At 38.0% G+C, this 72,089-nt stretch overlaps 3 protein-coding genes and 1 pseudogene across 3 annotated transcripts; 2 read left to right on the top strand and 2 right to left on the bottom strand.

Moving 5' to 3' along the window:
- Positions 1-25,780: 25,780 nt before the first annotated feature.
- On the top strand, positions 25,781-26,230 carry LOC125476195 (egg cell-secreted protein 1.2-like). Its single transcript, XM_048582023.1, has one exon. It carries the CDS (start codon positions 25,781-25,783, stop codon positions 26,228-26,230), a length of 450 nt encoding a protein of 149 aa, XP_048437980.1.
- Positions 26,231-27,551: 1,321 nt separating this feature from the next.
- Positions 27,552-30,651, bottom strand: LOC125476188 (citrate-binding protein-like). The gene is made up of 2 exons (XM_048581990.1): positions 30,382-30,651; positions 27,552-27,941 (listed from the first exon to the last, which is right to left on the bottom strand). The coding sequence occupies exons 1-2, from the start codon at positions 30,649-30,651 to the stop codon at positions 27,552-27,554; spliced, it is 660 nt and encodes a 219-aa protein (XP_048437947.1).
- Positions 30,652-45,860: 15,209 nt separating this feature from the next.
- LOC103947895 lies at positions 45,861-48,949 on the top strand (annotated as a pseudogene).
- A 19,560-nt stretch (positions 48,950-68,509) lies between these two features.
- On the bottom strand, positions 68,510-69,543 carry LOC125476156 (extradiol ring-cleavage dioxygenase-like). Its single transcript, XM_048581848.1, has one exon. It carries the CDS (start codon positions 69,518-69,520, stop codon positions 68,675-68,677), a length of 846 nt encoding a protein of 281 aa, XP_048437805.1. The 5' UTR covers positions 69,521-69,543; the 3' UTR covers positions 68,510-68,674.
- Positions 69,544-72,089: the final 2,546 nt, after the last annotated feature.

The following is a 72,089-nucleotide window of genomic DNA, read 5'->3' on the forward strand; positions in this document are numbered from 1 at the left end:
TCTTTCTCCCCTTCGAGCTCTCTCTCCTTGCAGCTCTCTTTCTCTCAACTCTGTGGTAATTCACTTTTTTTTTCTTCACTTGTTAATTATTTTAGATGTATAGTTTTTGTGGATTGATTACATATTATGGTATTAGGCATTAGGGGTTACAGATTTAGAGATTTTGTCAATTTGGGGATTTAGGGTTTATCTCAATTTGGGGATTCAGGGATTTCCAAATTGGGGATTTAAGGATTTTAGAAATAGAGAATTTAGGGATTTTGAAATTTGGGGAGTAGGGCTTGGGTGGTGTCGGGGATGGGTGGAGGGGGATGGTGGTTAAGTTGGGGTGGCGATGCTTGAGTCATTGAGGGTTGGGTAAGGGTGGTGTGTGGTGGGCGTTGGTTAGGGTTAAAATTTTAAATTTCATAATTTTTATGCAAATTTCATTTAATTATCAATTTATCCAATTTGTTAATGTGTTCACAAATTTCATTTAGATTACTTAAATTTGTTAAGTTGTTAACTTTATAATTTTCTGTTTGAATTTTGAAAGTTTAGGGGTTTGTTTTTTAATGTTATGATTAACATATTAGTGTTAGGGATTATTTTATAACTTTTTAATTGTAAGTTTAGAATTATTTTATATTTTGTAAGTTTACTTGTTCATTTGTTAACTTTAAAATGATAGGCTTAGAATTTTAGTGCAATTTTTGACACACCCCGATCGAGATCAGGGCATGCTGGCCGTCACGTGGAAGTGACGTAACCATGTGCACAATGCGGAAGCTAATAAAATAATAAGATAAATGGTATGAATAAATAAAAACTAGCTTTACACCAAGTAATAATAACAAGTGCAAGCGTAAGTGTGAACCCTAACTTCAGAGCATAAAGCCTAAAGCAGTCCAAAAGGAAATGACGACAACAAAAGCACACCCGAAGGTGGTCCTACACTGGTGGTGGTCTGTCAGATATGCCGGGGAAATCCTCAGGGAAGCCACCAAACGCGCTAGCCAACTAGAACCTGGAGGGGCACAAAACAAAAGCGTGAGTGGGCAAAAACAAAGCTTTTCGAAAACCAATTTAATAAATAAGTTCTAACCCCTCGCCGTAAAACCTGTATACCTCCCAGAAAATAGTATGTGTATATATATATAAGTCATGCTCGAAAAATGTGCCATGCAATATGTATCGAAGTAATATGCCAGTGCTCAGGAAACATCAAATCAATACCATGTAAACTGTCAGCCGGAGTCACCTAACGTGACCTGTACGGCTGAATCTAGAGCTCGAATCTCCATCTCACTAACTATACCTGCACACGAGTCGGAACCACCTAAAGTGGTCTGTACGACAGGCCCAGGTGTAATATAAGTACACTCTAGTGCTACGATCATGTGAAGGCTGGGCGAATAATCGCGGGTCACCTACGAGTCGGAACCACCTAAAGTGGTCTGTACGACAAGCCTGTGCACCTAACTTGGATCCAAGATGAGCACGTGGTGCGGGAGGTGAACATCACGTGAAGGACTGTGCCCTACTCTGGGCGGGAGCACTAACACCGGGGTGCAGGTTACGAGCTCTCTAAGTCTCTAGAATCACTACTGAACGCAAATATAAATTATACTCACCTGGCACTTACCTGTGCGTCCACGGCACCAATACACATGTATATATATATATATATATATATATATATAACCAATAATGCATAAACGAATAGCAACCAATAACCATGGCATAATAATGTAAAAACAATTTAATTCATTTTCTGGGAAACATATCAGTATATAGGTATATACGGAAAACCAAAAGCCCACTCACTGGTAAGTAGAAGGGTCGTAACCCCCTTGCCTCGAGTGACCATGCTCGTCCTCGGGATAGGTCTCACCTATATGCGAAACAACTATAAAAACGTTAATTTTAAAGCACATAACCAACTTTTAGAAATAACTTCTCATACAATGCTCAAATGGGGTGTATTAATACACCAATGTGATCTACTCAACCTCAGGAACACCCCCATATTTTTAGAAAAATTTTCCACCGCCCCACGCGCCGGCCACGCGCAAGCACGTGCCTGGCACGCTGACGGCGTCAGTTGACGCCGTCAAGAATATTCCGTTATCTTTAACGGTTTCTGTCAACGGCATTAAGGAATATTCCATCAGTTCTGACAGAATATTCCATCGTCTTCTCCGGCGAGCCTTCGGCGCCGTCGCCGGCGCCAGAAAATCGGGAAAATTTCAAATCGCGATATCTTCTTCGTTTTTCAACCAAATTTCACAGAATTGGTACCAAATTGAAGCTTACAACACGAGGAACAAAATCATACCACTTTCAAGTGCTAAAATCCACGAAATCTCACCTGGAAAACTCCTCCAATTCCGGCCAACCTCGAAACTCACTATCCTGATGTCCAAAACCTTCAAACGAACCACCCTGAGCCTCCTAGGGACCCCACCAAGCTTCCTACAAGCTTGAAATTCCCTAAAACATGAGAAATCACGAGTTCGACGTGAAAACGAAGGTAACCTTACCTGAAATGGGTATGGTTGAACTCCTACGAGCCTCACGAGCATGGATATGTATTTTGTTTCTTCGATCTGTGAAGGTTTGATGAGTTTGGGTGTGTGTCCGTACGTTGTATGGAAAATGGGAAGGGAAAGGGAACTTAAGACAGAGGCAGGGATAGGGGGAAAGGGTGAGGGAGATTATGGGAGTGTGTGTGTGGTCCACAGCCAGCCACACCAACTCAAACAACCACACAACGTAAAGAAATCGCACTAGGGGCAAAACTGTCTTTTCACGCGTACGTTTTTAAAATTTTCAGGACGGGCTGTCACAACCTACCCACCTTATAAGAATTTCGTCCCGAAATTCAAAATAACCTTACAACAACCCCTAGTGATCAAAGAACAATCGAGGATACAAATCTCTCATCCGTTCTTCAGTTTCCCACGTAGCTTCCTCCAAGGAATGATTCCTCCACAAAAATTTCACCAAGTTCATCGTCTTGTTCCTCAGAACCTTTTGCTTCCAATCTAGAATCGTCACTGGTTCCTCATCATAAGTCAAATCCGGGTTGATTTCCAAGGGTTGAGGAGGTATCACATGAGATGGATCAACAACATAATGTCGAAGCATGGACACGTGAAAAACGTTATGTACTCTAGCCAACTCCGGAGGCAACTCCAACCTATAAGCTACCTCACCAACCCGTTCGGTGACGATGTATGGTCCGATGTACCGGGGACTCAACTTGCCTTTCTTTCCGAACCGTACAACACCTCTCCACGGTGAAAGCTTCAGAAATACCCAATCGCCAACCTCATACACTCTATCAGTAGCATGACGATCTGCTAAACTCTTCTGCCTATCCTGGGCTGCCTTCAAATTAGACTTGATTACCTAAACGTTTTGAGTAGTCTCTTCAACAATCTCTGGGCCTACCAAAACTCTTTCTCCGACCTCTGACCAACATAAAGGTGTGCGACAAGACCTACCATACAGTGCCTCAAATGGTGCCATGCCGATACTCGAATGAAAGCTGTTGTTGTAGGCAAATTCCATTAAATCCAACCGTGTGTGCCAAGCATCGCCAAACTGTAACACCAAAGCTCGCAACATATCTTCCAAAGTCTGAATGGTTCTCTCCGACTGTCCGTCTGTCTGAGGGTGATACGCCGTACTATAAAGTAGTCTCATACCCAAAGCTTCTTGAAAAGCCACCCAAAACTTAGATGTAAATCGTGGATCACGATCCGAGACAATACTCACAAGGACACCGTGGTACTTCACAATCTTCGAGATGAACAACTCCGCTAATCGGCCCAAAGAATACTTCTCCCTCACTGGAATGAAATGTGCTAACTTGGTAAGCCGATCAACGATCACCCAACTGCCATCAAAACCATTATGTGTACGCGGAAGCTTGTACACAAAATCCATCGTAATATTTTCCCATTTCCACTCTGGAACGGGAAGCGGCTGCAATAACCCAAACGGCTTCTTCCTTTCTGCCTTAACTTGCTGACAAACAGCACACCTGCTCACATACTCAGCTATCTCCCTCTTCATACCCGGCCAATAATAAAATGGTCGAATGGTATGATACATTTTAGTAGCTCCTAGATGCATGGCGTAAGCCGAGATATGTGCTTCATCGAGAATTGCTTTCTTTAAATCCAAATTATTAGGCACAAACATCCTACCCTCCTGCATCAACATGCCATCCGAATCACGAACTCTGAGGTCTCTCCTCCTCCCTCGATCTCGAGCTTGGATTAGTTCCTGAGTTTCCCTATCAGCTACCTGAGCTTCAAGCACCCGATCAACTAAAATTGGTCTAACTTGGAAATTAACAAGTAAAGCCACCTCTCGATCTTCTTCCCCTAATCTCACTCCCGTAGATCGCAAGTCTGCCAGAAGAGGAATACGACTAGCGTACAATGCATTAATACGGCCCTGAGACTTCCTACTAAGCGCGTCAGCCACAACGTTTGCATGACCAGAGTGATAATCAATCGTGCAATCATAGTCACTGAACAGCTCCATCCACCTCCGCTGATGAAGATTAAGTTTCTTCTGCGTAAAAAGATACTGAAGACTCTTGTGATCTGTAAAGATTTTACATTTCTCTCCATAAAGGTAGTGTCGCCATAACTTCAACGCAAAAATAATAGCGGCTAACTCCAAATCATGCGTAGGGTAATTCAACTCATGAGGTTTCAGTTGCCGTGAAGCATAAGCGATTACCCTACCATGCTGCATCAACACACATCCCAGACCGCTCAAAGAAGCATCACTATAGACCTCAAAGTCACCACTGTCGTCCGAGAGCGCCAAAACAGGTGCATGAGTGAGACAATACTTCAATTGCTGGAAACTCTGCTCACACCTATCATCCCACTCGAATTTAACGTCCTTCCTAGTTAATCTCGTTAGTGGTAAAGCAATCGCAGAAAAATCCTTAACAAACCGTCGATAGTACCCTGCTAAACCAAGGAAACTCCTCACCTCAGTGACGGTTCGCGGTTGTTCCCATTTCTCCGCAGCTGCAACCTTTTGAGGATCCACCAAAATACCCTGAGCTGAAATGACGTGCCCCAAAAACGCAATTTGGTCTAACCAAAATTGGCACTTGCTAAACTTAGCATACAATTGGTGTTCCCTCAACCTCTTCAACACCAAAGTAAGGTGTCGAACATGCTCCGCTTTAGACTTAGAGTACACCAGAATGTCGTCGATGAAAACAATAAGAAACCTATCCAAATATGGCTGAAATACCCGGTTCATCAAATCCATGAAAGCAGCTGGTGCATTCGTCAAACCAAAGGGCATAACCAGAAACTTGTAATGACCATAACGAGTCCTGAACGCCGTCTTAGGAACATCATCCCTACTAATCTTCAGCTGATAATATCCAGACCTCAAGTCAATCTTGGAGAATACACAAGCACCTCGAAGCTGATCAAACAAATCATCAATACGCGGCAACGGATAACGGTTTTTAATCGTCACCAGATTCAATTGCCGATAATCAATACATAGCCTCAAAGTTCCGTCTTTCTTCCTCACAAACAATACTGTAGCTCCCCAAGGTGAAGTACTAGGCTGAATAAAACCCTTATCCACTAATTCCTGCAACTGAACTTTCAATTCCCTTAACTCAGCGGGAGCCATACGATAAGGAGTCAAGGAAATAGGATTAGTACCTGGAAGCAACTCAATGGTGAATTCCATGTCTCGGTCTGGCGGTAAGCCAGGTAAATCCTCAGGAAAAACATCAGGAAAGTGTCTGACTACCCTCACATCCTCTACTCTACTAGGAGCAGCCTCATCCAACACCACATGAGCTAAATACCCCTGATAACCTTTGAATAACAACCTTTTCGCTCGTACAGCAGAAACAACACCATGTCTCACCCCACTCTGCTACGAAAGTAACCACAGGTAGTCCAAGACGATGGAACGTAACTATTTTCCCGTAACAATCAATATTGGCACGATATAAATGTAACGAATCTGTGCCCAGAATCACATCAAAGTCAACAATATCCAACGGGATAAGATCAGCCGGCATAACAACATTCTCCACTATCACTGGACATCCTGGGTACACACGATCTACAATACATCTCTCCCCTCTAGGCATAGAGAACTCTAAATCATACCCTAGAGGTGTGGGGCGAGGTTGCGTCATTTGAGCAAATGTATGAGAAATCACAGAATGTGTAACACCACAATCAATTAATACTCTAGTAAAATAACCAAGGACATTTAACGTACCCATAATCAAATCCGGATTGTTCTGAGCGTCCTGCAGGGAAATGTTATGAATACGCCCTTGGGTCTGCTGTCGTCTAACTCGACCTCTGCTCGTCTGACCACCACGATTTTGAGTGCCACGCCCCTGACTGGGCTGACCAGATTGCCTCGAAGACCCCGCACTACTCGTAGCAATCTCTCCCTGCTGAATCTGTCTTCCTTGAAACCACTGAGAACTGCTTACCGGAGCTGGAGGATACGGCATATAGCCGCCAGAATACAGAGGATAACCACCTTGAGAATATGGGTCCTGGGGATACTGATACTGTCCCGGGGCATAAGGAACAACATCGCCCTGATAGTAAAAGACACCACCTTGACCCGTCTGCCCATAACTACCAGGACCAGGAACCTGCTGGATCGGTGCAGGTGGCGGTAAGAAAGTCTGCTGCGGCTTCTGCTGCTGACTCTGGGGACAATTCACAGCCCGATGTCCTACCTGCCCACAAGTAAAGCAACCATAGCTGCCACGCCTACACTCACCAAAGTGCCGATTATTACACTTGCGGCAAAGTGGGGCCCTACCTCTGACACCATCACCCTGTCTCTGGCCACTAGCACCACCAGCAAACCTACCACCACGTCCCTGACCAGTGGCGCTAAAACCACCGCTAGAAGAGCTAGAACTAGTGCCACCCCTCTTGAAGTTCTGAGTCCGACGAGGCCCGAGCGACGCTTGACCTTTACCCTTATCATCTTTCTTCTGATTACCATCTTTCTCTTCCTCATCACTCTCGCTCGGCATATTTTCTGAATCCTCAATTCCTAGCAAAATCTCATAGAAATCCTGGTAAGTATCACAATGGGTAGTGGTCGCCATCGAACGCCACTTCTTCTTAATGCCTAAACGAAAACGACGAAGCATCTCCGCCGGATTACCAGCAACCTCCGGATGATAGCGAGACAAATCAGTGAACCTCTGATAGTACTCATTAGCTGTCAGCTTCCCCTGTCTCAATTTAGTAAATTCCTGCTTCTTACGGTCAATGTACTCAAGGGGTACAAACCTTCGCTTGAACAACTCACTGAAAACATCCCAATCAGTCCTCTCAGCTGGAGTCAAACGACGAAGTTCCTATTCCCACCAGGAGGCAGAATCCTTACCCAAAAACCACGAGGTCGTCTCTACCCACTTCTCGACAGGAAGATTCCCCTGACTATTCAAAACACGAAAAGTCTTCTCAATATGCTCTAGCCACCGCTCTGCACACTCATGACCCTCGTTACCTTCAAACTTATCCAGCTTCAAATTATACATAGTCTCCAGAAGAGTCCTCTGGGGAGGGCAGATCGCCGAATGAATAGCTGTAGCAATAGCTTCCCCCAGCTGAGCAATATCAGGGAAACTAGGCTCAGCAGAGCGACGTGGTTCCCGACGAGGCGGCATAATTCTGATAGAAGACACCAAAACCATTAGAATACTCACAAAGGTACAGGACTGCCAAACCTAGGCTCTGATACCAAACTGACACACCCCGATCGAGATCAGGGCATGCTGGCCGTCACGTGGAAGTGACGTAACCATGTGCACAGTGTGGAAGCTAATAAAATAATAAGATAAATGGTACGAATAAATAAAAACTAGCTTTACACCAAGTAATAATAACAAGTGCAAGCGTAAGTGTGAACCCTAACTTCAGAGCATAAAGCCTAATGCAGTCCAAAAGGAAATGACGACAACAAAAGTACACCCGAAGATGGTCCTACACTGGTGGTGGTTTGTCAGATATGCCGGGGAAATCCTCAGGGAAGCCACCAAACGCGCTAGCCAACTAGAACCTGGAGGGGCGCAAAACAAAAGCGTGAGTGGGCAAAAATAAAGCTTTTCGAAAACCAATTTAATAAATAAGTTCTAACCCCTCGCCGTAAAACCTGTATGCCTCCCAGAAAATAGTATGTGTATATATATATAAGTCATGCTCAAAAAACATGCCATGCAATATATATCGAAGTAATATGCCAGTGCTCAGGAAACATCAAATCAATACCATGTAAACTGTCAGCCGGAGTCACTTAACGTGACCTGTACGGTTGAATCTAGAGCTCGAATCTCCATCTCACTAATTATACCTGCACACGAGTCGGAACCACCTAAAGTGGTCTGTACGACAGGCCTGGGTGTAATATAAGTACGCTCTAGTGCTACGATCACGTGAAGGCTGGGCGAATAATCGCGGGTCACCTACGAGTCGGAACCACCTAAAGTGGTCTGTACGACAAGCCTGTGCACCTAACTTGGATCCAAGATGAGCGCGTGGTGCGGGAGGTGAACATCACGTGAAGGACTGTGCCCTACTCTGGGCGGGAACACTAACACCGGGGTGCAGGTTACTAGCTCTCTAAGTCTCTAGAATCACTACTGAACGCAAATATAAATTATACTCACTTGGCACTTACCTGTGCGTCCACGGCACCAATACACATGTATATATATATATATAACCAATAATGCATAAACGAATAGCAACCAATAACCATGGCATAATAATGTAAAAACAATTTAATTCATTTTCTGGGAAACATATCAGTATATAGGTATATACGGAAAACCAAAAGCCCACTCACTGGTAAGTAGAAGGGTCGTAACCCCCTTGCCTCGAGTGACCACGCTCGTCCTCGGGATAGGTCTCACCTATATGCGAAACAACTATAAAAACGTTAATTTTAAAGCACATAACCAACTTTTAGAAATAACTTCTCATACAATGCTCAAATGGGGTGTATGAATACACCAACGTGATCTACTCAACCTCAGGAACACCCCCATATTTTTAGAAAAATTTTCCACCGACGCACGCGCCCCCACGCGCCGACCACGCGCAAGCACGTGTCTGGCACGCTGACGGCGTCAGTTGACGCCGTCAAGAATATTCTGTTATCTTTAACGGTTTCTGTCAACGGCGTTACGGAATATTCCGTCAGTTTTGACGGAATATTCCGTCGTCTTCTCCGGAGAGCCTCTGGCGCCGTCGCCGGCGCCGGAAAATCGGGAAAATTTCAAATCGCGATATCTTCTTCGTTTTTCCACCAAATTTCACAAAATTGGTACCAAATTGAAGCTTACAACACGAGGAACAAAATCATACCACTTTTAAGTGCTAAAATCCACGAAATCTCACCTGGAAAACTCCTCCAATTCCCGCCAACCTCGAAACTCACTATCTCGACGTCCAAAACCTTCAAACGAACCACCCCGAGCCTCCTAGTGACCCTACCAAGCTTCCTACAAGCTTGAAATTCCCTAAAACATGAGAAATCACGTGTGCATGAACAGTACCACAAATCGGACATCACGAGTTCGACGTGAAAACGAAGGTAACCCTACCTGAAATGGGTATGGTTGAACTCCTACGAGCCTCACGAGCATGGATATGTATTTTGTTTCTTTGATCTGTGAAGGTTTGATGGGTTTGGGTGTGTGTCTGTACGTTGTATGGAAAATGGGAAGGAAAGGTAACTCGGGACAGAGGCAAGGATAGGGGGAAAGGGTGAGGGAGATTATGGGAGTGTGTGTGTGGTCCACAGCCAGCCACACCAACTCAAACAACCACACAACGTAAAGAAATCGCACTAGGGGCAAAACTGTCTTTTCACCCGTACGTTTTTAAAATTTCCGGGACGGGCTGTCACAATTTTTTAATTTTAGAATTAAGATTTTAGTTGTAGGTATAATATTATTAATGTGGGGTTAAAATAAAAAAAATATATATTTGGATGAAGTATTATTTGTTGGGATTAATTTGTTAAATTTGTTAACTTAAACATTTGTAGGTTTACGCTTTTAATTTGGTTTTATAAATTTAGGATTAATATTTAGATTTTAGGTATAAATTTGAATTTTTTTGTATTAATTAACTAATTTTAGGGTTGCTTTTAGAAGTTCATAAATTTTGTGTTACTTGTAGAATTAGAAGGTTCAATTTTTACTTTTTAAGTTTTAGGATATTGTATTGATTATATAAATGGTTATTAATAACATAGTTTTATATGTTGGTCGTTCAATTGGATTTTGTAGATTCATAGTTGATTAGGTAGCGTAGATTAGTCAGTAGGTCCCATCTGACACCTCCACCACCTAATACTACTGCCGCCACCACTCCCTCAGCACTACCCTTAACGTCAGAGGTTGTCGTACATCCATCGCAGGCCATAATGTCTATAGGGCCTGAGTCATTGACTTCTTCAGTGACTCATTCATTACTAAGCGCTCGGTGTTCTCATCGATAGCCCTGGCCTATTGACGAGGTTGATGAGTCTGCATCGACTTTCACCGCAGTAGGAAAGGGAGCAGACACAGGTAATACATTGTTTTCTCCAAATTTTTAATTTAATAAATTTAATATACTTTTATTTGGTTCCTCTATATGTGAATTGTTGTGTACTTGTGTTGGTTGTGTTGTTTATTTGTTTGTCGGTTATGCGAAATGTTGTATGTTTAGGGGAAGTTTTGTCGAATTTTTCGTAGATTATTTAAATTGTTTTTACACTAACTTATTTCATTTTGTAGGTCGTTAAAAAACCTAAAGGTCCATGCAGACTCATGGGCACGTCACAACTCACCCACACCACCTAGGAGTGTATAAAGATTTCGTGGGATGCTCGACATCAGGCGGCAGCAACAAAGGAGCAGCACAACCATATAATCCACGATTTTGGCTCTATTGTGTGTCACCATTGCCCCATGCAATGGTGATGTGATATAAACTAGCACACAAATTAAACCCTCTTTTTGACAATTGTAGTAAAGATGTAAGTAGGGATCGTTCTAGGCCAGAGATTAGGAGGGATTGCTAATCTACTAAAAAATGACTCAAAGTTACAAAACTAGGCTTGAAAACACTTAAATAAACTCAAAGACTCTTAACTAGACTTATATGACTCAAAACAAACTAAAAAGACTCAAAACAGTACAAAGCAATCAAATAGACTCAAAACAGACTCTAGGACTTACTTTGGACGAAAATTGAATTGGTTTTGACTCAAAATACTTAAAAACACAAAATATGACAGATTCTAGCTAATTTGACACAACAAAGTAAAGGGGATTGGGTTTTTGACGAATTTAAAGTAAAAACAAGTAACTTAAAGATTTAAACAAAGTTTGGCACGAAATTGGGTAAATGGATGGATGATTAGCTAGCTAGAGGGTCCTTTTCCACACATGACACACTTGAATACAAATTGATTTCCAGTTGCATTTTCAATAAACCATGAACCTCAACACTCCAGATTAACCGTGACATCACTAATTAACCCTCAGATTTTCCTTAAGTCATTGAATTGGATGGACAATGTATCGGCAACCAAATTATTCTTCCCAAGTTCCCTACATGAACTACATAATAGAGACACAAGCAAAGATCATTAAGTTTCATGAAAATCATAAGCATTGACAAGGCATTCGTAATTATGACATCATGATACTCATGCCAAGAATTTAACTTAACATGATTGTGACCAGCAACCTTTACTACTTGTGAATATAAGTTTGTAACGATTATGTGAAACTCCCTTATATTCTAGCATCAAATTCAAGCATGCAAACTAAGTAGGCTTCCTTAATCAACATACAAGAAAAAGTTCTTAATCAAACGGTTAAGTAAATTGCATTCACAATTTATGAATTCACAACTAGAATTAATCAATTCATATCGCAAATATAATCATGGTTTCAAAGTTTCCTCTAGCTAAAACAAGTTTAGCCTCTCATGTTCACAGCAAAACAAAGAGAATTTAAATTAAACATTGAAAACAAAAGATAGATTACACCTAAAAATGTTCCAACAATGCAACTTGAATTGCCAAAAACGTGTAAGGCTGCCTCTCCTTTCCTCCTTCCTTGCTAGGCTGCGGCACAAGGGTGTAAGGGTGTGAAATTTGGTTGAGGTGTGTTATGGTGAAGTATGGATGAATGGCAGGGAAGTATGATGGAGGATAGGGTGCGGAATTGTGTATGGGTGATGTTTGAATGGAAGGATGTGGTTATGTGTGAAGAGAGGGATGAATGATGGCTGAAATTATGTATATGAATGAATGGCTGTGTGTATAGGTGCGGCACAAGGTATATATTTTAGGGAAAGGATCTTGACTTTAATTAAATGTTTTAGGAAAGAATTGGACCCCAAATCCACAAGGAAAAGGAGAATTAAAATCAGAATCCCAAGGGAAAAGGGATAGGAAACTTGCGGCAAAGCAAATAGGAAAGGGAATGGTGTTTCCCTTGCACGGCAAGGAAGAGAGAAAGGGTATGGTGTTACGGCATCCCCCTTTGGTTGGGATTAAGGCTTCTAGAACTTATATTTAAGTGTCCTAAATTGATTAGGGACCCTCTTTGGTAGCTGGAACTCATGTAGAATAAGATTAGGAAAGCAAAGTCAAAATAAGGAAGTTTGACTCATGTTTCCTTCTTTGTGGCTGATTTCTTTTCTTCCAAGTCTTGAATTAATTTCTTCCACCTCTTTAGCAGATACCTAGCCTCCTTTGGTCTTCAATTTCATCCATCCACCTTGCTCCAAGCATGTGCTAATCATTCCAAGCCCAAAACTGCTCCAAAATGCTCCAAATTGCACTTTCTTGCTACTTTAACCATTTGGACCTACAAACACACGATAAATAGCTCAAAGTACTAAAATAACTATGAACTAACAACATAAATGTAAGAAAACAAGCTAACTAAGTCGCCTAAATATGCTTCTATCAAATGGGAGGCTTGGAGACTTGCCCCACAGAAGACCAAGGACTTCGCTCTTCATGAGCTATCGGTTAGTTAAGTTTTTTTTTTCTTCATTATTTTGTAAGTAAAGTTGTGAAATTTAATAACTATTAACTTTGATTAATTTGTTTCGTATTTGCAACATCACTATGACCTCGAGGACCTTGATGCCAATCAAGCCAAGTACATCCAAGAACTTTTCACCGGGCGGTTCACTCAGTGGAAGAGCTACCTCTACAAGTATTTCGAAAGATTAGACGATTTGGCTGATGCTCTAGCACACGGGTGCTCCTTGAAGTAGGTGAAGGGCCCTAAAAATTGGGCTTGGCTCTGCACCCATTTTTAGGACGAAAAATACTTGGTAAGTGAATTATATAATTATTATAGATTAATAATATTTTATTAATACTTCAATTCCGTTTATTAATTTATTTTAATACTTTATAAATAATATTGGCACTAATACGATTCATTTCTTTTTAATAGAAAAGAGCCAAGGCCAACGCAATAAATAGGTAGAAGAAGAAGCTTCTCCACCATTGCGGCTCCTGATGCTTTTCATATAGGATGGAGAAGCGATGTCGGGTAACCACATTTGTTCCATAAAAAAGTTGTTAGTCTTACTATAAATTACACAACTAATAACTAATTTTTATTATTTTTTAATGCAGGTGAGGTCGAAGTTTTCGGAGATTGACATGTTCAAGAAAGTGTACGTGCATCTCGAGGATGAGTTCATAGAGGGGTTCCATGTAAGTTTTTGTAATTTTTAAATTTATAACTCTTATTCATTTTAAATAAATGTTATATAAATATTAATTAACTTGCTTTTGTAATTATAGGCTACTATGGTGGATTGGAGCTAGGTTGTCCTTGAGGAAATGGCTTTCTAGCTTCCCTTTGACACCCCGATAAAGGAGGTGCCCTCTTCCCCCTCCTCCCCCAAGGATGCAAGTCTCCATATCATGATGGACACCCTCGACTAGGGACTCAGTCCTAGGCCTGGGAAGGTGTATTGGGGTATGGAAAAATCCCGCCATCATAAGATAGGATCCACCTTTTCCACCTCTACCTCGGGACAAGTCGCATCATTGACGGAGAAAGTAGCATAACTCGAGCATCAAATGGCGGTCCAACATAAGCACATTGCGACGCAATTTGCCCATAACGCCACCCAGGAAGCTCATATTATTGCCCAAGAGTCTAAGATGACCCAGATCATCACAAGGCTTCAGCTGCCCGCCGCTACACCTCATCCTTCTACTTCGACATCCCAGACCCCCGACCCAGCACAGCCGACCATAAAAGTTGACTTTGATGACTTTTTATTGTAGTTTTTTTTTTAATTAAACATTCATACATTTAAAAAATTTCCCTCTAGTACATACATTTTCCATATTTATTTTAAATTAATATTCTTCTTTATCAATTAATGTTCTTAATTAAATTTAACCAAACAAAATTATTTTGTTTTGAAATTCAGATTATAAACAATTAAAAAAAATTGATTTGCGCAACGCAATAATTCGCCATCACTATTAACTAGAGTGACGACAAAATTAAATCTTACGATAAAGAAACCTTTGTCCCTTAAAACTTTATGCAACAAATGATCTCTTCGCCACTCTGTTCTTGCGGCACGAACCCTTTGTCCCTCTAATCTTCATGCGACCAGTCCTGTTTCATCGCGAATATAGATATGCGATGAATAATCTTCATCCCTATTCGTTTTACGCGACGACCTCGTTCTTCATTGCGTAAGAAACCTTTGTCCCTTAAAACTTTACGCGACAAAGAATCTCTTCGTCGCTTCTGCCTTGCGCCACGAAACCCTTTGTCCCTCTAATCTTCATGCGACGAGTTTAGTTTCATCACACCCACAGGTATATGAAACTAATTGTCTTCGCCCCTATTAATTTGAAGTGACGACATAGTTTTTCGTCGTGTATAATTGTTTGCGCGACGAAGTGTTTTCTTTTCGTCATGCAATACCTTTCTTTATGAGGCTTGTGCAGAACAAAGAAACCCCACAAAAATTAAAGTTAGATAAAGAAAACCAACTTGGGGCAACTAAGTTTTCGTCGTTTATAATTTTATGCGGCAAATTTCTTATTTACGTGACGATTTCTTGTTCGTCGTAATAACTATTTTATGTAGTAGTGGATCCCATCATCTCATTCAAAACTAACACCATCTTATCCTCTTGCCAATTTTCTTTCTCACTGACTTCTCTTTGTTCCTTACTTATTTACTGAAGAGTTTTCTCAATTTCAGGTTCAAACTCAAGTAGTGCGCAATTCGACGAACGCATTATAAGCATTCATATTCAAGAAACAATCAAAAAGAGTGAGAATGCACCAAAAGAATTTAAACAAAAAATAATAAAAATAAAAGAAAATAAAAATATCACAAAAGCAAATTAAATTAAACTCGATCCTCAACAATGGCGCCAAAAACTTTGTGTGATAATTGCAAGCGCACAATATCATTTAAGTAATATAGTAATAAGTAAGTGTCGTTCCAACAAGGATCGGATCAAATTAAATTTACAATTACGATAGATTCAAATTAAAAATAAATAACATGAGAATTATTATGGCAAAACTAAATATGTGAAGGTCCAAATGCACTTAATAATAACAGATGGAATAACAAGTAAAAAGTGTATTAATTATGGAAGATTAATGTTGGAAACACTAGGACATTAGGTTCCTTTTCCTTAATCCCATCTAATCCCGTTATTCATATTAACAATCAACGTCTGAATTAGAAGACAATTAAGTAAGATTACACTATAATAATCAAAGTTTTCAGTCTGTGAATACATGTGGTAAGGTTATAATCAATATAACAGAAAATTTCTAAAATTGACCTTTGCATTGAATGTCATATTACATTTTTAAGGTAAAATATTATGTGTGAATGTAATTACATTACAATTATCCTTAAAATTAAAGAGTATTTGCACCCCTTTTTTCTTTTAATAAAGGGTATGATTGTAAACATCAAAATTTCGGTGAAATAAATGTTGACCAATAATTAAAATTTCAACGCTTTCATGTCACATAAATTTTACACGTAGCAGGTGATTCAATGAAAAATCAAAATAAATCAGAAAAGTCATCAAATATGACATGTGTCAACACCTGGCAGAAATGATTTATTTTATCTGAATATTATATTTAAAGTTAGGCCTTGAAAAAGTCTATAAATAGAAGCCAATTTCATTCATTTCACTTCACCAATTCACATCACACCAAAATCTTGAAGCTTTGAAACTCTAAAGCTCTCAAGCAAATCCCGAAGGATCAAGAAAGCCCTCTTCGTTCTTCGTCAAATCCTCCTTCAAGATCAAGCCCCGACGGACCTTGAAGGAAGTGTTCATTGTTCATCATCCGTTCATCCTAAGATCAAACCCCAATGGCCATTTGGATCAACAACGTCAACAAATTCACACACCTGTTCTTCAAGATCAAGCCCAAAAGCCCTTCAAGATCCGTTCATCCTAAGATCAAGCCTTGTCAAGCCTCAACGGCCGTTTGGATCAACAACATCAACAAATCCACACAACTGTTTACCCTAGATCAAGCCCCGACGAGCCTTTGGATCAACAGCTCATTCACAAATCTGCACCTTACGAAGATAGAATCAGAAGATCAAATTGTAAAAGAGATTGTAACCCCAAAATCAATACAAAATATTATTTTGTACACGTGTTCTTATTTCAAGAAAATTCATGTTTACAAATTTGGCACGCCCAGTGGGACTATCTCTACCTCTCATCTCTATCTTCAAATCCGCAAAAAGCACAAACGGCATCAAGAAAGGATCAAGCTGTTCCCGCAATCAAAGCGAAGAATAAGAACATCCTCGCCGCAAGTGGTGATATTTCAGGCATCACAACCTGAAACAAGGCAAGAGCTCTTTTTGCCGTGGCTTCCGCCCCTGCATTAACTCTATTGAAGGAACAAGAGCAATTGAGGCACGAGCCTATGATCACCCTAGCCTCGCTAAGGGTGCCAAGAGAAGAGAGCCTAAGGAAATATTCAGAGTCCCTACTCTCCGATGCCAACTCAAGCGGCAACACAACCATGCAAGTCATGACCACCGGAGCAACTTCAATCGAGAAGTAGCTAGGTCAAATGAATGAAGCAATCACAAAGCTCACACGGACTGTGGAGGAGAAAGACATGCAAATCGTCGCACTCGTCAACCAACTAGATACGCAGCTTGACGTGAAAGTCGACCCAAAGGTTGGTCCATTAAAGAAAGAAGTCGACGAAGAAGATGAGCCTCTAGGGGAGAAAGTTGAAAAGAAGCTGAAGCCAGACCAAGCAACGACGTTCATGGGATCTTTCTCTATCCAGCAGCTACAGTAGATGATCGCAAACACCATCAAAATGCAGTATGAAGGAAGTTCACAAGACTCCGTACTGTACTCAAAGCCCTACTCTAAGAAAATTGAAGCTTTGAAGATGCCAAGGGGTTATCAGCCGCCAAAATTCATGCAGTTCGATAAAAAGGAAAACCCAAAGCAACATGTCACCCATTTCATTAAAACTTGCAACATTGCTAGGACGGAGGAAAACTACCTCGTCAAACAGTTCGTACGCTCGCTGAAAGGTAACACTTTTGACTGGTACACCAACCTCGAGCCCGACTCTATCAATAGTTGGGATCAGCTAGAAAGGGAATTCCTCAACCATTTCTACAGCACTCGCCAGACTGTAAACATGATGGAGCTGACTAGTACGAAACAGTGGAAGGATGAACCTGTCATTAACTACATCAATAGATAGCGTTCCTTAAGTCTGGATTGCAAAGATCGGCTTTCTGAAACCTACGCCATTAAGATGTGTGTTCAAGGCATACTCTGGGGGTTACATTACATCCTTCAAGACATAAAACCAAGAACATTTGAGGAGCTGGCAACTCGTTCCCACGACATGGAGCTGAGTATCGCCAATCACGAGAATAATGAGCCAATCATTAACTTCAAGAAGATAAGGTGTTTGCCCCAAATGTAGGGAAGAAGCCCGCCAAGGAAACTTTTACTATCAACATTACCCCTATCAAGACCTCCTCCGCGCCCATCAAGTTCTCCTCCTAGAACAAAGGAAAGGAGATAAAGAAAGGTGAGCTTTCTCGCACCCAAGACAGGTACAAAAGCATCTTGAGGGAACTGGAGCAGAAGACGTTCCCTTTTCCTAACTTTGACATGGCTGCAATGCTAGACGACTTGCTGGAAAATAAGGTGATCGAGCTACCCAAATGCAACGGCCCTGAAGAGATGAATCGCGTAAACTATCTTAGGTATTACAAGTACCATCGTATTGTGAACCATCACGTTGGCAAGATCTTCGTCCTCAAAGAACTCATCATGAAGCTAGCACAACAAGGGCAATTCAAACTTGACCTTGAAGATGCAGCCGCAACGCATACTACTACGATTGCATTTAGATCGTTCGATCCCGCACCTCTCCAAGTAACACCTGACTGTTCCCGTCAATGCTTAAGCTGTACGACACCTTTTACACAACCATCACTGGGGGCAAGCGACCAAGATGCATATACCGATGATGCAGAAGGATGGACATTGGTGATCTACAAAAAGACAAGGAAGCCAAAACTACGAGTCATATAGCCAAATGTGGAACAAAGAGGAAATCACCATCGCCATAACAATAGGAAACCTAAAAGAAACTTAAGGACTGATAAGCTAACATATGCTGGGGAACTTATGGAGCAAGAGCCACGCATTCTCGTCTCTTTGCATGAGTATTTCCCGAAGGACTTTTTCCAACAGTGCACTACCATCACCTGTCACATGGTCGAAGTAGAAATGGAAGAGCCCTCAAAAGGCAAAGCTATTACCACTGAGGGAGAAAAGACCCTCACAGTCGAAGAAGGTCTGCCAACACACTTTAGCATCGATGAAGCGCTACGATTGCCAAAGAAGATGCGAAGAGCACTAGCAGTGATCTTGGTAAGTCTTGACAACCACGAAGTGCAAGAAAGCAGCGACGAAGGCTTGAAGCTTTGGCCACATAAATGTGCCACATGTTGTGTTGCCCATGACGCAATCAACTTCACTGACGAAGACTTACTGCTAGGATCAAAGCCTCACAACCGTCATCTCTTCGTCTCGAGGTACGTAAGGGAGCACAAAGTCAACTACATGTTTGTGGAGATGAACTATCCCTAAGCCGTCTGCTGATCCAGGGTTTTAACCAAGAAGGACAAAGAGCGATGGGTATGATCCGAGTGGAGATTACCATTGGTGAACTCAAATCAAGCACGATATTCCACGTAATTGATGCAAGAATTTCCTACGCTTGCTCCTGGGAAGGCCTTTGATCCACAGGAATGGAGTAGTGTCATCCACCCTCCACCCACCATCCACTAATGCTTAAAATTCTACCAGGAATGAGTAAAGGTGATCCAAGGTGATACTAAGCCATTCACCGAAGCCAAATTACACTTTGCAGACGCCAAGTTCTACATGGATGAAGACATGGGGCTCGAAGCTCTTCCAGAAAAGATTAAATCCATGGGCAAAGCAGCACCTAAAAAGCAGGAATGGCAAGCCATACCCAAGAAGCAAGAAGGGGATGGCAATTCTAATCGTTAAACCCGTTAACCGTGGATAATCGCCCGAATGGATTGGATTTGGATATGAAAATTCGGGTATGGTTTGGATATGGGGAAAAACCATTAACTTTATTTGGTTATGGTTTTGGATATGGTTATAGGGGTACCCAATCCATATCCATACTCGAATCCGATCCGAATTTTATATATATATATATATATATATATATTTGATATATATATATATATATTATATTATATTCAATTATGCCTTTTGAAGTCTTGGAATCAAGCCCACAACGTATTCAATTATTCCTATCCCTATAGTACTAATTCATTATGCATGCATCAAACCCTATACTATCTTTATTATGCACCAAACATCATACATGGGGCATACCAACAACTTCATCAATTCAATACTCTTATTGCTATACTCAACCAAATTAATTCATTGAATCATTTTATACATCAATTATCAAATGTTCCAAGTTTAACAGATTCATCTCTCTTCAAGAGTCTCACTATCAAGAAATTGGTGCATGTTGTAAGCTCAATAGGTAATCTTTTATTCTTTTTCATGTTATTTGATTCATGCAAATTATCAATTAGCATCAGTTTTTCAGTTTATTACATATGTTATGAGCCCATAGAATTATGCAAAATTAAATCAATAATTGTCTTCTTGTTTGTTGTCATATATTTAGTTTACATGTTTTATCTTCCCTTCATATTTATTTTTGTCCTCTTTTTCTTTTTTATTGGACCAATTTATCATATTGGCTTATCATGAACAACTTCAAATATATATTGTTATGTTTTTTGTAATTGGATGCGGCTATTTAATGGCAAAATTAGTATCTACTAAAATTTATAGTGCGTCAATTGGATGAATATAATTTTTTTTTTTTTTTGACAAAGATGGATATAACTAATAACCGATTGAAAATCTGTTACCCGATGGATATGGTTATGGATAATCCCCGATGATTATTTTGCGGTTATGGGTATGGTTAATTTTAATGGTTATGGGGATGGATATAGCATTTCCGTCCCCAAACCCCGTCCCCAAACCGAATCGTTGCCATCCCTAGGCAAGCCGTGCCATCTTCAAGCAAAAACGATGACGAGCTTGCTAAACCTGCAACAACCAAAGGGAGTAAGACGCCTTCAAAAGGACCGAACACACCCATATTCCGATACATCCCGATGTCAAGAAGAAAGAATGGTTAATCCCCGTTCGAAATTAGAGTAAGAAAAGCCGATACACAATGGTACAAGGATAATGTGAAGTTGCTCAAGACGAATACGGTTTTGCCTCTAACACAGCTAGGTGACGCTAAGGTTGCAAGACTACCACAAGGCTTCATAAAAGCTTTGCCAAATGGGTTGGAATTGAGCTTTCTTCCAACCAAAAGGATCGAGGAAGCGAAGTCATACCTAGCCTTCGACACCTAAAATGTTACAGCAACTCCAATTCGAATGGCATGCACGTCTAAGGGCTCTCCTCCTTCTTCCTTGCTGCAGCACAAGGTGTGGTTGGTGGTTTTGGGGGTTTTGAATGATGTATTCTTGCTTAGGATGATGAATGATGGCTGATGAGGGCAAAAGGTTGCGGTAGGTTGTATATGGAAGTGAATGGATTGAATGAATGATGTAGAATGGTGTCTAGGGCTTGCGGTAAGGGTTTTCTGAATAGCATGAGGGTTCTCCCGAATTTGTGGCTGAAAATATGAATATATAGTTTGGCCAACCCTAGGGTTAATTAGATTAGGGTTACAACTTAGCAGATTTTAAGGATTAGGGCCCTATGGTGCGGCATAAGTGATTTAAGTCCACTAAGGAGAGGGTTTGGCCCAATTAATTTCAGAAAAGGATTTGTATAACCCAAATCCACAAGGAATAAGGCCTACAAATTAGAATCCACAAGGGAAAAGGGATAGAAGGGTGCGACAAACATTGGAGGGAAAGGGGGAGTGGATTGCAAGGCAAGACAAGGCATTCTAGAAGGGATTAGGTGCCACCTTTGTAGGGTTTCTAGGAACAATGTGCTTTGTGGCTGATTTGGGCCTTCTAGAAGAGGATGCTTCTAGAAATAGGTTCTAGAAATATATATTTAGGTCCCCTTGCAGCATAGATTAAGGCATGATGAGGTTAGGATAGGATAGGATAAGGTTGGGTAAGGTTTTGGATAATGTTTCCTCTTTTGAGCTGATTCCTTATCCTCTTTGTCTTGAGTTTAATTTCTTCATCTTCTTATTAGATTCCTAGCCTTTTGAACTCCAAATTCGTCCATCCATCTTGGCCCATACATGTACTATCCATTTAGTGCCCAAAACTACTCCAAAATGCACTTTCTTGCCACTTTAACCCTTTGGACCTACAAACACATGAAAATGACTTGAAATACTACATTAACTAAGAAATAACAACACAAATGCACAAGAACAAGCTATCTAAGTCACATAATATGCTCCTATCAGGGTTCAACCTAAATTCATCTTTGGATTTGGGCTCACCTATGTTGCATGGATACGAATGGGGATATGCATGAGACCGTATGTCGTAGGGTGGATGCGGATCGGTTTGAAAATAATATGTTGCAATGCTATCATGTTACATTTTTGGGTCGTGACATCATTAGATCTTAATTTTTATATTTTTAAGAAAAAATTAGAATTCCTTGCATTTTTTTTAGTACTTGTTAGATTAAACATTGATTTCATTTTAAGATGTGGTCAAATGTTGTCGAGTCATTCAATTCCAGCTGGAAGAAAGCATATGAGTTAAGTTGATGGTGGTGAATGCGGAGAGAATTGCTGTAGAGAAATGAAACTCTTATTTATGTCCTGAAATGGAGAACCAGTTGGATAAGTTATTAGAGGTGGGAAGACATTGGCACATTAGCGGGTCAAGCGAGTTTATATTTGAAGTGCATAGTGATGATTCGGTGATGGTAGACTTGAAAAATGGGTATTGTTCATGTCGTCACTAGTAGATTAAAAGTTTCTCTTGCTCACAAGCAGTTTAGATTAAAGCAATTTTTGGTAATAAATCATTATGTATTTACTTGAAGCAATGTGCATCTTACGTACCAATTCTTGTCAAAACTGCACCTTATGTATCAAGTGATTTGTATCTTTTGAATTAACATAACGTTAAAAGACCTACCAAATAAGGCACGTTTAAAACTCTCATTATATAACATTTCATCAATCGGGTACGTACCAATAATAAAACTAATATGCACGAAACCTCTAGTACGTTCTAAATTAATCTTATTCATGAACCATACAATCACTATGTGTCAAATTAACATGAATTAATGTACCAGATAGTTGGTAGTTTAATACCAAATGATCATTACTCATCGAAATAATGTAAAAAGACGTACCAAATAATTGTTAAGTTTCAAATGCACACTATATAACGTTTCATCAGGTACATTTCAAAACATTAATTTAAAATACCAAATGTCTGGTACGTTTTAAATTAATATTATTTCATGAAGCAAATATGTGTCAACATAACATTAATTAACGTACAAGTTAGTTGGTTAGTTTAATACCAAATGATCATTACTTGTCGAAATAAGGTAGAGACATGCCAAACAATAGGTATGTCTCAAACACACATTGTATAATGTTTCATCAAAAGTATACATTTCAAAAATAAAAAATTTTATGTACCAAATGTCTGGTACGTTCTAAATTCATATTATTTCATGACCCAACAATCAATATGTGTCAACATAAGATTCACTAAAGTACCAAACTCCTAGTACGTTACAAATTTAGTATGAAAAGAGGGCATTTAAAACTCACAATACGATGAGTTCAGTAAAACAATTCATTGATGATTTTGTATTTGATCATAGGGGTGTTGATTTCAGAAGCTTATCGTTGTTGACAATATTAATTATAAGGGATTTTTTTGATATAAGTGCCTGAGTTTTCAACTCTATAGACTAAACATTTGTTGGTTTTAGAGATTTAATTAAACATTTTCCCTACAAGTTTGGAGTTTCATATATCATAACTATCCTTTATTTGCACCAAAATTACAGATCTTACCACTGCCTAAATTCTTCACGTCAGGAAAAAAGTGCAGAGATATTGAAACAAATTTCCTACAATCTAGCTCCCTTGATTCCTGTGACATCCCACATCGCCCAGGGGAGTGATCCTTATATGTATATTCCCATCCCTACCTAGCACGAGGCCTTTTGGGAGCTCACTGGCTTCGGATTCCGTAGGAACTCCGAAGTTAAGCGAGAATGGGGCTAGAGCAATCCCATGATGGGTGACCCACTAGGAAGTTGCTCATAAATTTTTGTAGTAATTCATATAAGAAAATAACATCGAGAATAATCCAAATGTACCAATAAAAAATATGTATGAAAACAAACCTACTAAAACCGGAAATAAACGTATTAGTAAACAACGTTGAAGAACAAAAGTAAATGTACCAATCTACGATATGTATAATATTAATCATACCCATATGATACCAAATGGTACAATCCATAACGTATACAAAAACAATCGTAACAAAATCATGAAAAAAAAACCTATCAATCAACGAGAACAAAACTAAACGTACCGAAAGCTAAAACAAAACGTACCAAAAGCTAAAACTAAATGTACCAATCAACGATATGTACACCTAAAAATTAAAAATAAACGTACTAATCAATACAAAACCAATATATGATAACCAACAATAAACGTACCATTATCACTACTCAACAATATGTACAAATTCAAATGTATACAAAATAATTATCTAACAAAAAGTATACTAAATAATAAACAAACAAAAAAAATCTAAGCGTCCATCATTTCAATTTTAGGATAAAAAAATGTTTTTAACGAAAACAAAAATTAAAAGAGATAATTGGATAAATATGTTGAGCGAAAAAACCAAAATTATCTCCTATAAAAAGAGTCCACAACTCCTAAAATACATGAATGAAAAAAATGGGCAGATAAAAAAAAATTCTCTCAACTAATTAAAAGGACAAATTTAGAAATCAATATGTAAAATTTTAATTTAAAAAATACAATTATTATTTTTAATTTGAAAAAAATAAGAAATACTGATGTGGCCTAATGATCTAAATTCTAAAAGGCATGAATGTTTAATAAAAGAAATTCAAAATTTGAGCGTTTAAATCTAATTAACTCTAATTATAATTAATACCTAGATGAAAACTAGTGAATTCTAATTTTAGAAAATTGTTTTCCAAATCGACATATTGAATGAGGAACTAGTGAACTATTGTAATTCAAATCTTTAACTTAACAAGATTAATATCTTTAAGTTCAAATCCTTCTTATCTTGCCACTTAATACTACGGTCTGGTGATATTCTCTTCACTTGGAAGTCAGGGGCCTTAAATTCGAATCTCGTGGATAGCGAATTTGATACCAAATTAGATTGCTCATTGTGTGGCTTTACCGAACTTCCCTCCTCTTAGTATAAAAATATTGATGTACTAAAAACAAAAAAAATCCTTCTTATCTTGTACAATCAGTATTCTTCTCGAATTAAAACTCTGAGACATCAGTTAACAAGAATCTAGGAACCTCCTTTCTTTTGGCGTGAAGAAATAGGATACCAAAATCTGATTTGCTAAAGGCTATGGCAGGTCATGTAATTTAGGTACATCAAAATGGGTATATTAAGATACACATTGCACCAAAGTTGTGGGAGAAAGTTTAATCAAATTTTTAAAACAAACATGTTTAGTCTAAGAAGCCTAAAAACGACTTGGCTATATCAAAACATCCAAGGATCTCCGGAGCACCACACAGTCCTATGGTTAACACTTCTGTAGTGAAACATTTTGTCAATCGGGGGAGGTCTTTGGTGACAACAACCATCAGGCGTCGGCATTCAGCTCATTACCTTCTTTCTCATAAGTTACCCATGTAAACGTTTCCTGGAATATTAATCAAACACCAAAATTAAATTATCAAACTCCATGATCATGATAATAATTAACTCCTTAATCAATAATTAGTAGCCCTCTCTGCTTCCTCACCGGATCAATCTCCACTATAAATTATTTCCCAAGCCCTAACAGTTTCTTCACACATTCGGATTTTCAGAAAAACAAATACATACATATATTTCATCTGTGGTAGTTCTAGCCGTAATACCATGGCTTTACAAAATGTAGCTGTCCTGGTGACAGTATGCCTAATATTCACCGGTGCAAACTATGCACTTGCAGCAAGGAACGTGATTGATCCCATTCAGCCAGCCTACAGCATCCCCATCACTGCGAGAGTCAAAACTGGAAGCGAGGGAAATGGCGGGCTAGTCGATTGCTGGAATGCGCTTGCGGAGCTGAAATTATGCTCCAATGAGGTGGTTCTGTTTTTCCTGAATGGGCAGGCTGATATAGGGCCTGATTGTTGCCAAGCCATTGCCACTATTACGCGCCACTGCTGGCCTGCAATGCTGACTTCCATCGGTTTCACGGCCGAGGAGGGTAACATTTTGCAAGGCTACTGTGACGCCGCTGCATCTGCTACTACTACTAATTCCTCCGCCCCTGCTTCATCTCCTCTTGCTGCCGCCACCACGCCTACTCCTCCCGCCAACTAATGCCACGCCTGTCCCCTCTGGCAACCATCATGGTTTAATATATTGGACTTTTAATTAGAGTATAAAAATATGTCTCTCCATTCTCAAGTACTACTACTACTAAATTTTGTTGAATGAATGGTGATTTTAAGGTGAACAACCATATAATAAATGTTATTTGTAACACTTTTATTTGGATGTTCACCAATCTTGTCTCGATAAAACCAGTGAAACAAAACTAAAACCAAGGAGAAAAATCGAGCATAATTTAAGAAATATTGATAATGTGTTGGACAGGCATAATGCTGCCTCACTAAAATCTTGTCAGCAAAAAACATAATGGGGCAAAAACAGATTTGTGCATTTCACTCTTCAAGACGGTGCACGAATGTAGTTTTAACAAATCCCTTAATTAAATTTTAATTTATATAAAAAAATAAAACAAAAATGTATAAATTTATGACATTTAAAAAAACTTTTTATATTATTTTATTGTTCCAATGATTAAAAGATTTTTTATTGTTTGGTATGATTAGAGCCGGGCTGAAGAATTGAATGGTATAACCCTTGCCTGCTATTTTGTGAAACCTTTTACATATTGGATAATTTGTTTAAGGCCTTAAAAGTTTTCAACACTTCTGTTATTCAATATTTGACAATTTTAAGCGAGGTAATTTTAGCAAGTGACGTAGACTTTGGTTAGAAAAAAAAAAAATTGTTGTATTGACATTAGTTGAAGAGTGGGGAAACAAACAACTTGCTCAGTAGGTAGCACTATAATAACAAGTCAAGTTTAAAAGCCATTGAAAATTAACTAGTAAATACAAAAACAATTAACCCCTCTCATTTATTTTTGCACTTGCTACTTCAACTCATCGCTTGCAAACCTAAAATAGTATTGGAAAGACATCCACCATGGATGATTGTGCTCTTGTCATGATTACGGTTTTTCTTTTTAATTTTAAGGAGAATTATGGCACAAAATTAGCAATCTCATAGAGGAGAGGAGAGAAAGGAGGCCAGGGCTATTCATTTAAATAAATAAAGAGTGCATTTTTACTCATCACTATATTAATTATCATTAGATTATTTTAAAATTTTAAATTTGTGTAGTAGATGGATTAATCAAATTTATCGAACCGTAATCATGGAATGATGAGTGTCACCACTAGCATGCAAAGTGGGAGGAATCAAGTAGTGTCATTCTTACAAAATATAACATTTCACAAAACTCTGCAAAAATAAAACGTAAATCGATAAAATATTTCACTTGCATGCATTTAAATTGAGGCTTCGAGCCAACCAGCACGTCATTAAGGTTCTGTAGACCCTTAGGCACCAGTCATCCACATTTCTTGAGTACTTTGATTCCCTTCCAACGAGACTCCATGTAGTAGGAACCATCTGGCTGCGAGTAGACACCACATTTGAAATAATGCGAGGTCCCTCCCCGACCAGGTGCCTCAAACTTGAGAACTCCATCAATATAAACCTTCAAATGCGAAGCATTGGCATCATGGATCACATTAAGCCTGAACCACCTGTCGTACATGTTTGAAGCCAAAATGGCACTCCTATAATATGTAAGGGTACCATTTTGGTCAACTCTAAGCATAAACGTTGTTGCATGAGGGCTTCCCCCAAACACTTGCATTATGGTGACATTGGCTGTTCCACATGGTACATACCCGTATCCTTCGAATTGCCATACACCCGAAGAATAATCATATCCCTGCTGATACACAATTAATTGATAAGTGTACCTAGAGGTAGTTTCACTAATTAATCTATCTTACAAACACAAATATTGATTTATAGCTTTTCCTAAGAAAGTTGAGTAGATATTAGCAACTCTAATTGGGAATATATTTGAATTTATTTTGACCTGTGGGTTAATTATACTAACATATCATAAGGTTTATCCTGTTTTCATAAAACCTCTTCACATTTGATAAGTAACACTAACACCCCTTGAGGTTCTAATTTTCTTTCACATCACTTCTTAATGACATATTTACCCCTATAATTAATTACTTGAAAAGTTAAAAAAAAAAAAAAAAAACTTTCATAAATTAAAAAAATTTAAACGGAAAAAAAAAAAAAAGAAACCCCATGGATCTTCTTTCCCTTCCATTTTCAGCCACCATCTTTCAAAAGTATTATTGCCTCCAAAAGACTCCTCCCCTCTTCTCTTTTTCTCGCTTTGAACCATCTCAATGCAGCCCAACACTCATTGACGTTCTGGTCTTGAACTGGGGTGTAGGGGGGCATGAACATGAACATATAAAATCAATTCAATTGGGAATAATTATTATGCTGCCACATAGATTTTATTTTGTTGAGAATTAATAATGAATGATACAGGCTACAACTATGAACCTATTAATGGTTCTAGTGTAGGAGATCCGAGCACTCTAATCATCTCATGGCTTTCACTAAAATCACCAGGGGTTGGAACTAAAGTAAGCATACATATATGTGTTAATTACACTAGAAGAAGACGAAAAAGAACCGATTTTCTTCATGAAACTGGAGAGCACGGCCAGTTCTCCGCTACCTCCTCCGTTCATGTTTTTAACGCCACTAACTACGACATCGCCATCTCTTTCATTCTGAAACTTTCTTGTCGACATCACCATCTCTCTCGCTCTATTATCTTAGTTTCACACTTTCCAGAAAATCTTCTCGTCGACCTTGCCATCTCTTTTGTCCAAAGCTTTGGGATTGTTTAACCGAGAAGAAGATCGAAAGGGGGTTGCTAGGAGTAAGAAGTTGGCGGGAATGGGTTTGTGGGTCGAGTGCATGTTGATGTTAGTGGCAGTAGTGGAAAAACAAACATAGGTTAGATGTTTGGATTCCAATGGGATTTATCATTCTTTTATATTTAAATGTTTTGTGTAATTTTTTATTTTTTTAATTATTTATAATAGTTTTTATTTTGTTAAGTAATTAATTATAAGGGTAAATTTGTCTTTTTAGGGACTGATTTTCAACTAAAGGGGTATTTGTGAAAGTGAATTAAAACCTCAAGGGGTGTTAGCGTTACTTCTCAAACGTGAGGGGCTTTTGTGAAAACAGGGTAAACTTCAAGAGGTTTTGTGTAATTAACCCCCAAATTGTAAGTCTAAATTTCCTGTTAATAATATTAATTAATTAATTTCATAAGAGATTTTGTGAAATTCACATCGCTACTCATCAAATGAAAACGTAGGCCAAGTTAAGTTTAAACATAGCATCAGAGTTGTTTTTTGGGGTATATAGAAACATAATTTATTTTCCAACATAATTTGTAGTGCAGGTAAAATATTAAACTATGAGGAGATTTGATTTATTTTAATTGACGAAAATACTACTTCAGGTGACATGTTTTAATGGCAAAATTTATGAAAAGTAACGTAGGTTTATCTTGTCTTTACACAATCTCCTAATCTTTATTTGTGTAACAGAATCCCTTGATGTTTTTAACTGTAAAGTAAGACGGCTTAAGGTTTAACATACTTCTAATCCCCTTAACTACGAAATGATATTCTCATGAAGTTTAAATCTATTTATAATTTTAGTAATATCCCCTAAGATTTTAGTACTCTCATTTTATCACTGCATGCATACAACCCCATACCTCGATCGTTACTTCACTGGAGAAGTGCAGAAGTGATAGAATATTCGGCCTGTCATGAACTTAACCTCATCATTCCAACCTTATGACTTGGGGTAACTCGTGCACTCATCATTGCTTTACTGAGGCATCCGGGAGAAAGAAGCGCTCAAAATCGAATTGATTTCCTAAGCGTAAGAGGTCTTGCATGTTTGGTGTTTATGATTAGCTTGGATGAATTAAGAGAAGAAAATCTCGACAAAAGTAGAAAATTAAATTTCAAAATTTGTCTAATAGATAAACACATATAACTTATCTAACGACAAATAATAGGGTGTGGTGAGCATTGATCTCCTTCATGAATGTAGGGGGTAGTCCAATCCAAACCTATCCCCACCGTCATGGCGCAATAGATTTCCTTACAAAATTAATTGTGGTTGCATAATATATTCGCAGAAGCACACGATTAAATCAAATTACGACCAGAAAATATATGACACATAGTAAAGGGAGGTTTAAAAAGAATTTATGAAGATGCATGTAGAAGTTTAGTTTGTCTTGTCAAATACTTACGTACCGTTATTCGGATCTCAGTTCGAGGATGGGTAGGACTATTACGATAGAGGGGCTTGTCTGTGAAGTATACCCACATCTTGTGCACTCCATGTTTAAAGCTGTAGCGCTCACTTTCTTTCAAATCATATGGTTTTTGGATGTGAAAGTTGGATTTGTTTAGTGGGAGTCGTAGGAAGCCAAGGGTTGGATCCGTAGGCCAACTACTTGACCAACGAGTTTGTAGGATAACAAAAGTTGCGCTTATCAAAGCAATGTGATTAAGAATACCCATCTCCCTCTCCCTTGACTGAAAGCTGGACGTATAGGATACTTTGAATGATGAAGAAAGAATGTATTTATAGAGCCCCGTTCTCCTAGACCTTATAGTCTAAAAAAGCTGTAGTTATCCACTGTTTGGTTTTAATGGCAAAGGAAAACTTGGGTTGTGTAAATTTTTTATTACCTACAATTGCTTATTGTTGGTGGTTTAGACTTAACATACATACACAGGAAGTTATGTCTATATATTCTACGTCTAATGAGAAAAATTTATTAATTGACGTGGCACATACGCATCACTTGCCACATCATATGATACACAAATTTGGTATAAAAATGTGAGATCACCTTATGAGTGGTTAATCTAACATCTAATCTAACAAAATCTATCGTTTGACAAAAAAAGTACTGTTGCTTAGCTTAATTTATGTGCGTCAATAATACATGTTTTGTAATATATAATTTTGAATCAATCAAATAAGCCATGTCATAAAATTTGGTGTCCTGGTAGATTCTAAAGGCAATTTTTAGCTGCAGAGACGGGAAAAAGCGGCAATTTTCAGCTATCTATAAGTACTTATTAGCTCGTTTGTGACCTAATAGTTAAAGTTATATAATGCAAGGGAAAAAAAAACCAAAGAAAACCCTTGCCGTCCCAGACCTCAGTCTTTGACCTTCGAGTCGGCAGCAATCATTCTTGATCCTTTTCTTTCTTTTTCTGTTTTAGCAGTGGTCGTTCTCTCCTTTTTTTAAAGGAGAGCTTTTGTAGTTGTGGTTGTGGTCACTTTCTTTTTGAGGAGGAGAGCTTTTGTAGTAGGTCATAACTTATTCCGTTCAACCCTGAATCTTACAGTGACAATTGTTGTTCAAATTTGAGGTGGTGATTTTGTGATCCTGTATCCTTGACAAGGATTATGCAGAGAAAGATCGACAGTCGTTGGAGGTGACTCATATAGAGGGGTTTTTGCCGACGATTACAAGATCATTAATGGATGGTGCGGTCTTTCCCTTGTGGGGTTATTCCCTTAAAAAAAGTTAATGTAATAAGGAAATTCTATAGTACCCAACAAAAAAATTATTGATCTCTTTTGTCTTATTACAAGACAAAGTATGAGAATTGTTGTTGACATTCCAAAATTCTCATTTTGTACTCTAAACTTTCTATTTAGAAAGAAAAATACACTTATAAGGAGTGCAAATGACAATTCTCTAAAATATATGTTATTATTAGTAAACAATATGGATTTACGCATCGTCGTTTATTCAGTTTTGAACTCAATTTTTGTGTGTAATAGTGTTACAACATGAACATGATGTTAGCATTAAATGTCTAAATTACAAGAAATGCAAAGTTACACAATAAGCGTTAAAGGTTACACTTCAATGTTCAACGGTTATGATCTTAGGACAATTTATGGACTTACGACCAAATTAAATTGTAATTTAATCCAGTGGATACTGTCTCAATGGTTGTCTTTTCTTCAATTATACTAGCATTTGCCTACACACTTTGTGTGTGTTCAAAAAAATAAGAAGGAGAGAGGGAGACAGAGAGAGAGAACATGGGAGGAGTGAGAGGTTTTTGTTTTTGGTTTTTATTTTTTATTATTTTTATTAATTTTAATTTTAAATATTAGAGATATTTAACATCACCGGTAGGTGAAGCTTTAATAAAAAATAATAAAATTTGAACATATGAAATTGCATTATTGTCCTTTTTTTTGTGTGATAAAAGACTGAGTTGTCTTTTTACCTTCTTTTGGTTGACAAAGAGGATTTCATTAATTAATAGAGATTAAGAAAAACTTTTTACAGTGAAAATGGGAGATCAGGCTAATTTATTTTTTTAATAATATTTAGCCTAACATAAGTAATATATATGGTCTTTCAAATTAAACATATTCTTTCAGATTTTTAGACAAAAAAAGAAACAGAAAAACAAGAGCCCCAGATAGTAATAACATATTGTGGAGCCCTCCAAATTTGAATATCTTAAACTTAATTTTGATGGTTCTGTTGGAAGTAATTGATGGAATCTTGGTATCGCTCGATGGTTTTCTTTGTAATATTTTTAACATGAAAAAAATAATGGCACGTTTATAATTAAAATTACCCTAACAACTGTATATTACTACACACAATTTTTGCTAGCTAATACCCCCAATAAGAACTTCCAACAGTTTGGTTCCTTTTAAACTTTGTCTTCATGCGTTTGATTTCCGTATTTAATTTCCATTATTTTCATGGTGATTGATGGATGATGCATGTGCAGTTTATGTGTTTTAAACTCTTTAGCGAATGACGTTAATTAATTTTGTTACAAAAGTTATCGCAACTTCAGGGTCATGGGTTTCATATATATCTTGTCTGATCCTACAAATGAATAAAACAAAAATTGCAAAATTAAACAAAACGTCGAATTTTGAAATCGTTAAGTGAGTTGTGTTGTCTTAATTCAGTGATTTCAGTAAATAATAGGTTAAGCTTAATGCGATGGTACAAGAAGAACCAGACAACAAGACTGGACAACGCCGAACCCCATTAGCGTGCCTTAGAAAAAGAATGCCAGTGCTAGAATTTAGAATTCTTCCTACCAAGAGTCGACAGTAGTGGGTAACGTAGGTTGGATTTTTTATATATTTGAATTAGGATATTAAAATTAATTAGTTGTCATGATAGTCAAGTAGTTTTTCGAATAACCGAATATATTTACATTTTTGCCACGCATTTTGCTTGTACTTGGCTTTATAGTAATCTAACGACTTACAAATGAAACTTTGTCTAGTTCGAAGACTCATTTTTAATTTGTTTTTTATGTTCTAAACTACCGTTATCTTTCCCTCTCTCTTCCATAACTATCAGCCATGCATTATCATGCTCAAAATTACATCACTTTTGGAATAAGTGGTAACTAGATCTGATCCAAAAGTTTCATTCGTATGAGTTACATGCTCTGTACATTATCATGTTCACAATTATAGTGATCACATTTCTAGTTCCATGTATCGTATCAAGGGGCGTAAAGTTGTTGACCTTAAACACTACTTAGCCTACGTGATGCGCATGTCGAGTAATTAATGAGTTAACTATGTCCTTTGGTTGAATGCGGGGCATGCCAACTCGTTGACCAAGCTCAGCGAGGGAGTGAAATGAATGTTGATGTGGCGCTGGGCGCGCTACTGACTTCTTGATCTCGCGATTGTGGTTGAGAAAGGAACACGTCTTGGCCTTTAGGTTCTAGAACCTCAAGACAAGGCTACTAGTTCAATGAAGTTAAATATCGAATTCGGCTTTCAGAGTGCAATATGTAGTAACATGGTAACACCTTACTTCGCTGAGAAGGCTGATGAGATGACCTCTTCCAACAAGGACTCAGAAATCCTTACTGGCCAAGACTTGGATAAGTAACCAGTCGGTCTCGAAGCAGTGCTGTTTATCCAAACTGAAGGTGCTCCTCGATCGGCTGATTCTACGGCTCTAGTGCTGTTTATCCAAACTAAAGATGTTGTCGGTTGCCTCCACATTGTTGTTTATCCAAACTGAAGGCGTGTTGGAGGGAAAAAGGAAAATAAAAATCTCAAGGTCTTTGATAGGTTGTTTGCGTAGGGCAATTGTGTGTTGATTTGAAGGGGCTTTGAATGATGGACTCTATTCTCTATTTCTAGTAGTAATTTCCTCGATGACCGAGGTAGAGTTTCACCCGAACTAGAACTCTTTAACCCAATTTAAATAGGTCTCAACCAATCCTTACTACTATAGGATTATGAATCAAGCTCTTTAATCACTTAGATTCAACCCTTGACTCTTGGCATCTTTTCTGACTCGAAGATCCTTAGCTTCTGAGGAATCCTTATTGTACTAGGATTCGACCACTTCACCCTTATCTAGACGGAACCATCTTCTGATAGGATTTGGCCGAACTCTACTAGGCCAGGCCCAAGGTGGGAATATTCCTGATACTTCTTATTGGACCGAGAACAATCATGGGTTCGGCCGAAAGTATTATTTTGGGTCCAAACAAAAGTATCATTTTTTTGCCTAGGGTTACATAAAGTATCTTTTTTTTTTTTTTTTGGCTACGGTTACATTTCTTATGGTTTTAACGAGTAGACAAGGAGAATAATGATTCTATTCTTCTCACAAGAAGGTGAATTTATAAAATACAGGGCAATACAGTCCTGAACAATAAGAGAAATAAAACTAATTACAATAATTACTCTGATAACTAGGAATCCTAAATATTCAAAAGTCAAAATTCCTCTTCAAGTTGGAACATAGATATTACACATGCCCAACTTGAATAGGAACCTAGTAAATACACGACAATCGACTACCTTTGTGAGTATATCCGACAACTGATCTCATGTTCTAATAGTTGGTACTTCAATGATCTTCCCATGGATCTTCTGTTTGATAAAACATCGGTCCACTTGAACATGTGTTGTCCATCATGATGTACTGGATTATGCGCAATCATGTGCTGGTTGATTGTTACAAAATAATTTCTTAGGTTGAGAATTATGTTGTCCCAAATATTCGAATCCATAATATTTCACAAATCCCCAATGCCATTTCACAGTATTTTGCTTTTGCACTAGACCAGTTACCACATTTCATTCATTACTCCTTCATGTAACTGAATTATTTCCCACGAATGTATAGTAACGCGATGTGGAACGCCTATCATCAATTGATCCTTCCCAGACAACATCAGTATGTCCTTCATCTTAGAGATGGTTCTTCTTCTTGAACGGTATCCCTTTTCCAGGATTCCCCTTCAAATATCTTAATATTCTCATAATAATATTCATATGCTGCTCTCCAAGGTAAAAGCATGAACTGGCTGACCACTCCTAAAACATGTGCCAAATCTGGCCTTATATGTGCTAAATAGACTAGTCGGACAACTTATCTTTGGTATCTGCCCTTGTGCTTGATTCGGGTCTATTGTGAGTTGTAAGCCTTATTCTACTGGTGTAGCTATTGGCTGACAAGCAGACATCAAGTTCTCTTGTAACAAATCTAAGGTATATTTCCCTTGAGAAAGAAAAATCCCTGATTTATTCTGAGATACTTTGATGCGTAGAAAGTACTTTAATGCACCAAGGTCCTTCATCACAAACTCTGAAGACCGATATTTCTGAAGTGTCAATAGTTCCTTGTCATCGTCTCTAGTAACCACCGTATAATCTACATAAACTATGAGTGCTGTAACTTTTTTTCTTCATTTTCGTTTTATAAATAGAGTATAGTCTGAGTTACTCTGTTTATAACCAAACTATTTCATAGCCTGTGTAAACCTCCCAAACCATGCTTGAGTTGAATGCTTAAGACCATACAAGGACTTCAATAGTCTGCAAATCTTCTTTCCTTCAGAACCTAGAAACTATATCCAAGAAGAAGATCCATATAGACTTTTTCTTTTAACTGTCCATGCAGGAATGCATTCTTCAAATCAAACTAGTGTAAGGGCCATTCAAGGATTGCTGCAAGAGATAATAAAACACGAACAAAAATAATCTTAACAACCGGTGCAAAGGTCTCGTTACAATCGATCTCATACTTTTGTGAGTATGCTTTTGTCACTACACTAGTCTTGCTTTATATCGATTATGGATCTATCTGTCAGATACTTTATTGTAAATATCCACCTGCATCTTACCGACTTCTTGCCAGTTGGCAAATCGGTAATTCGCCAATTGTCATTTTTTCTTCTTCAGTGCATTCAACTCCTCTTCCATCGCGGCACTCCATTCAGGATCGACCAAAGCTTCCAACATACTGTTAGGAATAGATACAGAGGATAATTGACTTACAAATGCTTTATTTGATTTTGACAAATGATCAGTGGACACATAATTAATCATCGGGTATTTTTCTTTGCATTTAGGATCAGACTCATACGTGGGTTTTCAAATACCTCAATTACTTCTTGGTGGAAGCCGTTGTGGTGGTAACAGTAGTGGAGGAGATTGGTTGTGGCTATAAGGATCAGGCAAAAGGAAAATCGTTGGTACCTATGTCTCTGGCTGCACTGCTAGCTACTTGTACTTCGATGTTAATTGTTGAACTTAGAACTGCTTACTGATTCCCTATTAGGTGCTGGTAGCTCGATGCTAGTAGTAACTAAGGTTACATCATCACTATATATATCAACTATTTCATCATCATTACATCTCTAAACAGTATCGGGCACAACACTATAGTCAAGCGTCTGCACTTCATGTTTCCTCTTCCCCTAAAGTGAGGACTCAGGTGCTGGATAATACATAACAGAATTGATGCACAACATATCTATGGTGACAAATGTCTTCTTGGTGGGAGGATGATAGCGATGGTATCCTTTTTAATGGGATGTATACCTTACAAAGATGTATTTCACAGCTTTAGGTTCCAACTTACTGTGTTGTTGCTTATTCAAATGTACATAATCAACCTATCCAAAAACATGTGGTAGGCATACTCGGTGTAGGCGGTTCGGCAATAAGTGACTATAGAGTATCATGTGGAGTTTGGAATCAATAGTGGGAGACGGCACATTTGAATGAAGCAAAGACGCTTGAACCACATTGAGAAGGTGTTTATTTTTTCACTCAGCAACAACATTCTATTATGGTGTATACGAGCAAGTAGTCTAATGGACAATACCATGATCATCGAGAAAAGTTCGGAGATCATTATTTATCTATACTCTGCCATTATCACTATGAAGTACTTGTACCTGTACTTTATATTGAACAGTCACCATTTTATGAAATTTATAAAATACAGAAAATACCTTACTCTTGTTTTTCATCAAAGCAACCCACGTAATGCGAGTACAATCATAATAAAAGTTACAGACCAATGGACACCGCCCAAAGTAGTAAGCTTAGATGGACCCTAGAAATTAGAATGAACTAACATAAATGGTACTGAACTTTTATTCAAATTGGGTTAAAAAGAAACACGGTGGCCATGAGCCAGTTCACAAACATCACACTTAAAGCTAGAAACATCACTTTCGGAAACAAATTCGAAGACAGTTTCTAAAATAACCAAACAAGGCATGTCCTAAACGACGATGTCTCGACCAAATCTCAGACATACATTTTGGCTCCCTTTGAGAACTATCAACCGACCAAGCTTGAGTTAAGCGACGATTTCTCTCTGATGTCAAGTCATGTTAATACAACTTCCCCTTCTTAGTTCCGTAACCAATCATCCTCCAAGTTTGAATGTCCTTAAACACACAAAAATGAGGCAAGAAGACAACCCAACAGTGTAAGGTAATGGTTATTTGAGCCACATAAAAATGATCATAAGGAAGTGACGGAACCACAAGAATAGTAACAAGTTTATTATTATTAGTAAGGGGTGCCATACCCTTTCCAAGAGCAGGGGTGGCACCACCATTCACGTGGTAACATCAATCTAAGTAGATGGTCTTATGTTTCCAACAACTTTAGAAACAAATGTCATATGTGTAGCCAGGTTCTAAAAGAAGTTAGGTGCTAGTCGGGCGGTGGGTTGGGGTCTAGTGCTTAGGTGGCTAGGTGGGGCCTAGGCAGGCGCCTAAGTGGACTAGGCAGATTTAAGTAAATCTATTATATTTCGTGTAAATAAGTGTCTACTTATACTTAAAATATATATAATTTTATCATAAACTACCAAATAGAATGACATACATATTATGAAGTATTAAAACATAATGAAAACATGGGGAACAAGGATATAAGTGTGTTCATTTAAGTATGCAACAAGTCTTACAATTTATTGAAAAAAATAAAAATGCAAAATGAAAAGTTATCTATTTTCTGTCTAAGTGAGTCGCAGCCTAAGCGGGTGCCAAGGCAGGTCTGGGCGGGCTAGGCGGGTGCCTAGGCAGGCGCCTCAAAAGATCTAGGCCCCCTTTCTTAATTTTCAAATGCCTAGGTATTAGCCTGCCTCAAAAGATCTAGGCCCCCTTTCTTCATTATCAAATGCCTAGGCATTAATCGGGGCAGTGGTTAGCCGCATAGCGCCTAGATGGGGATTTTTAGAACAATGATATGCAGTAGCACTGGAGTTAGTTATCCAAGCATTATTTACAACAGAATCAGAAACTTTTAAAGCTTTACCCTTTTTACCTATAGAAGTGATCAAGGTTGTGGCTTGCTCATCCACAAGTTCTTGTTCACGCTTTGTCTTAGCAAGGGCAGCATGTTGTTTGCTGTTGTGAACATCTCGTTTTGTTCTCCACCCTTCATGATAACCAATTAGCTCGTAGCATTTGGCTTTTGAGTGACCAGGAAAATTGCATTGGGCACAATTGCCATGTCCAGTGCTTTCGGATGAAGCAATATAAGGCCGGCCACCTAAACTAGATTAATTAAACTGATTCTGAGGGAGACGGTTATGGACAACCATCGTTTTAGCATTCTTCCCTGAGCCCTTCATAACATCCTTCATGTCTGACTCGCGACGTACATAGTCATAAGATGCTTGAAGGCTCGAGGTTGGTTCTTTGGGCAGAACCTCACCACGAATTGGTTCAAACTCATCATCAAGGCCTCCCAGGAAAAGGAGAACTCACTGCTGCTCCTTGTGATGCCTGATAAATCTTAATATCTTTTTCACAACTCATGGATACCTTAGTGAAGTGATCTAACACTTGAAAATTTTAGTGAGTTTACCAAAGTTGGTAGACACAGGCCTCCCATTCTGTTGGAGGCGTGACACCTTCTTTTTCAAGGTATAAACTGACACTTCATTCTTCTCGTCAAAGAAGGCAGTCTACAAGGCTTTCTAGATGTCAGTTGCAATTGATAAGCTAATATATCGCTTCATCAGTTCTGGCTTCATGGAGGATAGAAACCAACTCTTGACTTTTTAGTCCTCGGAGTAATATTCGTCATACTTGGGATTGTCTTTGGCTGGAGCCTTACTCGAGCAACGAATATATCCCATCTTCTTTTGGTCTAGCTATGTACATCTCAACGAGAGGTTCACATAGGTCATAGTTGTGTTCATCTAGCAATGCTCGAGTATTAAAATCAGAGGCGTCAGACTAAACAACCGGAGTAAATACAAGGGGGTGATATTTATACGATACAAGGCAATATAATCCTGAATAATAGGGAAAATAAAATTAATTATAATAGTTACTCTTATAACTAGGAATCTTTTTTTTTTTTTTTTTTTTTTCTTTGTTAAACAATATATTTTGTTAGATTAGATACACAAAAGTCGAGATAATGTCATTGAATATTTTGCTTTTGGCAATAAATGTACTAACAAGTTACAAGTTGTGATCATTGAATCCCATCAATATACAAGAAAATGTCGATTAACGTCTTTGTATCTCCTTTTATATAGTTTACTAATTTGCTTGAATTAATTAAAGGGAGGAACTACGTATACAATTAAGTCTGAGACGAAAATAAAAGCATGTCTAGATTCCGGGAAAAAAAAAGAAGAGAACACTCCTTATTTGAGTGCCTTCAATCTTATGATCAAAACAAGGGAACTTTAACGAAAATCTTTTGGCACTGTTCACTTTAACAAAAAACCATATTTTTACATTAAAAAGTCAATCCTGGTACTATTCACTTTACCTTTTATTTTGTCCTTATCGTTAAAACTCATAGTTTTCAAACCCTTTTCATTAGTTTTCCTTAAAAACAATTGAAGACACTCCTAGACAAGGTTCTAAAAATGCTAGGCGCTAGTCGGGCAGCGGGCTAGCGCCTAGGCGGATTTAGGTAAATTTCTTGTATATCTAGTAAATAAGTGCATATTGACACTTACAAAAAATTATGCTTGTATGAAATCCATGGATAAGATAATAAAAAAATGACAAAATGTAAAAAGAGTATCCAACAAGTCCAAAATTTAAAAACGCATTAAGCATATATGCCATATAACCATAGTGAGGAGTATTGTAAGATGACACATGTACCACAAGTTCACAGCATAAAATGGAAAATAGGAGGAAAATAAGGAAATTTAGTAGTGTAAGATACTTATTTTTAGCATCCCGGAATTTAAGTTGATACACAACACACCTTTTCTATAAAATTAACAAAATTTCAAGGTATAATTAGAACTTAGACTTTAAACAAATTTTAAAAAAAACGAAATAAAATAAAATAAAAATAAAACCACCTAGCCGCCTGGCACCGCCTAGGGCCGCCTAGAGCCATCCCGATTTTTCCAACCGTTTTGCACAAAATCGCCTCAGTTCCAAGGCGCCGCCTAGGGCGTTTTTTAGAACAGTGCTCCTAGAAGGGAAAAAAAACTCATTATTTGATTAATTTTTATATCACGAGATAAAAGAATAAAATAGGGTATCATTGTAAACATGAATTTTCCTGAAACAAGAACACATGTACAAAATAATATTTTGTATTGATTTTGGGGTAACAATCTCTTGTACAATTTGATCCTTTGATTCTATGTTTGTAAGGTGTAGATTTATGAATGAGCTGTTGATCCAAAGGGTCGTCGGGGCTTGATCTAGGGATGAACAGTTGTGTGGATTTGTTGATGTTGTTCATCCAAAGGGCCGTCGAGGCTTGATCTTAGGATGAACGGATCTTGAAGGGCATTTGGGCTTGATCTTGAAGAATGGGTGTGTGAATTTGTTGATGTTGTTCATCCAAAGGGCTGTTGGGGCTTAATCTTAGGATGAACGGATGATGAACGATGAACACTTTCTTCAAGGGCTGTCAGGGCTTGATCTTGAAGGTTGAGGGAAGTTTCTTCAAGGGATGTCGGGGCTTGATCTTGAAGGAGGATTTGACAAAGAACGAAGAAGGCTTTCTTGATCCTTCGTGATTTGCTTGAGAGCTTTAGAGTTTCAAAGCTTCAAGATTTTGGTGTGATGTGAATTGGTGAAGTGAAATGAATGAAATTGGCTTCTATTTATAGACTTTTTCAAGGCCTAATTTTGAATATAATATTCAGATAAAATAAATCATTTCTGCCAGGTGTTGACACATGTCATATTTGATGACTTTTCTGATATATTTTGATTTTTCATTGAATCACTTGCTATGTGTACAATTTATGTGACACGTAAGCATTGAAATTTTAATTATTGGTCAACATTTATTTCACCGAAATTTCGATGTCTACAAATGCTCCCACTTCAAGCCGCGCCGTATACATGTGCTTGCCACATGTAGGAGATGCGTTTTGAAGTCCCTTAATGTAGATGTCGATTCTAGGGCCTTCAAGGCTTGATCTTGAAATAGACTGGAAATTTCTTCAAGGGCCGCTGAGGCTTGATCTTGAATTGGGTTGAAAGCTTTCTTCAAACGCCGTTGAGGCTTGTTCTTGAATTTTGTTTGAAACTTCTTCAAGGGCCATCAAGGCTTGATCTTGAATTGGGTTGGAGGATTTTCTGGTTTCCTCCGATTGTTGGCTTTCCACAGGCTTATTCATGAACTGGGCTGGGGGGTTTCTTCTACTAGACTTGCACCAAATGTCTGAATTTACTCCTTTTATGTGGAGCTAAATTTGATTCAAGGGTGGTGGAAACTTGATTTTGAATCGGACTTGTGATTTCTTCAAGGGCCGTTGGGGCTTGATCTTGAATTTAAATAGGACCACGAGCGGTTTTAGGATTCGGACACATGGCAAGTAGGCACGAGGTGAAGGTGATGGTCTGTTTCTTTGTTCAATCTTTCCAATTCATACCTGAGCAGTTTGAGTAACGGTATAATCTTCAAGGGTGGTGGACACTTGATCTTGAATCGGACTTGTGATTTCTTCAAGGGCCGTCGAGGCTTCTCGATCTCTTCAATTAGAACAACGATGTCGAGCTTGAATTTGACTTAGACTCCTCTGTCTGGATTATGCGGTTCTGCAGAGAAGGGCATCTTGCTATAGTGATTTGTTATAGCTCATCATGCTGCATTCTTCTCTGCTTGTTTCTTTTGCATAGCAGGAGTGGTGCGCAACTTTTTGCATTTAAATGGTCCTTCAGAGCATCACTTTTCAGCGACTCATTCGTGCTTAGCAGCTTCAGTGTAAAGAGCCAACATCATATCAATTGTCCTTGGGGTATTCGCTAAGGAAATTCGAGACCCATAAACAGCTGAAGACGAGCACTCAAGAGTAATGCTAGGTAAGCAACCAGGCAAAGGTTCCGGGCAATCAGTTCTAGATCGGAAGTTTGATTTCGGGTTCCGACTGATTGCTTTCTTTCTCCTTGTCTTGTAGGCAAGAGCAAGGACAAAGGAAAAGACAGGGAAAAAAAATGATATGAGATACCTTTGCTTTCGACCCTGATGATATGAGATACTTTTGCTTTTGAAGAAGTAGCGGATGAATCAGCACATGTATTTGTTGTGTTTGTCTCCACATGCTTCGATGCATCATTTTTTGCTTGCCTTACCTGTTCTCCAAGCATCTGGTATTTTGTCTGGAAGTACATCAGTAGTTGAAGATGAGTACTCGAGAACGAAGCTAGGTGAGCAATCAGGGAAGGGATTCGAGGCAGTCGGTTCTTGATGGGAAGCTTGATTCCAAGTGCTGACTGATCGCTCTCTTTCTCCTTGTCATGCAGGGAAGAACAAGAACAAAGAAAAGGACAGGGAGAACGCATGCTATGACATACTCCTGCTTTTGACCTTGATGATATGAGATACTTTTGCTCTGGTGTGACCTAGTTGAAGAGGTGTTTTCAGGGGGGAAGAAAACTGAGTATGTTGAGAGGTTTGGTTGTAGATGCATTCCTGGTAAGGAAGAAGAGCCAGGTGTTTCGGACATGTACCTTGCCATGGAAGATGAAGGTTGACATATATAGGGATTTTAATAGCAGGTAGTGGTGGGGGTACGGCTTTGTCACCCACGCTTGTCGACAAAAGTGTGGTAGTTGGAATAGTGAACTCCATGCGTTTTCAACTTTGTCAGAGATCTTTGACAAAGTTGCACGTGTTATCTGACAAGCTGAGGTTGCGTCTGAAAAGTGTTGACGGATTTTATGCAGGAAAATCCGGCTTTTGAAATTCGGAGAGTAGTGTCTCTTCGATTTTTGGATTGGTGGCTGCATTGCCTCTCTTTTTATAGAGGTATCGATCACATCCAACATGTACACTTTGAAGATTGCCTGCTAGTGAAAATTGTCTCTGGTGTATTTATGAGATTTTACTCCATCTAACCCTTTTCTTTTACCCTTTTTTTTTAAAATGGCCTACCCATCTAACATCTGCTTAGATTTGAGTCTTGGGAGCGATACAGGCGTGTCGTGTCAGGGAAATATATGGTGTCCATCCTTCTTATCTTCGAATGGCCCTTTTACAATTGAAGACTCCGTGATGAGATGCAACATCGGCTCAGGTAGTAGCTAGGAACATCCTTACTCCTAGAGATAATAGGCTACTTTCGAGATGGACCGATAAGTTGGCTGTCTAAAACTCCCTGGCTTTCAATGTTCAGTGTGCGAGCTCTGTGTCTAATATGGGCCAACGTCTGCTTGCTCGAACTCGCCAAGTTGAATCATTGATAGTCGAGGTGGCAAATCTTAAATAAGAGATCAGAAAGCTCAAGTGCGAAAATAAAGATTGGCACCTGCTTGCAAATAATTATTCGAAGAGCATGAAGAGGAAGCTTGATCAGCTGCAGGACTCTGAAGGTCGGATTCAAAGTGACCATCAGAGGTTTGTGGCTGTACTCTAGAGGCACTTTTTGCCTTTGTCATCTGGAGCTCGACCAAGCATTGAGTCTCCGAATAATCAACCTCTTGGGCCTCTTCTCCCTGGAGTTCCGCCAAGTACTGTGGCGGCACGTAAGCAACCTTTGTGAAGGTTTCCCTTTCTTTCCTTTTTTTTTTTAATTTTATTTTATTAAATCATACTTTTCCAAGGTGGTGGGTGCACTATCCTTCCCCTAATTTCTCCTTTTCAATAATTCTGTCGCCACCACTTATTTTCCTTTTCCTTCTTCACTTGCTAACAGTAGCTTGCACCTTCTTTTTGTGTGTGTGTGTGTGTGTACATGTTCTAATGATGAGTATGGTAGATTAACACTACTGGGTTCCTTGGTGGCCTTCCTCGCTGCATTGCGTTCTTCTCGCATGTGGACGATCTTTTTACTTGCACAGTCACCTTATTACATTCTTCACTGCATGCAGATTGTTGTTTGCACAGTTATCTTATTACATTCTTCACTGCATGCGAATTGCTCTTTACACAGTCATCGCACCATTATTTGTACAGTCCGCACTTCTTTTGCTTCTACAGATTCTGCTATATATATATAATGTACATATATGGGATCGAATCGTCACTGCACAACCATTGCATAGCCACTGCATTACTTGCTGTCTTGCATCCTGACTGCCTTATCCTGCAATCCTGCATTACTGCTGACTACAATCACCACTGCGTGCACTGTTTCTTCACTGCACTGCATTCTTCACGTCTGCTGCCTACTGAACTTGATGCTAGACAAAACGAAGGTAGTCGCCAGCAAATTCCTTTGCAAGTACAGGTTTGAAGGTTGCGGTGAAGGAAGAAACGAAGGTAGTCGCCAGCAAATTCCTTTGTGAAGCCTTTACGCAGTGAGCGTACATTCATATATATATATATGTGTGTGTGTGTGTGTGTGTGAAAGGTGATTGTCCCATCATCGTGTGTGCGTGTGTGTGTGTGTATAATGTAATAAAATGTGTCTATATATATATAATGTGTGTACCCCATTGATGGATTTTTTGTTGTAATGCTAGGAATCCTTAATTTTGAAAGAGTAGAACAGGATGCTGGGATCCACATGAAGCTTTTCAGAGATGTGGTAGTTGGTGGCGGAGTGAGCAAGATTTGTGTATACCTGTGCTTTCTACTGCCTAGTGTTTATGCAACAGACTGCAACGGGGTTCCACTGTGTAGTGCCTTTTGATCATAGTTTTCCCTCAGTGGTGCGCTGACGTGTGGTGCTGTACAAGAGACTGCAGCAGGGCTTCTCTGTGTAATGTTTTTTGGTCACAGTTTTCGCTTGGTGGTAATGTCGTCGTGCGGTGCAAGAAATTGCTCGCGTAATTGTTGCGGGGTTGCGTAGTAAGATTACGTGGCATTTTGGTTTCTTTGCTACTGTAGCGTGCTTTGAAGGACCGTCTTGTAGCTGCCCTCTTTGCCTTGCTGCTCAATTTTTGCGGCTGATTTTTTTTTTTTTTTTGTTGCAGTCATAGTATTTTTTAAGTGTTTTAAGAGCAACACCATCACCATCCTTGCGAAGGAAGGTGATTTGCAAGATAGGGGAATGACGTTGAAGGTTTACGCACCACTGACTGGTCCTAAGACACTTGCTCTTCCCGCAAATGACAACTCCATGCATATTAAGTCGTGGTCTTCTGAAGTATCTTGGAAGGTGGTAGACTCTGTTCGACCAAATACAGAAAAGAAGGCGTGCACATTAAGGATTCTTATCTTGAACCCTTCGCATCATGTTCGTGACAATCATCCGGCTTCGTTTGGTCTGAAGCCAAGTCCAACTTTGTTGTTGTCAACTCTGTAACCATGCTCTTTCAACTTCTTTTGAGTCTTGGTAAGGTTATGTTCTTTGTCGTTAACGGTGTTTGAAACCTTCATTCCAGGATTCGAAGAGGAAGCGAAGTCATACCTAGCCTTCGACATGAGTTTGTAGGCGTTTGGAGTTGCTGTAACATTGTGTTGTTCAATGTTTAAATTCAATAATCTTTGATTGTTTCTCTATTATGTGCTTTCATGTAGAGAACTTTTGAGGAATAATTTGATTGTGATGCGCTAATTCCATTCAATTCAATGACTTAAGGAAAATCTGAGGGTTAATTTAAGTGTACCTAATTAACTTGGGGTGTTGAGGTTCATGGTTCATTGAATAAGCAACTGGAGATTGTTTTGTATGCAAGTATGTCATGTGTGGAGAAAAACATCCTAGCTAGCCCGTCATCTATCTATTTCTACCAAATTTGTGCAAATCTGCCTAGTTTTAGTTCTTGTTTTGTTTACTTTATTTTCGTCCAAAACCAATTCCCCCTTTATTTTAGAGTGTCTAACTAGTTAGGATTTGTTTTAGATTGTGTTTCCAAGTGTTTAGAGTCAAGTTAAAACCAAAATTCGTCAAAAATTGTGTTTAGAGTCAAATCTGCCCAGTTTGTGTTTTTAGGCAGTTTTGAGTGTTTTTAGCTTATTTTGAGTCTTGTGAACTTGTTTTGAGTCTTTTAAGTTTAGTTAAGTGTTTTAAAGCTTAGTTTTATCTATTTGAGTTAGTTTAGAGTGTTTGGGACTGCAGGTCTCACAGCATTGAACCGGTTCAGATAATTGACACATTTACAGATAGCGTAATGTCTGTCTGTTTGACAAAGACCAAAATTATTGGTGCGTGTTGATGGAACTGTTCGAATAGTCGACATGCGTATTAGGAGGTAACATTGTTATATTGCCCTGAAAATTCAGAGATTAAACCCATATGTTTTACTTGGTTACTTTGTGAACAAAATTCTGTGAAAATCTTTTTCAAGAGCTTACCGCAGTGATGCTTAATGTTGTATTCTATAGAGAACTATCCGATGACTGGAGGCGACCTGTAAACTGCATCTCAATGTCAAATGATGGTAACGGCATACTCGCCGGCTGTTTAGATTCAATTTTACATCTAATTGATATGTACACATTTGATTTTACTTACTGTAGATTTGTAATTTTGCTTAATTTGCTCGCAGGCACCTTTCACTAATTCTTTCTTATGATCTGGTGAATTACTTCAAGAATACAAAGGACACACTTGTAATATGCAGCCGTGTAGCGCAACTGCTTTTGCGATTTTTATTACTATACCATCCCCTTCATGTGTGTTCTCAGCTCTTTTGATCATTATTCCTCCGTATCATGTGGTGACCTTGCAATATTTGACACAGGGTACTACGTAAGTTCTACTCTCATTGTTCACGAGTTCTTATCATTTTCATTGGTTATTTTTCTGTACCAAATTGGACTGCTGCCTTACCAATACCGATGCCCATGTAACTGGTGGGTTGGAGGATGGTTACATTTTCTTCTAGGGTCTGGTAGATGCATCGGTGGCAACAAGTTTCAGAGCACATTCGTCAGTGGTAAAGCTTAATTGAACAAATTTTATGTGTATAAAATTTGTACCTGTGACTAATCCATCCTAATTGAACAAGATTGTCAACAGATAAAGAATAAGAAGTTGTCTTTCATCATATTGTTTCAGTTTTGATACATTTTCATCATAAGAATAAGGTTTATTTCTTTGTGTTTCCTTGTTAATTGCTCTTCTTTTTTAACTTTCCCTATATTTTTTGCTCTTCAATTGTGTTAGCTTTTCGTAAAGCTTTTTCTTTCTGTATATTGCGAACTGGTACATACTTAAATGTCGTCCTTTTTGTTCCGATTTATTGTCATAGAGTAGACAACATCATGGAGGTTGGTCCTCCCTCTTACGAAATGCTTCCCTCAAATAGAATTAATCAGACTGTCCTTTTAGAACTTGGGGAGCTTCTTCAGTTCATCACTGCTATATATCTGTGGGAAGTTGGCAACCTCATAAAAAATTATTGCTATCTCCCCAGAGCAAATTCCAAAAATAACTTCTTAAGGGCTGTTGCTTGCAGGGTACCTTAATAATGTATTTGTTTTTTACGTGAAATGGTAAAGAAAACACAAACTCAAAAGACCAAATTGTGAAATAGTCAAAGTTTACCTCACAGGACTATTCTGTGATCCCAAAGCAAACTTCGTCGAGGATTGTGTTGCAACATTCATCATGTGAAAATTTTCAAGTTTTGTTTTCCATGTAATGACTGGTTTGGAATACTATGTTAACCAAAAGTTGGTTGAATTTTCTTTTACAGGTCACAAGTGTCAGTTATCACCCAAAGGACAACTGCATGATAAGTTCATCGATTGATGGAACCATTAGGGTGTGGAAGATTTGAGTAACATAAGCAATTAAGCAACTGCTCAATGCGTTGCAGTTTTGTACCGACTTTCTTGCCTGCACAGAGATTTTCTAGTGACCATTCTACTGTACAAAGGACAAGTATGTTCAAGAACCTTCGGCTGATATAGAAATTTGCTATATACCTTGATTCGTCAAATATTTAGGATTTTCCATCAATTTGCACAATGTTTTTGCATTGACATGGAGTACATAAACCGTTGAAATCACACCCAAGTCAAGCCCCATATGAATACTAATCGAAATCCCAGTGAAAGAGTGAGAATCTGCAGAGACAAGATAATGGCTCGCACACAGGGAAGAGAATTCTCTTGTCTGATGCTTGTCACCGACGTCACATTCATGGTAAAGTGATTGAGGAACGACATGAGAGGCCCTGAGAGAGCTTAAAGTTGAAGCCTCAAGTGGTTTAGGAGAATATCAAGAGGGTGAATTTTTTAGGAAATAAGTGCTTTACTTTTGCCCCCATTTAAAGTAATGTGTCACACGAATGGTCATCTATAGCAAAGCCCAGTCAATTTGTCCATGAAAAAGGCACCATACTTGCATTTTTACGGATATATCCCACACAAGAAAATATGCATTGGATTGCATTTTCTGTGTATTTTCGTGTCTTGTTTTGGTTGTATTTAGGCATGGATGATGAAGAACTGAATCCACGGAACACAAGCCTAGAGGAAACAACCCTGAAATGACATATATGTTGGTTTTTTCAGCCCATGATGAGTTGTCCTAAGTATATTAGGAATTATAGAAAGCATTAAATTGTTCACCCAATTAAACTTGTTTTCCCAACCAATTAAATTATAGCCAGCAAAGGTGCTGGTGCGAACACTTGAGTCAAAGCTCTATACACTCTCCCATAAATCTGCGGCAAATCGCGAAAAACACACAGTAGTTGATCAAATATGAGGATGGATGGAAAGATGACTGAACCAACTGGTGAAATGATGGAGTGGATGGACTGAGGGAGATGGGGGAAACGAGTGATTCGGATTTGGGGTTCAATATGGCGAAATCAACGGCAAGAAGAGACATGATGGTGTTGTTAGAATCAAATAGCCAAGATCAAGATTTAAGCCACAGTAAACACAATCAAGAAAGCATAAAACCGTTTACATATGAACTATTGTATTCACACTAACCTGATGAACCTCTATTGGAAAATGCCATTGCAGCATCTGTCCAAATTCTGTATGCTGCAACTTTTCTCCTCTCTGGGAGAACTCTTAATGCTCTAACTAAGAATAGGGCTTAGTTCTTGACTGAGCGTATGTCTATGAGAGCAGAGATTACAGCATATATATATACATATACCTCTCCTAATCCAATGAGGATTTCCTATTACAATCCGCTTAGGAAACAACTCATGTTTCCTAGTCTATGTCAGTTCTTCTCCATGACAGATTCCTCTATCAACAAGAACTCACATTCATCTTCCTATAAGGCTTTCTTATACTAATCGGACCAAATAGCTAATGCTAGTTCACCGAATACTCATGTTCATATCCTTACATTCTCCCACTTGAACATGAGACATTGAACAAGCACAGCCTTCACCAATTATAAGAAGTGATCACATAGCCTTATTCAAGATTTTATCATCATGACCAATGTCCCATTGCATTTCAAAACACAGAAGCCAAGAATCTCATATTACTACCAAAACAATCATTGATTCAAGACTCACATGTATCCAATCTGCAATTATGACACATGATTAACAACACCAATCCAGAATATGCTCCCACTTTTCAAAAGATTATAATCTATATCAATCTTCAATGAAAACAGCATTTCAATAACTGAATAAAATTCATGAAACATATAAACTTTTAAAACAAACAAATTGTTCTTGCAAAGCATCATATGAATCTAACAAGTCTATCGTCAAAACCACAGTACTTAAAACGGAAGCCTTAGGTTTCGAAACAAAGACTCTTATTAAAATACAAAACAATCTAACAAACTAAACATAACTAAGTAAGCTAGCTCAGACTAAAATGTAAACACAGTCCCAAATTGAATTACTCACATAGCAGCAACCTTCAAATTTTTTGAAACAGATCAATTACTCCCACTGATCTAGAGTTTCCAACACTCCCATCCGAGATACATGTTTCTGAAACTCTCCAATAGGCAGCACTTTAGTCAAAGGATCTGCAACCATCAAAACAGTGCTGATGTGCTGAACTTCAATCATCCCCTTCTTCACTTCCTCTCTTACTTTAAGGAATTTTACATCCATTAGCCTTGGGGCAGAAGTTCTTCTATTATTTTTTGCAAAGAACACAGCAGAGTTGTTATCACAAAACATCCTTACTGGTTTCTGAACCAATTTTACAATTTTTAAATCAATCAGAAAATTCTTCAATCACACAGCTTGTTTCATTCCTTTAAAACAAGCTACGAACTCAGCCTCCATAGTGGATGTGGCTATCACAGTTTTCTTGGCACTCATCCAAGAAACTGTACCACCATTTAACATGAAGATATAACCACCGGTTGATTTTCTATCATCTATATCACCAGCCAAATCAGAGTCAGTGTATCCTTCAAGATCCAAAGATTCGCCTTTTCCATAAACCAACATGAAATTCTTGGTTCTTTGTAAATATCTTAGAACCTTTTTGGCAGATATCCAATGTGCTTCACCTGGATTTGATTGAAACCTTCCTAGCATTCCAGTTATAAAAGCAAGGTTAGGCCGTGTACATATAGTTGCATACATGAGACTTCCCACCAGAGAAGCATAAGGCTTACCCTGCATTTTCTCTGTCTCCAAGTCAGTCCTCGGACATTGACTCTTAGAGAACTTATCCCCTTTATTAACTGGAACTTGTCCACAACTACAATTCTCCATATTGAACGGGTGTAATACTCTATCAATGTAACCTTTTTGCGATAAACCAAGTAATCTTTTCTGTCTATTGCGTACAATCTCAATCCCTAACACATAGTGTGCCTCTCCTAGATCCTTCATATCAAAACTTTCACTGAGCATCCTCTTAGTTCTTTGTAATAACTGTGGACAAGAGCTTGCAAGAAGAATATCATCAACGTAAAGTACTAGAAAAATGAATTGAGAACCGGAAATTTTAAGATAAATGCAATCGTCCAATTTGTTTTATTCAAATCCCTGAGAAGAGACAATCTGATCAAACTTTAAATACCATTGTCTAGAGGCTTGTTTTAACCCATAGATTGACTTATTGAGCTGGCAAACCATGTTTTCCTTCCCCCTTTCAACAAATCCAGGTGGTTGTTTCATATAGATGCATTCCTCTAAGTTGCCATTAAGAAAAGCTGTTTTGACATCCATTTGATGCAGCTCTAAGTCAAAATATGCAACCAAGGCCTTGACAACTCGCATTGAATCTTTAGAAGAGACTGGGGAAAAAGTATCGTTGTAATCAATACCTTCTCGTTGAGTGAAGCCCTTTGCCTTTGTGTCTCTCAATTTTACCAAGAGCATCTCTTTTGGTCTTGTACACCCACTTACAACCTATAGGCTTGATTTGAGGGCTAGACTCCACAAGTGTCCATACATTATTTTTATACATTGAATCTAGTTCTTCTTTCATAGCATTCCGCCATAGAGTTGACTGTGAACTTTCAATGGCCTGAGAATATGAAATGGGGTCATCCAAATCACCAATGTCAAAATCTGCTTCTTGCAAGTAAACATAATCACTCATAGCAGTTGATTTCCTGACTCTTGTGGACTTTCTGGGTTCAATTAATACTGGTTGTTCAGAATTTGAAGCAGATGCAGGTGCAGGAAGTTGATCATCGATTTCCATAGCGTGGTCTGTGGGAGAATCCAAATCTGCAAGTGTTTCTTCTCTTTCATTAATTGATGGCTGACTGAATAATGGGACCTGAGTGTAGTTGAGGGCTTCTGGGATGTCATGTAACTGATCCACCTCTTCAAAAATGAAATTTTCCCGCGATAGATCTGTAACATCTTGATCCTCCAAGAATACTGCATTATGCGTTTCTTGGATCCGAGTGTGATGTTGAGGAATATAGAATATGTAGCCTTTTGACTTTTCAGGATACCCTATGAAGTAACAAGATTGAGTCCTTGAATCTAATTTTCTTTCATTAGGATTATAGAACCTTGCTTCTGATTTGCAACCCCAAACGTGAAAGTATTCAAAATTAGGTGTTCTACCATGCCATAACTCAAAAGGTGTTGAGATAACAGATTTGCTCGGTACTCTGTTCAAAATATAATTTGCTGTCTTCAAGGCTTCTCCCCATAAGAAACCAGGCAATTTGGATCTTGACATCATGCTCCTCACCATACCTATAAGAGTTCTATTCCTCCGCTCCGAGACTCCATTTTGTTGAGGTGTCCCAGGTGTTGTATACTGAGCTACAATGCCGTTTTGCTCTAAATAGAGTGCAAATGGTCCCTTTTGTTGTCCTGATTCAGTGTACCTGCCAAAGTATTCTCCTCCCCTATCCGATCTAACAATTTTAATAACTTTACCTAACTGTTTTTCAACCTCAGTTTTGTAAACAATAAAACATTTAAGGGCATCAGATTTTTCATTAATCAGAAAGGTATATCCCAGTCTAGAGAAGTCATCAATAAAGTTAACAAAATACTTGTTTCCACATATGGTTTTGACTGGAAAAGGACCACAGATGTCAGTGTGTATGATTTCAAGTAACCCTTTGCTTCTTTTGGCATCTAGTTTTCTAAAGTTGGTCATTTTTTCTTTCAAACAATCAACACATTCTGTTACAGTGGCAGAATCTAGTTTGGGAATTAGTTCAGCTTTGCAAAGTTGAAGAATCCTTTCTTTAGAGATGTGCCCTAACCTCTTATGCCAAAGAATATAAGATGAATCATGTTCTAACATTCTTTTTGAATTGACATTTAAAACAGACTGATCAACAAACTCATATAGACATTCTAGTCGCCAGAGATTTTCAAACAAGAGGGCAATGCCCAAAATTTTATGAAAACTGTTTTTCTTAAAAATTTTCAAACATACATCATCAGCAGAGAATGCATAACCATCTTTTATTATTTTAGAAGCAGAAAGCAAGTTTCTTCTCATTTTAGGCACATAGAGCACATCTTTCAGTTGTAACACGAAACCAGAATTCAGTTTTAAGTTTACTACTCCAATGGCATGCACTGCAACCTTAGTCCCTTCCCCGACATAGACATGATACATAGTATTTCCAATCTCCTTTTGTTTTTGAAAACCTTTCAAAGAATTAGTTATGTGAACCGAGCATCCAGTGTCAAACCACCAAGAATCAACAGGTACTTCACAAAGATTTGACTCAACACAGACAAGTACTTGTTCCTTTTCTTTGCTCTTCACAAAATCTTTAAAAATCTCACAATCAACTTTTACATGCCCTTTAGTCTTGCACCAAAAACACTTAAGTTTAGACACATCTTTAGGTTTAGCTTTAAATTTGATAGATTTTCTAGGGGAGTCATTTACTTTAGCAGATATATTGAATTTGTTAGAATTCTTAGTGAATTTGGAATTCTTACCAGGACCTGAAGATCTGCCTTTATTGAATGCTCTCTTCTCTCGTCCAGGTTGCACATAATTTGCTTCTTCGATCTCCTTGCCTTTCTCTTGCTTTCGCCGAGTTTCCTCTTGCACACATTGTGCAATCAATTCATCTATACACCAGTTCTTGTCTTGAGTGTTGTAAGAGACTTTTAACTGACTATACTTGGTAGGGAGGGCTTGAAGGATCATGAACATAAGCTGCTTTTCTCCAATGTTTATTTCCATGGAGTTTAGCTTCTCGGCAGCATCTGACATTTTCATTATATGATCCCTTATTGAACCAGTACCTTCAATCTTGTATTGAATCAACACAGACATATACTAGCTTACTTCTGCCTTCTCGGACTCCTTAAATTTCTTTTCAATTGCAGCCAAATATTCCACAGCAAGCTCTAGTTTCTTAATTCCTCCTCTGATAGTGTCAGTCATTCCAGCTTCTATGATGGAAAGTGCTACCTTATTAGCTCTTGACCACCTCTCAAAATCTGACTTCTCAGCTCTGGTGCTTTGATCACTAATTACAGGCTTGGGATTTTCAATTGCTATATCAAACTCATTGAGAGTCAATAGCAAGTTGATATCCCTCCTCCACTTCTTGTAATTGCTACCGCCAATAAGGATCGGAATATTTGCTAACTTTAAGGTCTTCATTGATATTGCAGACATCGATGAACTTGAAATCACCATATGAACATTCAAAGTTCTAATTTCGTTTCACAGTCTATTGCACATCAAAGCTTTATAACCAATATCCATATATACAATCTTAACAACAACCAGTTGATAGGCGTATATAGGATTATTGATTTCAGAATAGATCATGAACTAATCACCGTATAATCAGAACCAACCATCACACTGATTTGTTCCATACATCTTAGTTTATGATCTGATTAGTGACAATAAATTTTCATAAATTTAACCAGATATAATCATCTTACGAATGACTTCTTTCATTATACAGACCATTAAGATGCATTATTTTAAGAAACTAAATCATATGCTAAGAATGACTTCTTTCATGTTCATCAAAAAATTATTATACAAATCTCTATACAAGATTCATGATATTCATATTTCTGATCCGAGTTTTGAAGATCACATACCTTTTAAAGAGACAACCATCAACACCTAGTAGCGGAAACATTTTTGGACAGGTATTGAACACTCAATAACAAGATTTGATTTACTCGGATTGCAAATGAACGGGTCAGAATGAGAGGGACGAGTTAAAGTCCTCTTTTGCAAAAGAACAAAACCCAGAAAACCCCAAAAGGAAAATCGCACCGATTTCGAATACCAACAGTCATATTAATCTAACCTAATTTTATCAAAACGCACCGTTTAGGAAAAATTGTTTTGAGATTTAGAACCGGTTTCGAAACCTGATTATGGTGATTTTCATTGACCCGTGCTTGATTGATTTTAAGAACTTAAATCTAAGGCTCTGATACCACATGTTAGAATCAAATAGCCAAGATCAAGATTTAAGCCACAGTAAACATAATCAAGAAAGCATAAAACCGTTTACATATGAACTATTGTAGTCACACTAACCTGATGAACCTCCATTAGAAAATGCCATTGCAGCAGCTGTCCAAATTCTGTATGCTGCAACTCTTCTCCTCTCTGGTAAAACTCTTAATGCTTTAACTAAGAATAGGGCTTAGTTCTTGACTGAGCGTATGTCTATGAAAGCAGAGATTACAGCATATATATATATATATATATATATATACCTCTCCTAATCCAATGAGGATTTCCTATTACAATCCGCTTAGGAAACAACTCATGTTTCCTAGTCTATGTCAGTTCTTCTCCATGACAGATTCCTCTATCAACAAGAACTCACATTCATCTTCCTATAAGGCTTTCTTATACTAATTGGACCAAATAGCTAATGCTAATTCATCGAATACTCATGTTCATATCCTTACAGGCGTGATATGAAAATCTGGACAGAAACGGGACAGGTAAAATTGCAAACAATGGGAAGATAAAGAAAAGAAAGAAAATAGAGAAGAAAAACCTAGGACTGCCACCAACCTTGGTCATAGCTAGGGCCACGTGGATTGGTGAAAGTTGAAAGCATTCACACAATAGTGAGAAATACTCTCACAAGATGAGAGAAAGACGCTCACAGAGGAGAGAACAGTAGGTTTCTTACTTTGTTTCTTGTATAGCAAGCGAACAGACAAGGAGTTGTTCATTCATTTGAGAAGATTGGGGGATTTTACAGGTGTGTTCACTGGCATTGATTTGTTTTGTGCTAAAAAAATGCTGGTGGTCATGACTCATTTCGTATAGGCCACTTTGGTTCATTTGGGATAAATAAGCACATGGTGTATTTAATTTGCGATACTATAACTAGATGTTGGTAAGCAGCCAGTATTAAATAAACATATGAAATGATTATCACGTATATTATTCATGCAGAATGATGTTGCATAACCTTTTGCTTTAAAAAAAAAAAAAAAAAAAAAAAAAAAAACAGCTGGTGGCAAGCCACTGTTATCTACCTTTTTCGGGCCTGGTGAGGCTATGGAGAATTTTACTCTGCCTGTTGCCACAGTCAAGCAGAACATAACCTTTTGCTTTAGATCAAAAGGACTTGTTATCCAACTCTATCTCTAAGGTGCATTCGTTATGATAGCAAATTGTCTACTTTAGGGCCTCATTTAGTGCCTAATGTTGGATTAGATTGTATAGGTCATGAAATTCGAGGTATATTGAACGTAGAAGTCAATTAATTTTGCTTTTAAGTGGATTATAAGGTAGGAATAAATAAGTTTTCTTGATGAGCGATTCATCTTCAATCTTCAAATGGCTCGTTGTTTCTTCATTTCTTCTTTCAACATAGCTTGGATATATTGTGTTATATACCCAATCAATGCAATTTAAGACCACCCGTTGTGGTCTTCGGTTTTTTCAATTCCAATATTTTGTTTTCGTCCGTCTGTTGTTCATTCCTCATTTTCTCATATACTTTTTTTATATCACAACCACAAAAATGAACACGAAAAAACTAAAAACAAATCAATTGCCTGCCAACTGATGAATTGTCAATTGGTCATAACTGGATTACGGAGGGTAGACAAGATAATGGTCCATGAAATTAACCATGAGGTTGTACGGCCTTTTAAACTTGAAGCTTCATATCATAATTTGAGCCACACCGTTTGATTACTTTTGGTGAGATTTTAATACTTTGAATTATATTTTCAATATAGGACAATCGATTTCCTCTTGAGCGAAAAGTAATCAAAGAGACAAATTTTGGAGTGATTCCAATTGGAGGATGTTCATGAGTTTTTCAAGATGATTGTATCAAGGTTTCAGATTTTTCTACCAAGCCGTTTAACCGTGGCAATGAAATAAATGCCCAGCGCGCAGCCTTCCTAGATTGATGTTTCTGAACGCTTTGGGTATTTTGGAAGTCAAGATGGCATATTTTAAGGAAGATTCCTTCTGAGGATTTGTAGGGGACGTCTTCAGCTTTCAAAAAAGACCTTTTGGGACCAAATCGGAGTTGATTTGGTTGGTCAAAAGTCTGATTTTCTGAGAAGTCCGAATTTCAGTTTAAATAAGAAACCTTTTCTTTTATGTTTTATTATTTTATTATATTTTCTAGTTTTAATCTAAGACCTTTTAGGGTGTGTTTGTTTCACCTTCTTAAGTGGGATTGGACTGACTAGGATTATTGTCTCATGTTTGGTATGCTTGGGGACTAACTTAAATGAGACTAGCCCGGACTCGTGTGGACTACGGGCCTCGTTAGGTCGTCCAAATTAGTCCGACGTTCAACCATGGGATTGCTAAGAACTCATTCCTCACAACGTTGTCTCATTCACCGTTCCTCATCTCTCTGTCTCACCTTCTCCCTCTCTCTCTGCTCTCGCGTCTTGTCTTTATTCTCGGTCTCTCACTAATGCTTGTGTCATTTCCCTCTCTCCTCGCCCTAAACCCAGATCACGTCCTCTCCCTCTCTCTCCTCGTCCTACTAGATGCCGAGCCGACTGCATGACCCAACCTATATGCCAAGCCTGAAGGGAAAATATGAGATTTATGTGGGATTTCTAGTGACTAGCATGCATATACAATTCAAAATTTATATACGAAAGCAACGGAAGCATGTCATACATTTTATCAAAGCTATAGTCATGCAAATCCCCTTCAAGATGCATAGGTTTATATAAGATGCATCAAAAACAATTTATTGAAGAACAAAGTTTAGGAGTAGTTTTGTACCTCTTGATCTAGATCTAAGACCAAGGATTGACCACCTCCAAGCTCTTTGCTCCTTGAACTCCTTGAGCCTAGCCTCCCTCCTTGCCTCCTCCACTTTGTTGAGAATGAGTGCTCCTAGGTCCTCTTCAAGTTTCCAAAGATATGAAAACCTCTAAAGATCCTCACCCACTTTGTAATGAGAAAGATGAAGGAATTAACCAAAGGGTGATAAGATGATTAGCTAGAATTTCCTTTGGTGGCCGGCCCTTTAAGTTTGAGAGAGAATAATTTTGTTTTCTTTTGTGTATGTTATGAATTACCTAACACACTCACACACACTTTCATTATATTATGTTCCTTTTATTTCTTAAAGAAACAAATCAACAATTGACTTACTTTCTCTCCCTTCTCATATGGCCGGCCTATTGTGTTTAATTTGGGCTTTGGGCTTTTAATTATTTCAAGTCATCCAATGCTTGAATAAAAGCCCAATGGGTTTTGGCCCAATGGGCCCGATTAAACCCGAACGTTTCTTTAAGCCCAAAACGATCTTTATCGCTTTTATGATTTCTTTAGACTTTCTAAATTAATCAAAACACTTAATTAATCCAATTAATTATTTCCTTCATCCATTAGTTACTCACTACAAGAGTGTATCGGTGAACAATCTTTTAGGTTCTAATTAGCAAGGCAGTGAGGTGATTGGCACCAATCCAATTGATTATCCAATCACTTAGTGATTTAAAACTTACTTTTAATTCACCTTCCTTTTAATGACTACATTTAATCATCTAGAAGAACTCACAAGCCATGAGTGACATCTAATCATATATCATGGCTACCCAAGCTAATGTAGAAGTTATTCGGAGAACCTATTCAGTTGGAATTACAATGTAATTCGATCCTTCTCTAAAACAATACTCTCAATCACATTACTAGGGTATGGATTTATAATGTCAAACCCCTAATGTGATTATTCCTTCTTATACGATTCATTTGAGACGTATAGGAACGCTTTCCTTTATTACGCTCGATACTTCGGCCGAAGATTCTCGAATCATATCTTAGAGTATTCATCCTCTCTTATCGAAGATTAGAGATTCCTTGTTGCGCATTCACTTGCCTTCATGGCTAAGTGGCTTAACCCCAACGATGCCTTGGACACTCTCGAATGGAATGACTTTAACATAATCAAAGATTAAGTACTTAACCACAAGACAACGAGATGCCTCAGGTCAAAGGATTACTTACATTATTCCAACCATTAGAGTTACTTGCTTGACATGTGAGTAGACCTCCATGCAAGTACTCTCGTTCGATTGTGTTCAGTGAACTCATTCCCTTAATGAGCACCTACATGCTTGTCTTAGTGTCGCTACACGAATGGGATGAGACTTTCCATCCTTCCAATTGAAGCGGACATAGTATGTACCAGTCTATGGATTGTCAGTATCCCTCCGACAATCCTTATGACCAGGAACCTTTTTGGACATGATGGTTATGAGAAGAAGGTCTCTGTAACCTAACATCATTAGGTTACTTCTTCCATCGATCCATTGTCCATGGATTCACTATTTAGGACATATTTCGTTCATTGAGATAGTCCCAATTAGTATCTTTGCCTTCCGATGTATAAGAGTCATATATACATCAATTCATTGTCCTGAAAGGTTTCTTCCAAAGATTGACTTTCAGGGCATATTTCCAACAATCTCCCACTTGCACTAAAGTCAATCACTAGTGTATCTTATACATCCAACAATCTCCTTCTCTTATGCTCGTAGGTTAACTTGGTTATGTATTTAATCGCCTTTTATTTTAAAAGGGATTTACTTATCAAATGTTTCTAAAACATTTTGATGATGTCTCTTTCTTGTGTTCGAATACTTTGATGAGACCTTGATTCCATGGCTTGAGCTATCGCCCCATTACGTCGTAGTATCCTACTAACGACCTTATGGTTTGGATTCAATCATTGGTTCTAAAAGAACCCCTTCCATTCAAAACACCTTTTGAAGCAGTTTCTAAAACAATATATCGATATATATATTTCGTTTGTATACTTTATACAAACTTTGCTCCAACCTTGAGACCATTGTAGTACGATACTAACAATACATTCATATGATTAGTACTTCATCCATTATGAAGTTCCATTTGTTAAAATGGGTTATTTTCACTTTGGTTCGTAACCTAAGTGAATGCACGCTTCCAAAGTCCCACTTTGATGTTCCTTTCTAAAAGGCAATAATACTCTATCAGTTGCTTTGGTTCTGATCCTGGGATATAGTAATATCTTAAAGTGATAACCCATGGTCTTTCACTTTTGGATATCTACTCACAAGTCCATACATGTGTCCCTTTTGTGATTTTATGACACATATGAAAATGATTTTCTATCATATAAGAAAATTTTATGATTTGAACCATGAGGTGACGGATTTGAATTGTCTTGTTGTTAAACTATATGTTGTGACTCATTTTGAAACTATTCCCTTTTGTTTCATCAACTTGTCCATATGCTTTGTTATTAGCTTGTTCTCATAAAAGAGAATGATGGACAACTTCCAACATATAACCATTTTATGCTAGGTTGACGAAACCAACATTCAAAGACTATTCTTTAGAATGTTACACAACATAGATTTTTAACGTTTTGAAGAGCTTGAGTCTTTTAACAATTTAAAATTTCAAACTCTTAATAATAGTCAAATACTATTATTATTTAGACAACTATAAACCAATCATATTCAAGTTTATATTCATTTTAACACCTCCCACTATTTCTTATGACTTTAATGAGAAATGATTTCATACATTCAAAAATGTATAAACGTGGAATGTACGAGTAGAGGACATTGTGTAGTAGCTTTAAAACCTTTCAAGCTCATCTGTTTCAACCTTCATTAAGTTGATGCCTTGTTATTAAGTGATTAAAATCTTTAAACCTTTTATAGATTTAGACACTTCTTTCTTGGTTTTAATCACTAACACACTTAACATTTTAAAACAATTTTAAGAATGCCCAATTAGTTGTTCAAAACTACTAATTGAATCAAGAGTGACCTTGATTATTGTGTTTTAAGTGATAACCCTAGAAAACGTTTTTCTTATTACTTATATCATTATAATGTGATATAAATCTTGTATCTCAACTAGGATACAACAAGACAATATTCAATTCATAACACTACTTTAAGGAAATAATATATTAGAAGGCATTCATCACATTACATTAATATGATAACACAAACATTCACAATGTTTAACTTAAAAGGAATTAGCTCTAAACATTTAGAGACTTATTTAAGTACCTTCAAACATTTAGGCATTAATAGTGGTCTTCCATCATATGAAGCCACATAATAAGTTCTTAACATAATAAGAAAGTTTAAAGACAATCTTTAAATGCCTAAACAAACTTCCCAAGTAGTAAGCAAAATCATGGTGACCGAACCCTTCTTCACTCTTTTATTTGCTTGTTCCTCTTCTACTTAGCTCCTCCACCTATATACATTTATACAAGTGATTAGCACTTTATATCAAATATAAATATTTAGAAGATCTAACAATTAGAATTGAAGATGAGAACATAAACCATACCTTGTGGCTTGTCCTTAAGAGTTGCAAGGTAAAACTTGCAATTCCTCCTCCAATGCCCCTCCTTTCCACAGTGGTGGCAAGTCCCCTTGGGCTCCATTTCCTTTTTCTTTTTCTTCACTCCTCCTTTTGGCTTAGGAGTGGGAGACTTTATCTCCTTCCCCTTTCCTTTGCCATACGGCTTAGGATTGGAAGAGGATGGCTTGTTGTAGGCTACTGCAACAGTCCCTACAACGTTCTCTTTCATAGTCTTCTCAGCAGTTACTAACATGTTTAGTAACTCAGAGAGAGTACTATCTATTTTATTCATATTGTAGTTCATTACGAACTGTGAGAATGAATCAGAAAGAGAAGCCAATATAAAGTCCTGGGCCAATTCCCCGTCAAGTGGAGTACCTAGGTTCTCCAGTTGTTCAATGAATCCTATCATCTTCAGTGCATGTAGATGCACTGGAGCCCCTTTGACCATCTTGGTCTTCACAAGTTCACAAACAGTGTTAAAGCGACGGTTGCGCGTCCCTTCACCATATAACTCCGTAAGATGGAGTATTATGGAAAATGCACTGTCCATGCCCTCGTGCTGTCTCTGTAGCTCCTCATTCATGGAGGCCAACAGATAGCACTTGGCTTGTGTATCATCCTCAACGTGCTTGTCATACTTAGCACGTTCATCCTCTGTGGCCTCAGGGCCAAGAGGTATGTCAGGAAGAGGCTTATCAAGTACGTAAATAATCTTCTCCAACGTTAGGAGAATCTTGACATTACGATACCATGATGGGAAATTGTGCCCCTCTAGGCAATGTTTGTCGAGTATTTTCGCGAATGTGCTTCCAACCATATCTAAATACATAAACAATAAAATAAATTAGTTTGATTGTTGATTAAGTCACACGATTCGGGTCTTTAAACCGAATGACACCACCCACCATTTTTGGCAAATTCCATATCCCTCAAGATGGAATCCGGGAGATTTCAAAGAAAGCTCCTAGCAGGTTATAGGAGGCTCACTATTACCAAGCCCACCTCACGATGATACGATGTTGGCTAGCAAAAATAATAATGAGAGGGTACACTTACCCATTTACAACTCTTGTAATTACCCATCTAGTTTGGCCTCTAGAGAATGTTGCCTCACGATGATACGATGTTGGCATTATTGCACTTAGTTAAGTTATTCCCACCATGCTTAGTTCATGTAGGGGTTCAAGAATAACCTCACGATGATACGATGTTGGCTATCCTCGTTGCCTACACTTACCTCATCATATGTTCATGGACTCCTCCTGAGTGTAAGCATGCACTTTGTACTCCCCCATGATAGGGTGAAGCCGGTGTACAAGTCACAAACGATTGGAGCCCACCACGGTGGAAGGCCTACGAAGAAATGTTCAAAAACATCTCTCGTTTATCAACTTAATATTCGTTTGTTGAGGGATTTTAAGGTCTCATCAATTTTATTTATTTAAACATATTCAAATAAATTGTCCTATTACAACTACTAGTCCAAAGTTAATGAAATTAGTAGCATATGATATCCCCACTATTCGTTTTCATAAAACAAATCAATATCAAAACATTTTTCAAAATATTGGAGATATATATAACTACTAATTGAAATCATTATAGTTTAGTAGCGTATGATACTCCCACTATTTGTTTTGAGAAAAACAAATCAATATCAAAAACGAATTTTTCAAATATTGGAAGTAACTACTACTACTACGGGTTTTGCAATCCTTTGAAATTGGACTTTATAGTTATCTTAGGCTCTTGGATGACCATGGACTTATTGGGTTATTGCAACAACGAGCCAACATTGTTGAATAAGATCTCGGGGAGGTTGTGTCAATTTAATTACGTGCTTTTCAATCCAATTAAAACATTTTCATTGAGCCATTAGAAATGAAAGACAATCATTCATTGCTTATTAGGGCGTTGGACCCATTTAATCTTGAATCTCATGTCAAAACCCTCTTTTAGTTATGTCTCCTTACCAATAGTTAAAGAAACTCTAGTCTAGCACTAGAGGGAATCAACTAACTAAAAGAGATTAAGAAGTAATAAGAATTACAAACCGATTTGTACAAATTCCTACAAATTACATATACTAAGAGGGAGAGATAGATTAATGTCGAAACGTGACAAGGTCCAATTGAAACAGTAATTAAAACACATTCCCAAGGTTCAAACAATTTGATTTTAGCGCCTTATCTCATAGCTCAATTATCGTTTAAGGCATAAGTCCATAGTCACCCATTTACTAATTACTCAATCATATTAAATAATCAAATGGAATGCAACATATAAACAATTAGATTTAGTGCATATGGGCATAATTCAATGATGAGTTTAAACATTAAATAAAATTAAAATCAAACATTTCAATTTTTAAATAGTAGGGGTCTAAATGCAAATATGAAAAAGTTAGGGGTCAAACCATAAATACTAAAAGTAATACCAAACTTTTCATGATTACAAAAGGACCCTCAAGTGGGTAAACCATTGAGGATGGCCGGCCATATTAAGGGGAAGGTGGGTAGGTCTCACCCACCTTGCATTATTTCAACTTAAAGAAGAAAAAATCTTGTTTGCCACTTAGTTTTGTTTTAAGGACTTTAAGAAAAAGAATGATTGAAATATATATCTAGACAATTCTAGGTATTAATTTAAATTTTGGTGTAGGCTATGGATGGTATGTACATCATCCATAACCACAAAACAATGCATGTAAAACCATTTTCACCAAAAACCAAACCATGAACACCAAGAACAAAACCATGAACATATTTTCAAGATTTGTATGTTCTTGGTGATTTTTCAAACCCAAAAAACAAAAGTGACAAGATCACTACTTTCTAGCTTCAAAGTGTGTGTGTGAGGTTCAAAACAAAACACAAACACTAACAAAAAATCCCCATTTAGCCGAACCCCCTTTGAAGAACAAAACCCCAAAATTTTTGTTTCTAAACCCTCTTTTCATTCATGCATCCAAAACATTTTTGCATACATATCTTTCTCAACTATTGATACACCTTTTCAACATTTGAAAAAGACAAAAGATAAACATATTTTGAATGAAAAACAATTTAAACTCAAACTTCATTCATGCATCAAAAACACTTTTCTTGCATATCCTTTTTCAACTTTTGATTTACAATTTTTCAACAATTTGAAAAAACAAAAGATAAACATATTTTGAATGAAGCAATAATATGACATACATAAAATTAAAACCCATATGCATAAAATCTAAAAGGACACATCATACATAAACCTTTGGCTCTGATACCACTTGAAGGGAAAATATGAGATTTATGTGGGATTTCTAGTGACTAGCATGCATATACAATTCAAAATTTATATACGAAAGCAACGGAAGCATGTCATACATTTTATCAAAGCTATAGTCATGCAAATCCCCTTCAAGATGCATAGGTTTATATAAGATGCATCAAAAACAATTTATTGAAGAACAAAGTTTAGGAGTAGTTTTGTACCTCTTGATCTAGATCTAAGACCAAGGATTGACCACCTCCAAGCTCTTTGCTCCTTGAACTCCTTGAGCCTAGCCTCCCTCCTTGCCTCCTCCACTTTGTTGAGAATGAGTGCTCCTAGGTCCTCTTCAAGTTTCCAAAGATATGAAAACCTCTAAAGATCCTCACCCACTTTGTAATGAGAAAGATGAAGGAATTAACCAAAGGGTGATAAGATGATTAGCTAGAATTTCCTTTGGTGGCCGGCCCTTTAAGTTTGAGAGAGAATAATTTTGTTTTCTTTTGTGTATGTTATGAATTACCTAACACACTCACACACACTTTCATTATATTATGTTCCTTTTATTTCTTAAAGAAACAAATCAACAATTGACTTACTTTCTCTCCCTTCTCATATGGCCGGCCTATTGTGTTTAATTTGGGCTTTGGGCTTTTAATTATTTCAAGTCATCCAATGCTTGAATAAAAGCCCAATGGGTTTTGGCCCAATGGGCCCGATTAAACCCGAACGTTTCTTTAAGCCCAAAACGATCTTTATCGCTTTTATGATTTCTTTAGACTTTCTAAATTAATCAAAACACTTAATTAATCCAATTAATTATTTCCTTCATCCATTAGTTACTCACTACAAGAGTGTATCGGTGAACAATCTTTTAGGTTCTAATTAGCAAGGCAGTGAGGTGATTGGCACCAATCCAATTGATTATCCAATCACTTAGTGATTTAAAACTTACTTTTAATTCACCTTCCTTTTAATGACTACATTTAATCATCTAGAAGAACTCACAAGCCATGAGTGACATCTAATCATATATCATGGCTACCCAAGCTAATGTAGAAGTTATTCGGAGAACCTATTCAGTTGGAATTACAATGTAATTCGATCCTTCTCTAAAACAATACTCTCAATCACATTACTAGGGTATGGATTTATAATGTCAAACCCCTAATGTGATTATTCCTTCTTATACGATTCATTTGAGACGTATAGGAACGCTTTCCTTTATTACGCTCGATACTTCGGCCGAAGATTCTCGAATCATATCTTAGAGTATTCATCCTCTCTTATCGAAGATTAGAGATTCCTTGTTGCGCATTCACTTGCCTTCATGGCTAAGTGGCTTAACCCCAACGATGCCTTGGACACTCTCGAATGGAATGACTTTAACATAATCAAAGATTAAGTACTTAACCACAAGACAACGAGATGCCTCAGGTCAAAGGATTACTTACATTATTCCAACCATTAGAGTTACTTGCTTGACATGTGAGTAGACCTCCATGCAAGTACTCTCGTTCGATTGTGTTCAGTGAACTCATTCCCTTAATGAGCACCTACATGCTTGTCTTAGTGTCGCTACACGAATGGGATGAGACTTTCCATCCTTCCAATTGAAGCGGACATAGTATGTACCAGTCTATGGATTGTCAGTATCCCTCCGACAATCCTTATGACCAGGAACCTTTTTGGACATGATGGTTATGAGAAGAAGGTCTCTGTAACCTAACATCATTAGGTTACTTCTTCCATCGATCCATTGTCCATGGATTCACTATTTAGGACATATTTCGTTCATTGAGATAGTCCCAATTAGTATCTTTGCCTTCCGATGTATAAGAGTCATATATACATCAATTCATTGTCCTGAAAGGTTTCTTCCAAAGATTGACTTTCAGGGCATATTTCCAACAAAGCCGATCTGCACGACCCAACCCAGATCACATCCTCTCCCTCTTATTCCTCGTCCTGCTCGAATCAGAGTGTCGTTGGGTATACAAGGAACGCAATTGCAATTTCGATTTCGATTGAAAGTGAGTTTCTGATTGTTTGTGTTTTGGGAGCTTTATCGATTCAAATGGAGGAGAAAGATGTGGTTGCAAGTAGTGGAATTTGGACGGAGAGCTTTATTAATTGAAATGAAGGAAAAGCTGTGATTGGAATCTATGGAGTTTGGACAAAAAAGAAAAAAGGAGAGGGATGAGAGGTTTTAGGCAAGAAAAAGAAATAGTAAAAGAAAAAACATAATTATTTTTATTATTTTTATTATCCTACTTCTAAATCGATATTGCATCAAACGCTTCACTAAGTTAGTCCTGTTTAGTCTAGTCCAAGCCAATCCAGCTTAGTCCCTGAAGCTAGTCCAGTCTGAGATAGTTCGGTGCAACATAGGGTTTTATTTTGTAGTAGTATAAATAATGCTATTTAGCCATTAGGTTAAAGGGGAGAAGGAGAAGACAACGCACGCACACTTTAGAGAGTTATTCAAGTTTATTTTCTAGGTGTTTTCTATCCTTGTTCTTAATAATATTTTATTTTATGATTGTTCATAGCTAGTTTTTTTTGCTAGGGCGAAGCCTTGATCCTTAGCAAGAATATGTAGTTTCTTTTCAATTTACTTATGATATTATGCATGCATGTTTTGAATTATTAATCACCATTTTAAACTATGTAAGTGTCTTAGTGATTCGCGACCATTAGGACATTAGAAAAGTAATTTGATGCAATTTTGGTCAGAAAATTCCCTGAAATTGACGTTAGCTTCTTGTTGTTTATAATTGTAATTTCACTTAGGATGAACATCACGTCTTAAGGGTTGCATAGTTTTTCAAAGAATTTTCATAAAACTTAATGAGTCTTTCATGTTCATATTTGATCCAAACGTCTAGACAAGTTGCCTGTTAGATATACGTTCTATATTGGAGATTCCAGGTAGAATATATATATTAGGAAAACCTAACATTCAAAACATGTATGTAGAAAATCATAAGTAATGGGTAAAATTGGGTAGGATTGTTAAGATGACGGCAAAACCCTAGTCTTTCTTTAAATTGGTTTCTAGTTGATTGTTTTTAATTTAAATTCGTTTTTAATATTTTAAGTCACAAATCAACCTTTTCCAAAATCTTGTTTCAAGTAATTAATTGAGAATTAGTTTAAATACAAATTATTCATTCAATTCCAGTAGAAAATGACCTTGCTTGAGGTGCTATACTACAACAATCTTGTACTCTTGTAAGTATTTTTAAATGTTTTATCCCTGCAGTGGTAAAAATCTTACCAAGAACCATGGAGAAATTAAACAGGAAAACAATCTCTCATTAATCCTTAATACAATATTCACTACTACACATTCAATGAATTCGTTCACAACATAATATTATTTTATGAAATTCATAATATAACAGGAATTTATTTGACATATATAGTTAATCAGCGGCAACTGGTAGTTCAAGATTAAGTTCAAGGTGATGTAAACTGGTAGGCTGCGTACGAAACAGCACCGAGGTCCCAGCTGTCATGGATTTGCTTAGCCTTTGCGTCCGCACCAGCAGCCCCCATCACGATATGCAGCGGGTAAAGGTGATCCGGCCAAGGGTGCGCCGTTTTCGCATGCGGCGCCTTCTTCTCCCACTGGTTCACATCCTCGTACCTTCCTTCCAGAATAGCCCTCTTGAGCCACGTGTCAAACTCGCGAGCCCAAGGGAAGACCTCATTGTTCTTGGTCTTCCTCATCGCCCCCAAGTTGTGGGTGGCGCTGCCTGACGCCACTATAAGAACACCCTCGTCCCTCAGTGGGGCCAGCGCCTTCCCCAAGTTGTAGTGATAAGTGGCGTCCCTCCCCGCCTGGACCGACAGCTGGCAAACTGGGATGTCTGCCTCCGGGTACATCAACATGAGCGGGACCCAGGAGCCGTGGTCCAGCCCCCGCTTGGTGTCCACGTCGACGCGTCCAAAGCCCGACGAGGTCAGCAGCTGCTTGACGCGGTTGGCTAGGTGGGGGGAGCCGGGGGCGGGGTACTTGATCTGGTACATGGATCTGGGGAAGCCGTAGAAGTCGTAGATGGTGCTGTAGCGGCCGGAAATGGAGCTGACGGAGGGGACAGCGGTGTCCCAGTGGCCGGAGATGATGAGGATGGAGGTGGGTTTCTGAGAATACACCGTTTCTTTCCACGACTGGAGGAATTTTCTGGCCGGAAGCGACTCGTCGATGCTCAGCGTCGGCGATCCGTGGGATAGGTAGAAGGTGTCTTTCACTGCCATAACAATGGTTTTTCCTTTTCCTTTGAGAATTGAATTACCAGACATACAACGGGTAATTTGGGAATTTGATTTGGATTGAGAATTAGGTATAGAAGGGATATATATATATATATAGATATATAATATTATACTGAAAAGTTGTAATCTGGGTTCGGTCAAGCATGCGTATGTGCTTCTGTCATTTTTTTCTAAAAATGATAAAAAAAATAGAAGAATGAGTTTGGAACGAACAAGGAAAAAACGCGTTGATATTGTCAACATTATGCATATTCAACATAAAGCAAGTGTAGGAAAATATTTAAACGTTCCTAACATTATTTTCTGGAAAGATCCCATTAACGCTAAAGAACTTTTGCTCAAAATTCAAAATAAATTAGCTGGCTCGAAAGAACTCTCTTTTTAAAGTTGGGAGATATATCCTCATTAAATCTAGCCTGCTGGCTGGGACGTCTAATCAAACTATCGCTTACTTTTTGGCCCCGCAAGATAAGCAATGCTATTGATAGAGAGCGTAGGAAATTCCTTTGGAATAAGAAGTCAAATTTCTCCCCGGTTGGCTAAAATGATGTATGTGTTCCTAAATCTCATGGGAGATTAGGGATTGGGGATTAGGAAATCCAGTCACCTCAATATGGCCTTTTTGGCAAAGCTTGCTTAGAAAGTAATTCAGGATAATGACAAATAGTGGGTGCAAATCATGTAAGCAAAATATCTTCCTAAAGAATCCTTTTGGTTAACAAAATGCAAACAAAGCCCAGGGCCGGCCCTGAGAGTTGCCCATGTACGCATCCGCTTACGGCTCCCACTTCGGAAAGACCTTTAAAATTTTGATAAATCCTGTAAATAACTTATAAATAAAGATAAAGTATGAAATATCAAAATTTATTTGTAGTGCAATGGAAATGTTTGGTTTCTTTTTTATTTGGAGTGTTAAGTTCGAAATATGGAGTTGTCTTTTTAGTCACTAGTTTTTTCTTGTTTTTTTAATTTACTCTCAATCCATCTATCCAAATGCATATAAAGTTATAAAACTCAAGTCCCTTTGCAATCTTTTTTTCTTTCAACTTTTCAATCTCTCCATTTCTATCGAATGTTTAAATCAACTATCACATGGTCTTGAAAATTGTACTTAACATAATGAAAACTTTGAATTTATATTTTGCTTTTCAATAATTTATTATTCAATAGATTATTTTAATATTTGATTCGTTAATGTGATGTTGATTTTAGAAAAAAAAAACACAATAGAAATAATTGGCATTATTAAATTTATTATACTCGTCAATCAACAATTTAGTATATGCATTGTGACAGCCCGTCCCGGATTATTCTTACCGTAGGGGTGAAATGACGGTTTTGCCCGTAGTATTTTTGTTTCGTTGTGTGGTCGTTTTTGGAAGTTGGTTGGCTACTTTTGGACCACACACACACACCCACACTCATTCCTATTCTCTGCCCTGTCCCGTATCTGTCTCTCTCTCCATTTCCTTTCTTCCTTGTACGGACAAGAACCCAATTGCTTGAAAACATGGTAGATCAAGGAAGAAAACTTTACATTTGTACTCGTGAGGTTCTTAGGAGTTCAACCATACCCATTTCAGGTAAGGGAACCTTTGTTTTCACGTCGAACCCGAGAGGTTCATTTCGGAGTATTGTTCATGCACACGTAAAATCTTGTTATTTTGGGAATTTCAGGCTTGTAGGAAGCTTGGGGTGGTTCGTTTGAAGGTTTTGGACGTCGGGATCGTGAGTTGTAGGTTTGGCTGGAGTTGGTGGAGTTTTTCCAGCAAGATTCCGTTGGTTTTAGTGCTTGAAAGTGGTAAGGATTTTTTCCTCTAGTTGTAAGCTTCATTTTGGTACCAATTTCGTGAAATTTGGGTGAAAAACGAGTGAGATATTAAGTTTAGAAATTTTCCCGATTTTCCGGCGAAGGCGCCTTCGCCGGAGGTTGGCCGGAGAAGACGACAGAATATTCCGTCAGTTTGGACAGAATATTCCTAACGGCGTTAGGCTAGCTTTAATGGAATGTGTCAAAGTTAATGGAATATTCCTGACGGCGTTAACTGACGCCGTCAGTGTGCCAGGCACGTGCCTGCGCGTGGGCGGCGTGTGTGGCCATGCCTTGGCCTGTGCGTGGGGGCGCGTGTGGTGTCAGAAAATTATTTTTAAAATATGGGGATATTCGTGAGGTTGAGTAGATCACGTTGGTGTATTCATACACCCCATTTGAGCATTATATGAGAAGTTATTTCGTAATGTTGGTTATGTGATTTAAAATTAACATTTTTATAGTTGTTTCACATATAGGTGAGACCCATCCCGAGGACGAGCGCAGTCACTCGAGGCAAGGGGGTTATGACCCTTCTACATACCAGTGAGTGGGCTTTTGGTTTTCCGTATATACCTATATACTTGTGATTTTCCCAGAAAATGAAATGAAACGTTTATATGTTTTAAATGCCATGCTTTGCGTTTGCCTATTCAATTATGCATTAATAGTTGCATATATATATATATGTGTGTGTTTGGTGCTGTGAACGCACAGGTAAGTGCCAGGTAAGTTATGGTTTATGTTTATGTTTAGTAGTGAATTGAGATGCATATAGAGCTCATA

This window comes from the organism of the source record quoted next, unplaced genomic scaffold (genome assembly GCF_019419815.1).
Source record: "Pyrus x bretschneideri cultivar Hongxiangsu unplaced genomic scaffold, Pyrus_bretschneideri_v1 Contig18, whole genome shotgun sequence".
Taxonomy (NCBI): domain Eukaryota; kingdom Viridiplantae; phylum Streptophyta; class Magnoliopsida; order Rosales; family Rosaceae; genus Pyrus; species Pyrus x bretschneideri.

Coding starts and splice junctions, on each gene's coding strand:
- LOC125476195 (XM_048582023.1), top strand. CDS start 25,781: ATGGCTTTACAAAATGTAGCTGTCCTGGTGACAGTATGCCTAATATTC.
- LOC125476188 (XM_048581990.1), bottom strand. CDS start 30,651: ATGGGTATTCTTAATCACATTGCTTTGATAAGCGCAACTTTTGTTATC. Junction 27,942..30,381: donor GAACTGAGATCCGAATAACG/GTACGTAAGTAT, acceptor GTGTATCAGCAG/GGATATGATTATTCTTCGGG.
- LOC125476156 (XM_048581848.1), bottom strand. CDS start 69,520: ATGTCTGGTAATTCAATTCTCAAAGGAAAAGGAAAAACCATTGTTATG.